The 60,948-nt window shown below is 44.9% G+C and overlaps 1 protein-coding gene across 1 annotated transcript; it reads right to left on the reverse strand.

Moving 5' to 3' along the window:
• Positions 1–48,387: 48,387 nt before the first annotated feature.
• Positions 48,388–51,379, reverse strand: pou4f4 (POU class 4 homeobox 4). The gene is made up of 2 exons (XM_066715263.1): positions 51,071–51,379; positions 48,388–50,344 (listed from the first exon to the last, which is right to left on the reverse strand). The coding sequence occupies exons 1-2, from the start codon at positions 51,188–51,190 to the stop codon at positions 49,445–49,447; spliced, it is 1,020 nt and encodes a 339-aa protein (XP_066571360.1). The 5' UTR covers positions 51,191–51,379; the 3' UTR covers positions 48,388–49,444.
• Positions 51,380–60,948: the final 9,569 nt, after the last annotated feature.

Here is a 60,948-nt window from a genome sequence, read left to right on the forward strand (position 1 = left end):
CACAGCCAAACTTAGACACTGCTGGCTGAATTTGCAAGGATCGGGCCACATTGAATCTGATATGCTGACATTCCCCCAGGATCTGGGCAGACACAGTGTTCTGTTAGCGTCGATTATGAGATCTAGGCTAAATCAGGTTTGGTGTCTGGACGGGTCTGCATGTCCCAGGCTTAACACTGTGCCTACCATCAGAGCTGCACTATCAGGTAGGACTCCAAAAAGCAGTAGTCCTGTCTGCCTGAACTCCCCACAACTCTGCTGTGAAGAATCCCTTTGTCCTGCCACCTTTGCCCTGTTGTGAGGTGTAGGTTGAGCTCTGCTGAGTGCTGGCTTGTTCGTAGTTTTGCCGTAGAGCTTGGCCCGCTGAAAGGTTATTGGCTTAAACTTAATCACTGATTGTACTTTGCTGTACCACAGATTCGCTGCACTGGACTATCCTTGACAGTGCCTTTGCCAGGGAGACAAGGAGGGGCATGGTGTGGGCGCCTTCTGCCAATGCCAGCTGTTCCTCAGAGGTGCAGGTACAATGCCTTGGCTATAGAGTTCCTGGCACAGCTCAGTAAAAATGCAGGCCTGGAAATGTCGATAGACAACGGTGAAGCACTTGAATTGACTCATTTCAAAGAAGGATGTCACATGTTACAAAACTCTCCATGTTTGCCATTCAATCTAACAGCTGGACCTACATTGTGAATATGAGTGTTTGGTTTAAGAGAAACAGCAACAATGGAAAAGCTGTGTAAGGCTCTCTGCATGACCAGGGAATGGCACTGGAGTCCGCTGAGAGTGAGCGTTGTCTGGCTGTCTTGGCAGTCCTGGCAGTCGGCCACGCATTGCCTGGTGCGGGGAGGCGTGTGAGGCCCCGGCGCCTCCGATTAATTAAATTACCGCCGTCATTTGCTTCTCTTTCATGTCCTTGACTCTCATCTGATTATCTCAATTAACAGCCTCCCCTCCAAACAGAATCTTTAATTAAAACAAACATTTTTTTTGTGTGGCCGTAAATTATAAAATTGATTTTTAAATTCTGTTAGGTTATTTCTTATATGTATTTATATATATTTTGATTTGTGTTATAGTCCTCATCATTGTTGTTTAGTTTCAGTGTGGGACGTTGAACCCATCTTTGTCTTGCTTGTTACCGGGATCCCTTTTATAATTGGGAGAGCCGGGTGCACAATGTATTCTCACTGCTGCCAGATGAATGCTAAAGTCTTGTAAGTAATTTGTCGAACATTGCTGATAATGGGATACATGGAGGAGCGGCGACACAAATGGGGGGTTTGCTCTTTGTTGTTCTTTTTTCTTTTTTATAAAAAAAGGCAGACGCTCAGAGGAGAAGAAGAAGAAGAAGAAAAAAAAACAACAAGAAAAAAAAAAAAAAATGCCATGAATGATTCATAAGGTCCACACGGAAAGAGTGGAGAGGAGAGAGAGAGGGAGAGAGGGAGAGAGAGGGAGAGGCAGAGGGAGGCAGCTTCAAAGGAGAAGGCTGTTGATTTTCTGGCCCATCCGGTGAGCTGGGAGGTCGGGAGTGGGGCCCAGGGGAGAGGCTGCACAGCGGTGAGAGTAGGTCCTCCCCCCTCCTTCCCCACCCCCAGCAGCCGGGGTCAGCTCCTGGCTCTCTCTAATGAAGCCCCCGGCCCCCTCATCAGTGCAGTGAGTGGCATCTGTTTGCGGCGGCCTCCCCTGTCCCCGCGCGCCTCGCCTCGGCCCAGCGTGAGAGCCTCTCGGGCCCCCCCGCTCGGCGGCCTTTGATTTTTCTCTGCATTCCATAGCAGTCGGCGTACTCCGAGGACCCCGCTCCAGACGCGCGGCCCTGCCTTCATCTGCAACAGCGTGCAAATCAATTACAACTTCATTACAGCGCTCAGCGCTCCTAATAGTCATCTGTACGTATTGTTTTTAATTTTAATGTATTGTTTTTCTCATGTGAGTTTTGGCATCTCGCACACGCCCGCTGGCAGGAGTTGTGCTGCAGGTGCAGGAGGTGCATGTGTCAGCACAAACATGGTGCCCGCAGGCCTTGCTGTGAATCTGTACCATCCTCTGTAGGGACTCGCTGTGTGGATGTCTAAACAAACCAATAATTTAAAACCTTGTTGCTTTGGAAAATACTTGTAACGCATTCATTTATGTTTGCTTATGTGCTCCATTTCTGATATTTATCATTAGTAAAGGCAAAATGAAAAATACAATCTCACTTAATCCCTGCCCCCAATTTCATTATTATTATTCTTTCCCGAAGAAAAGAGCTTCTGGGATCCTTTTTGGGCGGTACGGTGGTTAATTAAATTAGTTAAATTAAAACTTGATTATTCCCCGGCTGCCCGTGGCAATGTTTACACAGTGGCATTTATCCTTTAAAACAGGCTGCTTTCCTCACGCCTCTGCCCGCGCGCCTCCGTTCTCCTCCGCATGGTCTTGTGGGAATGTCTGGGTGGCTGTGCAGCCGCTCCACTAATTACAATAATTTAAACACTTTCAAAGTCCTTCTGATGAGGCTAATTGCGTCTCCTGCTCCTCTCATTTTCCTTTGCCTTTCCTCCCTTCTTTTCTCTCTTTTTTATTTTTTATAAGGGAGCTCTTCAGGTTGGCAACGTGACCTTTTGTGAAGACTGTGTGTCAGTCTCCACTTGGTATATCACGGCCTAGTCCACCTCTGCTCCTCTCCCACTCTCTTTCTGGCAGCTCTCTGCTTCATTGTTTGAATAAAGGCAGCCTGCTAGAGACTCTGAGGGGCTGCCTCCCCCCTGACACTGCAGTCCCCCCATTAAAAAAATGTCTTTATTTGTAATGGCATGTCTGTCATTGTTCACCTGGAGAGCACAGTACAGCAGAGCAGACAGTGCATTCTGGGAAGGATACTAGAGCACTGGCAATGTGCTGTTTAGGGTTTTTTTACTAGAGTAGAGGGTCTTGTAGATTCACTCTGCCTCTTTCTATCGCTTTCTTGCTCCTCCTCTCTGTCCCTTTTCCTTTCTCACTCTGTCTCCCTCTCCCTAACTCTCTATTTTTCTCTCTCTGTCTTTGAGTATCGCACAGGAGCACTAAGGCTGAGCCACCAGGTACAGCCATCAGTGCAGCAGCGTGTGGTTTTGTGCATCTGCCATGCTGGCTATCATAACATGCTGGGGGTGCTCTCTGTGTGTGTGTGTGTTGCATTAGTGTTGTGTGTGTGTGGTGGACATTTGTGTTGCATCGTGTGCGTGTGTGCATGCATGCATGCGTTTGTGTTTGTTTTTGGGAGCCGGGCGGCTGGGGATCCCTCTGAGTGATGTGATGTAGGTACCGAGTCAGTTGCGCCCCCCCCCCCCCCCCGTTTGTGAACAAAACGTCTCTTCTCCTGCAGGTCGCCAGGAGAAATGTGGCCCTGCTGAGTCTGCAAATGTTTATCCTCCATTCTTTTTTTCCGTGCCATTGGTCTCCCCATGTAAGGGCTTCTGTGGTAGCTGCTGCATCATTTAGCAGGTTCCCACTGAGAGGCTGCAGGTACAGTACTGGAGTGCCAAAGCCTGGAGTAAGAGCAAGTGGCGGATTTGATACAGTGGGGGTGGGTGGTGGGGGGTATGGGTACATCTTGGCCTACCTTTCCACCCCCGAGTGTCTGTCTGCCTGCCTGTCTGCCTGTTTGGGCAGCTAGTGTGAGACAGAGTTTTCACAGCCACAGAATCCTGCCCACCCCCCTTCTGTTTTTAATTCTTACCCCCTCCCAAATTCAAAACCATTAACATGCTGAGGGTTTATCACCAGATGCAGCTCACAATAAAATCAGGTGTAAACATTTTTCTTTTGAGTAATTTGAAGGCACGTGTGTTAATACGAAGTTGAAACATGACAGAGGTACAGTGAGCGGTTGTGGGTTGATTGCTCTTGGAATCTGGCAAGGTGTAAGTTTAATGAGGTTTGACCTCGCTGGCAAATAACGAGAATGCGGAATTAGCGAAGAAACAACTGGAAGGGTTAATTTATTCATAATTATGAGCTTGCATGGAAAATGTCGCTGGTTAAATTGAAATTGAGCAGCAGAGAGCAATTAATCTGTTTGAGCTGAATGGGCTGGTAAGTCAGAGCAGCACTTGTTTTTCTGTGCGTCATTTGATGGGTTTAAGGGCTCATTAAAATCAATCTCATTCCTAATTGATTTTTTTTTCCTTTTCCAAAGAGCCGGCACAAGAGAGGGCTTGAGCCCAGCAGAGCTGGCACAAAGCGGCGTCAGAGTGGCGCTGCACTCTTCCACTTCTTTGTGATTTATTATTCCTCATTTTTTCACCCTTTCTTTTTCTTCTTGTATCTTTCTTTACATCTTCTCTTCTTGGTTTCTTTTTCATTGTATTATTTATTATTATTATTATTGTTGTTGTTGTTGTTGTTGTTATTTATTTCTTAGGAGATACCCAACTTGTGGTTTTCAACATTTTCAAAGCATCACAGCTATAATTTTGAATAACTATCTTGTTTCTTGTTGCTGTTTTTCCTTCTCTTACTCTGAGACTTTTTTTTCTCCTGTCCCACTCTCTTTGTCCTCTTATGTGTGAAGCATGTATGTATCTCTGTCTTGCCCCCTTCGTTGTGTGTTTTGTGCACACAGCCTGTACAGTAAGTGACAGTGAGTGGGGCAGCAATAGCTCAGCAGGTATTTGGAGGGGGGGGGTTGGCCACTAAACAGCCCTCTCTGCTGGGCTGTTGTACATCCAAGGGAAACATATATATATTTTTTATTTTTTAAAGTGGTAGATGAAAGAGTGAGAGAGAGATTGAGTGAGTGGAGGTGGATTGTGGGAGTGAATGTGTGTGGAGTGGAAGCGGGTGGGGGGGGTGGTATATTTTCTGCTTTGCTTGTTTCCCTGGAACCATCTCCTTACAGCCTGTTTTAATCTGACTAAATAGGATAACCTGCTCTTCATAAAAAATGAATGTTGCCTCATTCAGCAGGAGCCCAGTCCCTCGGGGAGCCTGTGAGCGCAGGAGTTGAGGGTCTGGATAGTAGAACGCAGTGTCCGTAATTAATTCCCCGGTAAATGAAATTTGGTTAAAAAAGAGGGGGGAGAAAAAGAATAGAAAAGAGAGCCGAAGGAAGAGACTGGCCCACTCTTCAGGGAGAGCTGGTCAGGCAGGAGATTGTGGTGTAAAATATTAATAACCCTCACTGTACAACGAGCGTTCGCCGCAGCCAGCTCCCGAGATGGGGTGGGGGGGTCCTCAATATTTAATTGCTAGCTCTGGCCCAGACGCATTGTCCTGCACTGCCTTCCCCTTTAAAAATACAGCCGCTGTCCGTCCTAATGCTGTTGGGGCAGGAGATGGAGCAAGCTGTGAGGGTGGGTGTGTGTGTGGGGGGTGTATCTTGGTGGCTGATCCACCTTGAGTGACCTCAGTGCAAGTAGCCTGTACCACCCTCATTGGGCACATGCACTAGTGTGTGTGCATGTGTGTGTTTTTTTATTTCTAATCTGTTAAAACTAATCATAAAGTCAGAGAGGTGATGTCACCCCCCCACTCTTTCCTACTTATCATTTCTGTTATGCAAAAGGCTCGTCAATGATTTGCAATGGAAAATAATCCCAATAAACAAACAAGCAAAAGTGAATGAATAGAACACAGCTACAGACTGACCAGACCAGAACCCCTCCCTCCTTGGATGGGGCCAGACTCCTTGGGCATTGGAGGTTGTGATTCTGTGCAGTAACTCGCTGTTCTTGTGAAGAGTGCAGCCCAGGATGAAGAAGCTCATAACCAGGCCGGTCAGGCACTGTGGGGGCGCAGCAACGAGTCCCATCCCTCAGATTACCCTGCTTGCCTGGCTATCTCCCCTCTGCTACTCGGCACCTCTGCACGTACACAAGAGCTGCTCACATCATTAATCTGAAGAGAACAAGCCGGGGGGGTCTGCTGATGTGGAAACGCCATTGAACCAGGCAGCTTCTGCACAGTTTGAAAAGGGGGGTGTATATATACTGTACATATATATATATATATATAGCTCCGGGCATTGCAAGCTACTTTTTTTGGATCTGATAAAGACCTGGAATAATAATTAGTATATAAACAAATAAATACATAATTAAAGATGACTGCAAGATGTGTACGGCTCTCTCCCTCTCTCTGTCTTGTACGGTGACTCTCATTTTCCACTAGCACTTCATCAGTCCAAAAAGCAAACAAACAATCGGAGCAGCCTCTTTGTAGATACCGCAGCAGTCCTCCGAGGTGTGGCGTCATCTCCTGAGCCTTGCAGGCGAGAATTAGTCAAATAGGTCGTTTTTCGCTGCGGCCTCGGCTTCTCCGGCTCCTAACCCTATCCATGCCATTACCCCAGTGGTGGAGCAGTGTTGCAGCTTGGCCTCTGACCTCCGAGCGCGGGCTCAGTGTCGCGAGGCCCTCAATAATTGATGTGTGTTTGTCTCCTGCCTGGGGAGGCCGCCTCACCTGCAACAGGCCTGCTTCTGCACAGAGCCGCTTATTGATTTTGTTACTGATACCTGCTCTGACAGCCAATCAGCCGCGCGTCGGGAGCCAGCACCCTTGCTCTATTTTCTTACTTTCTCTCATTTGTGTATTTTTCCTGCAATCTCTTTATCCCCTCGCTTTTTCTCAGTGCCTTTTCCTTTTTCTCTCTTCCCTCTGATCTCTTTCTCTCACTCCCTCTCCTCTTATATGCCCTTTCCCTTTTCTTCTCTCTTCCTCTCTGTGACCTTCATATTTATCTTCTGTGCTGCTTTTCTCTCTCCTTCCTGCTTGCTCTCTCTCTCTCTCTCTCTCTCTCTCTCTCTCTCTCTCTCTCTGTCTGGAGAAGTCAGCCAGGTCAGTGTGCCTGTGTGTCACTCGTGCAGTGTGTGTGTGTGTGTGTGTGTGTGTGCGCGCACGGGTCTGGTTTGTTTATGATGCTGGCTGTTGCTTTTATTCTCCTCTTGATTTGGGATTCTATGTGGAGGCTGTCCTGTATACTGAAGCAGTTGTTTCACTGATTAGAGGTTTGGGTCAGTTTTCCCAGTGCATGCTGGGTTTGCACAATGTTACTGATAATTCTTTAAGGTTTTTTTCCTTCTATTTAAAAGTAAATATATTATTTGCTTCATGTATTAATGAATTAATTATATAATGAATTAACTACTTCATGTATTGCTCTGTGATTCAAATCCTTTTTTGTTAACCTTTTATATTGCGATCGTATCTTTTTTATTTGTTTAATTATATATTTTTTCTGGAGGGACGGTAATTAGGTCTGGAAAGGTACTTCTCATCTTTTGTTAGACCCATCGGGTTGTAATACAGAACCTCACCTGATTTAGCTGTGGAGACTACAGCTTTTGGGGTAGGTGGGGTGCGTGTGCTGTTTTGCATTTTTAAGCAAATCCTTTGGTTCTGTACTCATGACGTTCAGGTAAAGAGCGGGAATATATGGTCGTGGATGTAACGGTCTCAGGATGCCAATGTGTCCCCTGTCTGCCCTGGGAGCCTCTTACCAGTGCAAAGTTTGTTATCTAGCCGGTGCAGGATCATGTGTCTGTTACAGATCATGTGTGAGTTACAGATCATATGTGACTCACATGCACAGCAGTACTATGAGGTATGTAATAGTATAGCAGGTCTACACCAGCAATCCCAGGCCCTGCCTGCCCTCTTCCACTCCACGATCGCTTGTGTAGACCTGCACCAATACTATTACTACTTTGTGATATTCAGTGACTTACTGCGTTTTCCTTAAGTGGTTCTTACAACACAGAGAGCACTGGTGAGCTTACAGCTGATTGAGTCCAGTCCATTAGGTTATGCGCCAGAACTGTGGGCCCAGACTGGATGCTTCTAGGCCTAGAAGACTGAGCTAGTTCTTCTGATTTTGGATGTGTGAGTGGCTGCAGTGCTTGTAAAATGGGAAATAAATTGATTGGTCATCTTGATATAAGTCCAGTGTCCCTGTCCCAGTTTGATACAGTGTAGTCTTTATCAATGCAATTTTTCTTTTTTTAAAGAGGCCATCCTGCTGGATACCATTTTCGCTACCCCCATTCTCTCATGAAGTTAATTGGCAGATTGTATGTGTTTATGTATGTATTTCATTATTAAATCAATGAATAATTTAAACAAATCTAATGAAAAATCCCTGTTAACTCTTCCCTGTGTGCTGTTAATCCACACTTTCTTGTTAATGTAACTGGCTGTCTGACTCAGCACACTTGGCCTTCAGTGACGCACCTGCTCAAGCCAGCTTCCTCTCTTTATTGCCCAGCTCGTTTCATTGCTAAGTGCCCTGACTGTAGCGCTAGGCTGCTGGCCAGCAGGCCTGAGAGACCCTGAGCCTTCTCCTGTGCCTTAGGCTCTCCGTGCGTCCCGGCACACCGCACCGCACTCCTGGTACACCGGTTTTTAAATTTAGCCTTTGCTGACTCTAAAGGCTTTGCGTGCTCTGCTCAGGAAGTGCAGGCAGCTTTTGCGGTTGATGGAGTGTGAAATTTGAGAGGCTCTTCTGCCACTGCCTGACTGCCCTCCCTCCATCTCTCTCTCTTTTCTGCCCTCCCTTGCTCTCTGTCTCTCTCTGCCTCCCTCTCCCCCTCTGCCTCCGTTACTCCCTCTTTCTCTCTGCCTCCCTCACTTCTTCTCTCTCTCTCAGGCACCCTCACACTCTCTCTCTGTCTCTCTGCCTCCCACACTCTCCGTCTCTCTCTCTTTGCCTTGTTCCCTCTCTGCCTCACATTCCCAATTTTGTGCAAAGGCCAAAGCTGGAGGTGGCATCGTTCCACCGGCCTGTTTCATCCGTCTCTCCTGCCCTCTGTCCACCTGTTGGTGCTTCTCCTCTTCCCCCAATTAATCTCTTTGTGTTTCTTATCCCTTTCTGACTGTCTGCCTCTCCATCTTTGCCTCGCTCCACCTCCATTTCTATGTCTCTCTCATCAAGAGTTATGTATCTGTTTTGGTTTGCTTAGCTTTAGCTTGAAAAAGCTAAACTGTATACAGTGCATGTTATATTCATAAGAGAGAGTGTATCCTGCAGATTGTGAAATGTGCACGGGTTCTACAGGCCTGATTTTTTATTTTCCATCTTTCCTAAGTTTGCAGTGACTGTCTCACAAAACAAGACACCTCGCAAAACAAAGATGTAGTAACTGCAGCCCACCAACTGTGCTGCTTCTTTTTTATTTTTTTGCATTCCTATTTTAATTTTGCTGCGCTGTTTGCTGAGTGGTCCAGCCATGCTCGCGGTGACAGATAATGTAAATTATTGATCGCCAGCCTTCCTTTAATTGAGTGTGGCGGCCGCGTCCCTCTCTCAGGGTTAGCGGACCGTAGAGCACTCTGCTACTGTGCCAGGCAGGATTGTGTGGCTTGGCAGAGCCTGTGCCGAGAGAGGGGGAGAGAGAGAGAGAGAGAGAAAGAGAGAGAGCAGCTTTTAATGTGCCCCATTCTCACTACCCCATTCCAGCAACCACATTAGCAAACTCAGCTTCTGCTTTAGACACACACACACACACACACAGTTGTACAACTCATTTTAAAAAGCTTTTTACATCACGTCAGATTGTACAGCTGTTGTTTACAGTCCACGTCTCACGGATGAGAGTGGGGGGGTGGTGATGTGGTGGGAGGGGGGGAGCAATTAAAGGCCCCTTGTCTCTGGTGTTTTGTCTTCTATTGTTGTTTAATTTGACTTTTGCTATTGGAGGGGGGTGGGGGATACAATAATAAAATAACAGAAATGGAAAAGGCTGTGACGCTGGGGGCAGGATGGGCCCCTAACTCTGGCTTGGAAGAGATGGGAGTGTTGCACTGTTTGAGTAGGGGGAACCCAAGCCTATTCATGTTTTTTCCAGTGTCTGTACGTCGGAAGCTCTGCTGAGGCCTGCCGCTGCCTTTAAGTCATTGCATAAGAATTATGTAAAAATATTCTAGAACACACATAGCAGAGTCAGTTCCGAATGCTATGCTTAATGCATATGAAAAAGTAACCTACTTACAGACACACCTGCAGGTAAACAGATGCAGAGTGACGTCTCACTCACTGAGGTGTATGGGAGCGAATGCAATCCTACTGGGGCCTGGGGGGCACTACAGTCGGGGGCTGCAGAGGGGCCTGGGCCAGGGGTTGACTGGTGTTTTGGGGAAGTTGCACGAGCCGTTTCCAGTCAGCAGCTCTGACGGAGGGCTGGCGGCCGGTGAGTCAGTCAGGTGACGGCATCAATGAGGACATCGGGCAGACATGGGGAATTTAGGCTATTCGGAGCTAAAAAAAAAAAAAAAAGTTTAGTCTCTTAAATGTTTGATGAAAGTGTAGTTAGGGTCATTCTGGTTTTTATCAGTAAATGCTTTCTTTTCCCTCTCCCTCTCTCACTTTTGCCTTCTTCCTTATCTCCACAAAGAGAAAGTGGACTCTACAATGTAGTTGGTGGTGACTGTCCCCCCGTCCTCCTGTCTCGCCCCCTCCTCTGTGTCGCCCTCCACTCTGCCCCTCATGGTTCCTTCTGCTGCTCTGAGCACAGGAGAGCGCACTCCCATCGCCATTGGTGATTAGCTGTTTATTTTTTCATGAAGCCACTCAGCTGGGTGGCAGTCCCCCTTCTCTTCCAACCCTCCCCTTTCCTCTGGGCTCTGAGCTGCATTGATTTCTCCATTAGGCAGCACTCCAAACACCCCTCCCCCCCATCCTGCGTCTCCCCCTCGGTCAGCCAGTCCCCGGGGAGTGACCCTGGGCAGGACTGCTGTCAACGCACTTGCTAATCTGACACTTTGCCATGTCTCCCCTTCCCATGACAGCACAGCCGCAGACAGACCCCCTCCTCCACACATACCCCCCCCACACACACTCGTGCACCCCACACAGTGCCACCCCCCTCTGCTGGAGCAACTAGAAAGTGCACCATCCAGAAACAGTTTTAAGTTTTAAGTTTTTTTTAATTATATATAGAGAAAGAGAAAGAAAGTGATTTTTTTCTTGTACTGTAATTTATTTAACAAGTCTTGTTATTATTACAGCTCACCCACCCAACTTCTATACATTATTAAAGCATATCCAGCTATTATATGGGTTGAAGATTTTATAAAGGGATGAATCTTCATTAATTGGTTGATTGATTGATTGATTGATTTTCTCCGTATTCCCATTCCTTAGAGGACTGCTTGTGGGTCCCCAATCAGACATCCATTTGGGCAGGGCAGGGCAGGGCAGACGCAAGTGAAATCGCCCCTTGCTGTTTCTCCCCTTCTATGTTTCTTCAGCACAAGGGTTATCAGCTAAACACTATGATCACCTGAAGTAATCTTTTTGTTCAATTCTGAGTTTTTTTTGGTTTTGTATGTTTGTTTGTTTACTTACCTGAGCGTTGTGCATTAAACTGCAGCCTTTCAGGTCCTGACACTCCTGCTTTAGTAGTACCGAAAGTACCCGCTGGGTGGGCACAGGGTGTGTGTGGACTAGATGACTGAGGAGGGTGCAGGGGGCTCTGGAGCGTGTCCGTGCGGGTCAGGGCTTGTTCTGCCCGCCCAGGGTCCAACCTAATAGTGATAATGAGAATTCCAGTATGTAGTACAGCGCCTATGGAAAATCAATAGCCCACGTCAGCACACACATCTGGTCAAAGGTATGGCAGCTGTTTCCAAGTACTTTTTGAGTGATCATAAAATAAAAATGTCTGCCCCTCTTTGCAGAATTGATCAGTCAATAAAAGACTTCTAGCAGCAAATAGGAAGAGCATTATAGCGCTGTAAATGGCCTGTAATATAAATAAAATACATCATCGCTTTCTGTAATGTGTCATAATAAGTGTGGAGCTTATTGCAGCTGACCTCCCCTGGGCTGGGAAGCTGGTACAAAGGAGGAAATAAACGTTAGAATCTAATGTGTGTGTGTGTGTGTGTGTGTGTGTGTGTGTGTATGAATAAGTGCATGTGAATGGGTTAGTGCATGTGTGTATGTGTGTGCGTGTATGTGTGTGAGAGAGTGTGTTTCAGGTTTATGCACAGTCCACATTGTCTTTTTGTGATTTATAGGAGCTCCAACCACACACACACATGCACACACTCACAAAAAAATCTGAATCAATCAATCAGGTGAAATATGTTTAATTAATATCATTCACTGGAGAAGAGTCAGGCTGCTATTCATGAAGCAGAAACAGCAGTTAATTGATTAATCCACACTGTCCGCCTCAGTGTAAATATTAATATTAATGACAGCAAGCACTGTTTTTTTTTTTTTCCTGTTTCGTCTCCCCTCTCTGGGCACGAGGAGGGAAGCTGCTGTCATGGTTGGCTGTGTGTTGAGTGTTCAGAGATGGCGGTGCTTCTTGAAAGCTTCTTGCGAAAGGCAAATGCCTTATCCCGGGTTTGGTGCAAACAACATGATCTGGGCAATATTTTCACTTTCTTTCCCCTGTGTTTTTGCTTCACTGTGGGAGCTGTTTTTGGAGGCGGGGGGTTGATTTTTTTTTCCCACAATGGAAGAAGCTGTGAATACATGCCAGGCGAACCTCTCTCCCTCACCCCCATCTGCCCAGGAGTCTGTTGTTGTGTGCTTGTGTATGCATGAGTGTGTGTGTGAGTGAGTGTGTGTGTGCATGTGTGTGTTTCCAATGCAGTGCACATTGAAGAAGGAAGCAGACGTTGCTTAGATTGCAAAGCCTGCAGAGTCAGGCGGTGTGCCCTTGGGACTGGGTCCGGAGCTGGGTAGACCGAGGCTCTGGAGCCTGGAGTCGGGGGGTTCTCGGGGCCGTCACCTGCTCCAGGTACAGAGGCGGCTCCGCAAGCGGGGGGAATTGCTCCACTTTCCCTGAAAAGGGTTTATTTACATTGAAGCCCAAGTGCTGGAATCGCCTTCAAAGTGCCTGACAAGAGGGCCATGGTAATGAGAAAGGACAGATGATCAGGGAAGGAGGCAGAGTGTGAGAAACAGGGCGACAAGGGAGAGCACGCTGAATTATTGATGTGTTTCTGCACAAAAATGTGACGGTTAGCTCTAATTTCCTATTTAGCTGTAATCAGCTCAGACAGGGCAGTGCTGGCTAATCAATACAGCTCTGCCACAAAGGAGGGAGGGGGCTGGGGAATTCATAAAAAAATATAATTGAAAAAAAAAGTTTTTATTTAGTCTCAGGTAAGTGCAGGCATGTGGGCCTTTGTGTGTTCCATTGGTGACATTCAGACGAGCTTCCTGGGTCCTGTTGTTTACAGGCTGTCCTCTGCGGCTGCAGGTAGGGCTCTTGTGATGCAGGAGAGGAGAGAGATTGGCATCTGCCAGGCCACTGAGGGCTGCAGTTTCCTCTGAGGTTCTGGGGTACAACACTGTTCTTGCTGTTCCTGTCTAGAGCGCCGCATACCTGCAGTCACACAGCACAAATTGAATCACAGATAGCTGCTTCACCCTTCAGTTTATGTCAGATTGAAAAGAAAACATAGAAAAATAGAAAAATACACATAGGATTTTAAATATAGGCTATTAAAAAAAACACATCCCTGCTACTACCACTCCCTCTCTGGCATGTATGTAACATAGCCTTTCACAAGCTTATCTGTAAGCAGCAGACTGGAGTAATGTTTAGGGCTCTGAGTGGAGGGTCATGGGTTCAATCCCAGGTTGGGGACACTACACTTGAACAAGGTACTGTACCTAGATTGCTCCAGTAAGAATCTAACAGTTGCCCTGGATAAGGGTGTCTGCTAAGAAATAATATAATTATAATGCTATGCATTGTACAATAGAATGACTGACCGCTGTGAAGCAGGATTTTGGGTAGGTTTGTATTTGTGCATAATTTAGCAGGGTGTTCAGTGGCTCCGCGTCACGCGCAGTGCTGGGCCCCAGTGTGCTCAGAAGCATGCTGACTGCAGTGCTCGGCTGCGGTGTTCTGTGCGGCTCTGTGCTCTGAGGGAGCGAGTGTGAAGTCTGAATCGCACACGCTGCTGTATGAATGATGGAGAAATCTGTGGACCTCTTGACAGGGAAAATGTTTATTGATCAAATCATGCAAACCTTGTCTTTATTAAAGAAAACCAGAATAAAGATCCCCTTTAACTTAGCATACTCTCAACAAAGCGTTCAGTTCTCTCAGCTCCAAACTTCAGAAAGATACACAAATCATAAATTATGAATCAGCTGTCTTCCACCCTGGAGTTTGGCGAGTACATTAGGTAATGCTAGAGCTCAATTTAACTAGATGGGCTTGTTAATGTGTCCCTCTGGGAAGCGAGGGGCTCCTTTTAGCTTCCTCTAGAATGCAGAAAAATAAATAATGTTTGTAGATTAGAGATCACAGTACATCTGTAGCAGGCTGGAGGACTGGAGTCTCCGAGTGCAGTGCAGTAATGTTACAGACTCACAGACACACTCGCACGCACACACATACACATGTGCACGGCCTGCCTGTAGTAGAGCTGGGGTAGGACCTCTTGCAGCACCTCCGCAGTCTTCAGCTGTACTGTGGAGGGTCAGTTCAGTGTGCGGTGCACTGTCACACTGGCAAGGAGGCTGTACCCTGGCATCCTTACAATATAATTATTGATTCTCATGCTCATGCACATGTATTTACATTTATGTGTTCATCCCCCCCCACCTGCTTTGCAGCTCTGACGTCATGTGCAAAAGGAATTTGTTTGCTGCGTGTCAAAAGAATTTAACATTTAAGTTTTCTTTTTCCCTTTTGACTATCTATTTCTATTTCTATTTTTAGCTTGTGACTTGATTATACAACCCTTGCTGATGCAACCCCTATCTGTGCTTTAGACCAGCAGCGTGGCACTGCCTTTCTCTTTCATGTTGTTTGCTTTTAATGGCTTGTGGCGTCTGGATGAAGCTTGCTGGGAGGCTCCTTTCTGTGTGTCTTAACAGCTTTTCCGTGAGCTCAAGGTGAAGACGAGTGTAGCGCCGCTTCCGTCTGTCAGTTGGGTTTTGAAAGCAATGTGTCCATTTTTTGGTTTCCTGTGTGGAATTGTCCTGCTGGTTGGGAGGGAACTCTGTCTGGAAACAAGAATTTGAGGAAATGGGGCAGCGAATGGGGCACAAGAGCCTGTCAAAAGCTTTTTAATTCCTCGGCACATGAGCAGTGTGAGGGAGGCTGCTCCGGCACACAGTTGCAAAACCTGGCATGGCGACTCGAACCAATCAGCATCCCTGCTTTTTACTTGACAAGAAGCTGGGGGTATATTTCCTATCATTGCCGCAATGTTGCTCAGATTCGCCCAGAGCAATTAATTTTTAAATTGTATCTAATTCTTTTTTTTTTCTCAGATGAGATGTCTGCACTGGTACTCTGCCTTCTAGTTTAGGTGTATCCTTTCAGTGCCCATTATCTGAGTCGTATATACATACATATATAAAGAGAGAGAGAGAGAGCTCTTGGACAGACCGAGGCGAGCTGTGGCAGTGCAGTGCATTACTATTCCGCCCAGCTGTGCGCTTCGTGATTGGTCTTCTTAGGAATTTAAGAAGAGGCCTCAATTAGTGGTTCAAAGCGCCTGCTGAATAATAGCGTGGTGCTGCGGCCCACTCTGCATGCGACGCTAATGCAGGCCCTGTCGCGGGTCCTGCCCCTGCTCTAATGTCTTGGTGGAGCCCGCTGAGTGACACCGCATATGCAAAAGACCAGGCGGCCCCCGCTTTAATGTGGCCGCTCCCCGGGACCCGAGAGCTGCTATAATTGCTGATGGATCAGGACGGCAGGTGTGGCTGTCAGCTCTAATCAGCGTGCTCGACTCACAGCCCTGGCGTTGTAGGGCGACGGGCGTAGAGAGAGAGAGAGAGAGAGAGAGAGAGCGAAAGCGAGAGAACACTTTCTTTCTGTCTCCCCCCTCTCACTCTCTTGCTCCCTTTTCTCTCTCTCTCGCTTTCTCTCTTACGCACAGCCCCCTCCTTGCACTTCCCTCTGCTCCCCCCCCCTTCCCTTTCACCCTCTCCACACCTGTCGACTCGATTATGGCAATGAGTTTCCGCCCCAGCCTCTAAAAAGCAGATTAATGGCAAAAGCCTCTTTATTGTGACATGGTTATTCCACCGGGGGACGGGGAAAATTTGCACCTCATTTTGGAGTCTGTCCCTTCTGCTGTTCTGGCTGCTGCTGTTGCTGCCACTACAGTCTCCTCTGGCTTTCTCTGGGAGCGTCATGTCACAGGCTGCTCAAACCCGGCGCACATGGCACACTGTTGACGGGACGGCTGCCGTGCTACACTGGAGCTGCATTTTCACCAGCCAGAGTCATCAGTGCTCTGCATAGATGCAGTCATTGTGTCCTTAGCCGGGTAAAGCAGAGCCGGAGATGGGCCCGGGACATCAATGTGGACAAAGGCGTTATACACATAGTGATTTATCACCCAACAAATGGGTTCAATCAAGGGCTGTGTACTCGATGGTTTCCCTTTTCCCAATCACTTCTTAGGCGGCTACATGATTTATTTATTTATGTATTTGTTTGTGTGTTTATTTATTTTTCTGTTTCTTTCACTCCCTCCCGTTCCCCCGTTTCAGAAACAAGAGGGACGTCCCCTAAGACAGGAACCTGTTTCTCTACAGCATCCCACTATGTAACGTAAAGACAAAGAACCCATGTGTGATGATATGGCAATGGTTTTGCCACTTAGGAAACTTTTTATAATTATTATTCTTAAAAAAAAGATGTGTCGTCAATATCACTTTGTTAAATATTTTACACTGTTTTACAGTACTTAGTGTGCTCTCAATCTCGAGAACCCGCAGACTCACAGACCTCTACCTGTCTCTGTGTTCCTCCCCATCTCCCTCACCATCTGTCTGTTAGTTTATACAAAAAATAGATCGACAAATGTAGGGTTGGTGGTGGTGTACTTTGACTTCCCAAAGGCCCTTTTGTGTTCACCTGCCAGGTCTTTGCTTGGCGGAACCCTTGTCTGCGGCTCGGAGTGCCCTGTCCTTGCTGTCTCCTCTTGCAAGCCAGGTGGGGATGGGGGGGGGCTTGTCACAGAGCATTTCCTCGATTGAGGGAAGTGGAGGGAGAGGGAGGGGAGAGGGCAATGGGGGGGCAGTCATGGGGAGTAAAGGTGTCTCAATTATCCTGTTCAAGCCAGCCTGGGTTCACTGGGTGTACAGCTGCGGAGAGTGCCTACGCCATGTTAATTTGCCGAGCCCTTGCCCCTAGCCCTGCCCTCTCCCTCTCATTACCAGGAGGCTTGCGATTCACATCATGAGGAGCATGGGGAGGGCCTGACACACCGTGGCCAAATGCCTCCCGGAGGTTTCCCTAGGGTTAAGGGTGCGCCTCGAGGCAAGTCAGAGACCATTAGAGCGGAGGTTTCCAGTCTGAGGGAGTGGGAACTGGAGGTGTGACCTTTCATTTTCTTTTCTTTTCTTTTCATTTCCTTAAGATATGTAGCACTGGAGGGTTGTGAGGTCGTGGGCAGCCGGAGTACAGCTGCCTCTCACCTGTACTCTCCTGTGTCTGTCTGTGGCAAGTTGCTTGTTGTTTTCCTAGTTTCAGATCAGTCTGAGCATTCCTCATTTTGTTTTAACTTTGCCTTAATTGAAGTTAATCTTGTCTGTAGTTTGCCTTAATTGAAGTCAATTCAGTTCAGCTGATGAGTTGGTGAAAGTAAATAGGTTGTAGAAAGGTGATTTAGTCAAGGACTAGCAGGATTTCTGTTGCAGGTGGAGCCAGTTAGGTGTGAATTGGTGTCAGGTAGACAAAAGATACTTAAGGCAGCTGTTGAGAAAGAGCTGCGCTGTTTCTTGGTGACAAAAAGTTAAGCAGTTGACTAGGGAACAGGAACCAAGAGACTGAAAAAACTGTAACATTTAGAAGCATGAGGCCACTACAGTGTCATGTTTGCAGAATAATTGCCTTCCTGGATGAACTCATCCAAGAAGATTTCATTTGTGAACGTTTAATGCATGTTGAAGTCCTAGAGATCAAGGTCCGTGATCTTGAGGCTCAGCTTGTTGATCTGCACTGTATTAGTGATATAGAAGAATTTGTCAATCAGCCCATGAGAGAAATGGTGTGCACGCCAAAACCTAGGAGAGTTGAGACCTTAGAGCAGCACAGCGTAGAGAACTGCTGGGTTACAGTAGGTCGTAACCGCAGAAAAGGGCGCGCACAACCCTTAGAGACACCCCAAGAGCTAGAAATGTCCAACAGGTTCCAACTGCTGGACACCGAGTTGGACAGTGACAGCTCAGAGAGTGATGGGAGGGCAGTTGAGCACCAGAGCACCATGGTGCCCACTCCCCCCCAGAAAAAGTAGGTAGTTATAGTAGGAGACTCAATTCTTAGAGGTGTAGATCACACAGTGTGTTCTAGTGATAAGGAGACCCGCATGGTATCTTGCCTGCCTGGTGCTCAGGTTGCAGATCTCCCTAAACTAGTAGACGGGCTACAGGGCAAAGCTGGAGGGAATCCTCTGGTCATGGTCCACATTGGAACCAATGACATGGGAAAAGGTAGGGCAGATGTTCTGCAAGACAAATTTAAAGAGTTAGGAAAGAAACTAAAGAGCAGAACCTCCACGGTAGTTTTCTCTGAAATACTTCTGGTACCACGTGCATGGCCAGGGAGACAGGCAGAGATTAGAAAGTTTAACACGCGGTTGAAATATTGGTGTAGGTAAGAGGGTTTTAGATTTATGGAACATTGGTCTTTCTTCTGGGATAGATGGGACCTGTACAAACCAGATGGTCTACATCTAAACAGAAGGGGGGCTAATGCATCGGGAGAGCGTATGTGCAGAGTAATTGAGAATCTTTAAAACTAGGGACCAGGGAGGCAGGGAGCTCTGACAATGGAAGATGTTCCACTAAGGAAAGAAAACCAAGGGAAACTGCCAGTAGGAAAGTCCTGAAATGTTTGTACCTCAATGCCAAGATCATAGTCACACGCTTGGAGTATAAGGCACAAGATGTTAGACCTAGAAGCCACAGTGCTGACGTGTGACTATGATCTTGTAGGAGTGACAGAAACATGGCTTACAGAAAATGATGGGGATGAATACAAGTTGGAAGGATACACACAGTTTAGGAGAGACGGGCAAAAATCAAAGAGGGGGTGGGGTAGCATTATATGTGAAAAATGACATTGAGGCATAAGAACTTGTATTAGATCCCAGTAACGGAACAAAATCTTTGTGGGTGAAACTTTTGAACAAGAGATCTGGAGGATTAGTGGTAGGAGTGTGTTATAGACCACCAAACTCAGATATTCTGCAAGATGTTGCATTGTACAGTGTAATCAGGACTGCATGTAGCAAGGATGTGGCTGTTATAATGGGGGATTTCAATTTCCCAAACTTAGACTGGGAAAGCCCAGTGGGGACTACAGAAGCAGAAATAGAAATGGTTGAGATGGTAAATGACTGCTTTCTAACTCAATTTGTCAGGGAAACAACCAGAGAGGGAGTGCATGCATTGACTTGATCTTTTCAAATGACCAAGATAGAGTCAGAGGGACACTAGTTAGAGAACCAATGGCAAACTGTGTTCACAATATGGTTAGTTTTGAGGCATTCTTTCAAAACACAAGGACCAAGTCTCAACCAATGTTCTACAACTTTAGAAAGCAAGCCTTGAAGGCAGCACTTAGAAGAGTTGTACTATATACTATTTGAGGCTCAGGAGAAAATTGTACCAAATCTTTAAAATGGTTTAATAGAAGTATGCAAAAAAAATATCAAGCGAAAGAAAATGTTATATAGCGCATACAAAAGAGATAGAGATGAAACAAAATACAAAGAATATGTTGAACTGCAAAGAGATCTTAAGAAATGGATCAGGAAAGCAAAGAGGGAAATAGAAAGAAACATAGCTCTCAGAGCTAAAACTAATGCAAAGAGTTTATTTCAATACTACAACAGCAAGAGGTCAATAAAGGAGAAACAGATAAAGGGCAAAAATTGAAGTATCTTGGAAAACGAACAAGATGTGGCAAATGTTCTAAATGAGTATTTCACAGAGGTTTTTACAAAGAAAAAACAGATGACATGCCACAGGTTAACAACCAGTCCAGTCAAACCCTAAGAGAGATCAGGATAAATGAGGAGGAGGTACTAAAGGGACGAGCAGAATTAAAAACAAACAAATCACCTGGGCCAGATGGGATATTTCCAATGATAGGCTGCTAACTCAAATATTCCAAATGACACTTAGAACAGGGGATGTGCCAACTGACTGGAAGACAGCAAATGTCATACCAATCCACAAGAAAGGGGACAAAACTGAGCCAGGAAATTACAGACCAATCAGTCTCACCTGCATTACCTGTAAAATGTTGGAAAAAATGATTAGACAGAAAATAGAGGAGCATCTTAATGAAAACCATTTTCTTGGAGATAGTCAACATGGGTTTAGACGAGGCAGATCATGTCTTACTAATCTATTCGATATTTTGGACATGCAACTGCAGCTGTAGATCTGGTGAAAGCATATGATATGATATACTTAGATTTTCAAAAAGCTTTTGATAAGGTTCCACACCAAAGACTGATCCTCAAATTGGAAGCTGTAGGCATTCAGGGTAATGTAAGTAGATGGATTATGAACTGGTTGATGTATAGGAAACTGAGGGTGTCGATTAGAGGAGTCGCTTCTAACTGGAATGAGGTTGTTAGTGGAGTTCCACAGGGATCAGTACTAGGGCCTTTGCTTTTTCTAAGCTATATTAATGATCTGGACTCAGGGATAGTTAGCAAACTTGTCAGATTCGCAGATGATACTAAAATAGGTGGCTCAGCAGATACAATCTCAGCAGCACAGGTTATTCAAAGGGACTCAGATAATATTCAGTTGTGGGCCGACACCTGGCAGATGAAATTCAATGTTGACAAGTGCAAGGTAATACATGCAGGTAACAAACATGTCCACAATAATTACACTGTGGGAGGAATAGAACTAGATGAAGTATTGCATGAGAAAGACCTAGGAGTCTATGTGGACTCCTCACTTTCTCCATCCTAACATTGTGGGGAAGCAATAAAAAAGGCAAACACAATGTCAGGGTATATTGTCAAAAGAGTAGAATTGAGAACAAGGGCAGTGATGTTCAGACTGTACAATGCACTAGTTAGAGCTCATCTGGATACTGTGGACAGTTCTGGGCTCCACACTTCAAGAAAGATATCGCTGCTCTAGAGGCAGTTCAGAGGAGAGCAACCAGACTTATTCCAGGTCTGAAGGGAAAGTCCTACTGAGAGACTGAGGACCTGAACCTTTTCACCCTGGAACAGAGGAGACTACGTGGGGACTTGATCCAAGTCTTCAAAATCAGAGGAGCTTTTCCAGATCAGCAGGGACGCATGCACCTGGGGACACAAATGGAAATTGGGCTTCAAGGCATTCAAGACAGAAAACAGGAGACACTTCTTCACACAGAGAGTCGTCACAATCTGAACAAACTCCCCAGCGATGTGGTAGAAGCTGACAATTTGGGAACATTTAAAATTAGACTGGATAGGATCCTTGGATCACTTAGTTATTAATGGACACCAAATGAGCACGATGGGTCCAATGGCCTCCTCTCCTTTGTAAACTTTCTTATGTTCTTATGCGCTGCACCCCCTGCCACAGCTGCTTCAGTCCTGGGACGTGCTCACTGACTTCGTTGAGGGAGACTTGTGCTCTGCAGGTGCACACAGCGTTCTGCCAGTGCTAGAATCTGTGCAAGGCGTCACAGCCTGCCTGCTGCAGCTGTAAAGGGGTTCTAGTAGCAGTGGATGTCGGGGGGTCGACTTGCCATAATCTACAGTGCCGCCTCCAGGTCGGGGTATGGTACCCTTGGGCTGCTTAGCACCACAGGAACCCATTGCTTTGTGAGCCCCACAGTCTTTTGCCCAGGATTTAAGCGTCCATATCGAACTTGATGCGGTGAGGGTAATTAACAGTAATTATTCTGATTAGTGGGGAAAAGCAATTTACGAGCAAGGTCCTGGATCGGAACTGGAGATGAAACCTCTGGCTTTCGTAGCTTTCAGTGGGAGTGAGCACTGTGTGGATGCTGGGGCTCTTCAGGGAATCCTGCGCAGATGCAAGGAGTCTTATCATCCCCCTTTATGTGTAACCAGCTCCAGCTCAGTGCGGCCTCTTCATGGCAGTTTTCATTAATAAAATTATCTCAAAAACACAAGGAAAAGAAAGAGGAGACTTTCTGTGAGAGAGTGGTCTCGGCGGTTTATCTCCTTTTATTTCTTGAATTTATTTATTTTTCCTGTTATAACTCCTCTGTGGTCAAAATAATTAGTCGATGTTAATCATTTTAAGTTGAGCACTCCTGCTGCTTCCTCTTATAAAAAATTTACCACACCTCTATGGCTGTAGAATGCCAAGAACCAAACAAACAATTGCTCTGGCCAGTTTGTTCTTCAGTGTGACGGGGTGGTGGTGGTGGGCACAGGGAGCAGTGGCTGGGTGGCTACTGGAATCACAATTGTCAGTCCCAGTCCCAGTCCCGTAGCTCTGTAATTGTGCTTGCAGTTCTACACTAGAACTGAGGGGCTCGTGCTGCTGTCCTATGAGCGTCTCTGGGTCAGGGAGCCCTGCACATGACTGGGGGCTGCTCTGGGGTGGGGGGGTGCTGATCCTTCTGGAGCCCCTTGTTTGGTTCTCCCATCTCTCGCAGTACAGACAGAGTTTCAGTGGACACACAGTCCTCCCTGCCCTCACTAGTGCAAAGGTTTCTGTCTCTGGTGAAAGAGTTTCTCTACAGGTGTGTGTGTGTGTGTGTGAACGTATGTCTGCACGCTCATCATCACACCCTACCTCTACATTTTTTCAGCTCAGGTATGCACCGCTAATGTAATGCCCAGGCACATATAATATATGAAATAAAAACATCCACAAATAAATGTATAATTGTAATTCGTTTTTTCAGAATTCTTACCTTACAATTTTTTGTCACTTTTACATTATTCCCATAAACGCAGAGGTTTCTAACAGTGTTTTTTTTGTTCATTCTCTTTCTGTGTGTCTGATGGTTGGTTGAGGTACAGGATTGTAAACAGGTGAAATAAGCAGTGAAGTGTGTCAATTAGTTCTGCAGCAGGCTGGAGGTTGATCCAACTTTCTGAATAGGTCAATGACTGGGGGACCATAGGTAGTCTGTGTGTGTCAGGTGTTTGACTGTGAGAAGGAGGAGAGGAGAGGAGATGGGAGGGGAGGGGATGGGATGGGGTGGGTGTGGGAGATTTGATTGAGAGGGGGGTATAGTAAACTAGTAGCTCGACAACATACATCAGCCTGCCAGACAGGGTGAGGGGGAGGGTGTAGGAGGTGGTGGGTGGGGGTAGGGGTGGCGATGGGGGTGGGGGTGGGGGTGGAGGCGGTGGTTTCATGCTGACAGTGCTGCTAATTCACTGACATAGGGGCACCGAGAGGCTGGCCCCTGATAATGTTGTTTCTTCAGGAGCAGCAATAGCAATGAGGAGAACAAAAGTAACTTTGCCCCACAAATCCTGTAGCCAATTAGTCTGTATCAATAATTAATGGGCATTGTCTGTGCGGGCCGCCGCGCTGCTTTACGCGCAGATTGAGTTCCCCCTGCCTCGCTAGATTGTTATGACAGGGAGTGACTACATAATGATATTAGACATAAATAATTCAATGCAGGCAGCTTTTCAGCAGGTGACGGCGGGGGGGTGGGGGGGTGCTGGTGTATGAGGGGCTGCAGGCCACTCTCTCTCTCTCTCTCTCTCTCTCTCTCTCTCTCTCTCTCTCTCTTTCTCTCTTTTTAAATTTGTTTCTATTTGCCAGGGTAATAACACTGGAAGGAAAAAAAGTGGTGTGGAGGTGGGGAGGGTTTCCTGTTTGTCCATTCCGGGAGCAGGGAGTGTGTGACAAGAAACACGGCTGCAGCCTAGGGCTGCCCAGGCCAGTGCTGCGCTGTAGGGAAGGAAAGGAGGCTCCCATTGCCTAGGTGCCCGTTCCGTGTCGGATTTTGTCAGCTGCAGCCTCTGTCAGCATCTGAAGAGCAACAGCCGCGCACTGCTGAGACAGCACACTCGACCCTCTCCGGGCAGGGTAGGTGTGCTGCCAGGGAGGGGATGTGCAAATACTGTAGACACCCTTGATTTTTAATTTGCAGAGCATTCTGTCTGCTACTGATGTGCGTCTGAAGGCCTGCAGGTGCCCTCCTGGTCTCTCAGTGTGTGTGTGTGTGTGTGTGTGTGTGTGTGTGTGAGTATCTGTGTATTGAAATCTCCATTGTGCTGAGGGCATCGGTAAAAGTTTGCATTTCCTGCAACAGATACTTTTTTCCATTGTCCATTCTTCGCTGTTATCTTACGTATTTTCCACATGAACTCTAAGAAATTTCACAGCCTCAAAATGAGACGTTTTTTCTTTAGGCACAGGCATTTGTGTCTTCAGACTATTCACCCACACTGGCCTTCAGCTGCCCATCTCCCATCGAGGCAGGATCTGGATCTGGCGTGAAGAGATTCCTCCTGATCTTGAACTGTTGACGAGTGCTTGGTGGAGGAGCTTCTAATGAGTGACCCAAGCAATGGGAACCAAAACCCAGAATTCCATCAGTGCTGTCTCATTCTGAAAAAAAAGAAAAAAAAAAGAAATTGAGCTCAATTACTCAGACTGTTAACAAACCAAGCAGTCAGCCTCTGAAATCCAGGCTATACAACACCCCCTCTGTCTTTTTCTCTCCCTGTCCTATTACAAAAGAAGAACAATAGAATTTAAAGGAGAAAGCTTGAAGTTACATGATCTTATGTAAAAACGTCTGAGTAAATTTACCCCTCTATTCCGGGGATCGGTCTGTTTTGCCTACTGAGGCAGCGGTCTGAAAGAGTCAAACCCCACAGTGTCTATTATTCATGCCTGCTCAAGTACTGCTGGATGACATGAATCTCAAACTCCGACAGATCGATTCCTTTCACGGGGGGCAATTAATAATTTTCCCTGTGCAAACTCCCATAAATCACACGGAACAGCATTCACTTTGATTTTGCTACCTTTTAAGAAATAATGCACAAAATCGAAACAAACATTTTTGGTTTTGATTTTACATGGGAAAAACGTGAGACTTGAGGTGCCGGTTATGGGTTTTCAAAATGATTTTTTTATTGGCAATAAATAGTTTAAAGATGTAGGTTTTGCAGCAAAGGGGAACTCTTGACAATGGGTTTGTTTTATTATTCTTTTGAACGAGGCTGAATTTGCTGAGCCTGCCGAGTTGTATTTCTTTTTTTCTTTTTACATTTTTTATTCTTCTCTCCGTTGTTTGAAATGTTTAACTTCCTAGGGAAAGTGGTAGATGTCATCACCTGACACTGCCAATCAGCCAACTCGACTCCTTTTTCCTTGACTCCGGCAAAGAGAGGAAGATAACACAGAGAGTTCAATGGGCTTATTGATTTATATTTCAAAAGCAACCAATTTATTTTAGCTGTAAAGGTTCGCCCCCCAACGGGACGCGGTGTTTGTTTATGCTGCCTGGATCTCAGAAAACATTCCCTTTGAACAGTGTGCAGGGCTGTGTCCTGCGCTGAGCCGCTTGTAAGGCAGTGAGGCGGGCCTCAGGCGCTGGACTGTCATGGCCCCCGGGTGTGGGGAACCAGCGAAGAGGGAGCAGGACTCTCCTTGTTCTTTCTTCTATCATCACACACTGACAAGGAGGCTGTGTCATCCTGCAGCTCTGTCAGACAGGACCTCTCTCCATTGGATGAGACTGGCTGCTGGAAGTCCCTGGTCCACACCAACGAGGTGGGGGTGGGCTTGGCAGACCCCCTGTTGCAGTTGCTGCCACTGGTGTTTGCTGGTATCACCGCATGATTGAAGTGAAAGTTGACGATAAAGACGTATCTTTAAAAATAACATGCATTATAACTGGAATGTGCTTTAATGATTGAAGCTAAATAATATTAATAATACAAATTAAAAACATGCCAGTTGAAATGTGCACACTTCTTTGGACACGCTGCAAACAACTCTGACCAGCGAGTGACGTAAGCACTGCAAACTGGAGGATGAAAGGAGAACAGGGGCCTACTGCCCCCAACTCCCCTCCAGCAGCTCTCTTCCCTGAGTATATATCTCCAATATCAATCCACATCCTCAAAGACTGTGCTTCTCTTTGGTGGTCCAGGATAGAAGCTTCTCCCAACTCCCACAGGATTGGAGTGCTTTGCTCCGCGGAGCGTGCTGCTCACGGAGGCCCTGAACGCCACAGCCAGATCAGCAAGATCGACACTTGCAATGTTTACCTCGGCTCCGCAGCAGCGTCGGCCGCATCGTTAGGCATCTACAGGCCGCATGCTGTCGATGAAACAAGGAATAAACAGATACATCGAAAATGACAGGATGTTTTGCCCCAGGTTTGCGGGTGAGTTCGGGTTTGTGTCTTTTTCTTCCCCCCATCTTCTATCCCACGTGTAAACGCTGCTCTCATTCAGGTTTCCGTGTCTCAGGATTGATTTGTCCTTTCAGTTTAGTTTTGTATGTCTGCGTGTCTTTACGTGTGCATGTGTGTGTGAGACAATAACTGTTGCCTAGTGATTTTCCAGTTTTACCTCTTTAAGAAAAGTCATGTGGTGCACTTTGCATTTCACTCAGGCCATGTTAGGCTGATGTTCTTACCATGGACTGTGCTTGTAGAACTGCCAAGTAGGAGGCACTGTGGAGAAGCTGATACACAGGGATGCCATCTTAGAAAATGTACACCCTTCACTGTACCTGGAAGGAGTTACATTTTTAACCTTTTTTCCCCCAAACTGAGCTTCCTGGTTTTCACCCTGGTAGAATGTTTTATTAGGTTTATTCACACCCACACATTGCAAGACAATACCTTCTCCTCTGTACATGCATTGTAGAGAAGGATTTTTTAGTTTCACTCCCTTCCCCCCTTTCCCACATTACATCAAAATAAATAAAATAGTAATAACAGTAACAATTACAATGGTCTTACACTGGATTTAACAACATCAACAGCCTCCTTTTCAGTTCCTGACTTGTGATTTTGCTGTCTCAGTGTTTGCTCAAGCAGCTCACCTCAGGATCGTGTTCTGCAGCTGACTCTTAATTGTTCTGGACTCTCCTTCACTGAAGTTCTTCTGTTATAATAATAAAAAAATAATAAAAGTTTCTAGTTAGCTGTTCAGCTTTTATCTATATTTTAAGCCTCACACCAAGGTGTAAGAGTGATCTTCAGCTTGTTACAGGGTCCGCAGCTAAATAATACATAAGAAGGAGAAGCTTCTGAGCAGACTGTGAATAAAAGATCGCCCTGTCTGTGGCAGGACAGGGGCAGCTGGAAGACACTGCAGTGGAGATGCAGCTCCCATTGAAGGCGAAGATCAATACGGAGACAGATGTTTACATGTGTAACGTGAATTTCTTATTTGTGTCTCACTCCACTCTCAACTTGTTATCCCTTCCCCATGAATAACCTCCCTCACCTCTTTGCCTTTGGGTGGCTTGCTGGGAGTCAGCCGTCATAGGCTGGATAGCAGCTGATCAAGACCAGCAGGGATGAAGTTACTGACAATCATAGCAACAGCAATGAGAGCGGTGTGCATTTTGGACATGCATGTGGGACATTCCAGTAACCCAAACTTGGATTGGTGTCTGTTGGAGATACCAAAGACTGCAAGCATCATCTGCTTTGCCCCCACACACACCCCCCACCCCATCTTCAGGACGTAGCTGGAAAATAAAAGCAAAAAAACACACAAACATGCGCTCATGCATTCTTTAGGGCGTGTGTGGAATTACTGAATCCTGATGCGCTGTGTGTCAGGCATTGGTTGGAGCACCTCGACAAACTACTGGAGTACACTCGATCAGCAGGGACACACAAACTTGTGCACACAAATGGAAATTGGGCTTAAAGGCATTCAAGACAGAAAACAGAAGACACTTCATCACACAGAGAGTTGTCACTTAAGTTGGAACAAACTCCCCATCAATGTGATTGAAGCTAAAAATGTGTGAACATTCGAAAATAGACTGGATGTGATCTTTGGATCACATAGTTATTAATGGACACCAAACAAGCACGATGGGTCAAATGACTTCCTCTGATTTGTTATCTTTCTTATGTTCTCATGTACTCCACCAGAAAAAATAAAAAGTATTAAACGCGAACGTAGCTCCCTCTAGTCCTGTGCCACCGGCTCCCAGGCTTTTGAATTCACTGTGTGTGTTGCAACTGTTGCCTGGCTCTGCAATTTGAAACCTGGCAGCTTGGAAAGAGCACCAACACTGCAGTCTGAGGAACACCCCCACCCTACAAGAGGCATAAAGTCAGTGGAGTCAGGGGAGCCTTCCTCTCCATGGCCTGTCTGGTTTCCCATGAGCACACAGCCTCGGCCTGAGGCAGCACCTGCAGAAGAAAATTGTGCTCGATCGCCTATAGTTTTTTCCTGAGTGGACAGATCTGTTGGTACCTGAGGTGGGACTAAAAAAATGATTAATATTAATAATAATAATTCTGCAGGCCAGGAGGAGGGGAGGGGGTCCCTCCTTAGCATTATTATTATTATTATTATTGTTATTATTATTATTATTGTTTAATCAATGAAGAGTGATTAATGAGGGCTGTATCTGTACAGATCTGAGGTGAACACTCGGAGCCAGTGGAGTGGAGGGAGTGCGCTTGCACTGCCTCCTTGGGGTGGAGGAGGGTCGGGGGGTTGGGGGGTTGGGGGTGGCTTGGTACACCCTTTAAAAGCCTTGGTTCTCCACCAGCTAAATTATTATCAGTGTGTGAAAACAAGGCATGCTGGAGGCAAGCCACACAAGAGAGAGCTGAGCCTCAGGGCAATTTCAAAAGAAAGTAATGCAGAAGTACAAATATATATATATATATATATATATATATATATATATATATATTGGGGGGGGTGAAAGGGAATTTCTATTTTATTTAGTTTCTTTTTTTTTCCTCCTGCTGCCTTTTACTGCAACTTCTCTTTTCTGCTCCTTGTCCTCCTCCTCCTTCTCTTTTCTTCTGTCTGTTTCTTCTGAGATAGAGAAGGTCTAAGAAACAGCTTCTGATAATGTGCTCTTAGTGCTGTCAGATCTTATGCAGAAGACTGTAGTATTCCCTCTCCACTCTCACCCTCCTCTCTTCTCTCTCCCTCTCCCTTTCCCCCTCTCCCCCCTCCCTCTTGCTCTCCCTCTCCCTTTTTCTCTCTCTCACCATCCTCCCATGGCTGAAGGTGTCCTGTGATTCTGATCATATAACTTTTAGAAAGTCTCATTCTGCCTCTTCCTCCTTAACACCTCCGGCCTCCACCTCCGTGCCTCTCCCTCACTCTCACTGTACTCATCTCTTGTGGTGGTCCTATGCTTCAGCCCCAAGACCAGACTGTTCTCCTGTATGCCTTATAATATAGAGCAAGCCCCTCTGAGGGTGAGGAAGGTGCCGGGACGCTGTGTGCTGATGATGTTTGTGTTGAGGGCTGTGCCGACCAATCTCTGAACACTGCTGGCAGGCAGTGTGAGCGACAGTGGGTCTGGGAGGACTGTCTGTGTGTGTGTGAGTATGATCATGTATGTGAGTGTGTCTTTTCTGAATATGCATGTGTGTGTGTGTGCTGCCCACCACACACAGCAGGAGCAATGCTGACTTAATATGAATTATGACACACCGAACAGGAGGCAGAGCAGTAAACTGCACTACTGCACTATTGTACTCCTCCAGTGTTCATCTGCTGGGAGGTGGGCTGATTGTCCTCAGCGTCGCACGGATCAGGGACTCTGCAGCCGACTGTGTGATGTAGTCTTCCTCACACAACACTTCAAGACCAGATCTGTGTAGATCCCTGCAGGTGGGTGTGTGCGTATCCAAGGGACTCCTGAACAGCACCGCCACCGGAGGGGGGATGCTTAGCCTTGCCCTCTCCCCCTATGGCACCTGGTAGGCATGTGGCACTGTTCCTGCATTGTGACACACGTGTGTTTACATGTGTATATCTCTGTATGTGTGCTCTGTGTGTGTGTGTCTATCATATATAAACACAATCCCTCACTATTCAGTGCAAAGCAGTCCATAGTGTCACGTCCCACTTCTTGGATGCCATTAGATATTGGTCATGAATATGCTAGCACACAGCGATAAGAGCTATTAATATTCAATCCGCCATAATGTGCATCAGCCGCACACTTGATGGAAACCCGTGCTGCTCAGTATAATTTGAGGTGGCTGTGACCAGCTCTCTGGATTTTAATTTGGGTTATTTAATTCTAGCATCAAAATTCCACTAGTCTGATGTACACCTGCATTCGAATTACATACTTTTATAATTATATATACCTGTGTGTAATAAGTGTGTATATTATATGTGTGCATATATATATGTATAAATAAAACAAACTAACGTATTAGTTATATATTCTGTGATAAAAAAAATTGAACACAACTTTTAAATGCGAAGTGGCATTCCAATTAAACCCCTGGATATAATGAATTCAGTAAACCCACACGGTCATCTCAACCTTGCTCGGTTTCATCTTCTTTTTCCGTGCTAATTTAAGGTTGGTGGCGCCTAATGGACTGTTTCATATGCCTTTTCAGTTCAAAAGAGTCCCCTCACCAACCTATTAAAGATGAGCGTTGCGCTGGCCCGGCTTCCTGAGTGACAGGCGGGGTCGAGATCTCCTGACCTCATAAAAGTGTGTGAGCAAAGACTATTAGCGCTGTACAGCCAGGAGGAGACTGTACTCTCTGCCTGTAAGTGCGCCAGTCTGTCCAAGGGAACATGCCCTGTGTTCTGTGGCAAGTCCACACCTGTAACCCAGAAATAGATATACACTCACCTAAAGGATTATTAGGAACACCTGTTCAATTTCTCATTAATGCAATTATCTAACAAACCAATCACATGGCAGTTGCTTCAATGCATTTAGGGGTGTGGTCCTGGTCAAGACAATCTCCTGAACTCCAAACTGAATGTCTGAATGGGAAAGAAAGGTGATTTAAGCAATTTTGAGCGTGGCATGGTTGTTGGTGCCAGACGGGCCGGTCTGAGTATTTCACAATCTGCTCAGTTACTGGGATTTTCACGCACAACCATTTCTAGGGTTTACAAAGAATGGTGTGAAAAGGGAAAAACATCCAGTATGCGGCAGTCCTGTGGGCGAAAATGCCTTGTTGATGCTAGAGGTCAGAGGAGAATGGGCCGACTGATTCAAGCTGATAGAAGAGCAACTTTGACTGAAATAACCACTCGTTACAACCGAGGTATGCAGCAAAGCATTTGTGAAGCCACAACACGTACAACCTTGAGGCGGATGGGCTACAACAGCAGAAGACCCCACCGGGTACCACTCATCTCCACTACAAATAGGAAAAAGAGCTTACAATTTGCACAAGCTCACCAAAATTGGACAGTTGAAGACTGGAAAAATGTTGCCTGGTCTGATGAGTCTCGATTTCTGTTGAGACATTCAGATGGTAGAGTCAGAATTTGTCGTAAACAGAATGAGAACATGGATCCATCATGCCTTGTTACCACTGTGCAGGCTGGTGGTGGTGGTGTAATGGTGTGGGGGATGTTTTCTTGGCACACTTTAGGCCCCTTAGTGCCAATTGGGCATCGTTTAAATGCCACGGCCTACCTGAGCATTGTTTCTGACCATGTCCATCCCTTTATGACCACCATGTACCCATCCTCTGATGGCTACTTCCAGCAGGATAATGCACCATGTCACAAAGGTCGAATCATTTCAAATTGGTTTCTTGAACATGACAATGAGTTCACTGTACTAAACTGGCCCCCACAGTCACCAGATCTCAACCCAATAGAGCATCTTTGGGATGTGGTGGAACGGGAGCTTCGTGCCCTGGATGTGCATCCCACAAATCTCCATCAACTGCAAGATGCTATCCTATCAATATGGGCCAACATTTCTAAAGAATGCTTTCAGCACCTTGTTGAATCAATGCCACGTAGAATTAAGGCAGTTCTGAAGGCGAAAGGGGGTCAAACACAGTATTAGTATGGTGTTCCTAATAATCCTTCAGGTGAGTGTACATGTACAGTACTGTGCAAAAGTTTTAAGCAGGTGTGAAAAAATGCTGTAAAGTAAGAATACTTTCAAAAATAGACATGTGAATACATTATATTTATCAATTAACTAAATGCAAAGTGAATGAACAGAAGAAAAATCTACATCAAATCAATATTTGGTGTGACCTCCCTTTGCCTTCAAAACCGCATCAATTCTTCTAGGTACACTTGCACAGTTTTTGAAGGTAGGTCTGCCCAAATATCATGTAATCCCAGACAGACTCGATGTTGAGATCGGGGCTCTGTGGAGCCATACCATCACTTCCAGGACTCCTTGTTCTTCTTTACGCCGAAGATAGTTCTTAATGACTTTCACTGTATGTCTGGGGTCGTTGTCATGCTGCAGAATAAATGTGGGGCCAATCAGATGCCTCCCTGATGGGATTGCATGATGGATAAGTATCTGCCTGTACTTCTCAGCATTGAGGAGACCATTCATTCTGACCAAATCCCCAACTCCGTTTGCAGAAATGCAGCCCCAAACTTGCAAGGAACCTCCACCATGCTTCACTGTTGCCTGCAGACACTCATTCGTGTACCGCTCTCCAGCCCTTCGGCGAACAAACTGCCTTCTACTACAGCCAAATATTTCACAATTTGACTCATCAGTCCAGAGCACCTGCTGCCATTTTTCTGCACCCCAGTTCCTGTGTTTTCATGCCCAGTTGAGTTGCTTGGCCTTGTTGTCGGAGGTATGGCTTTTTGTCCACAAGTCTTCCATGAAGGCCACTTCTGACCAGACTTCTCCAGACAGTAGATGGGTGTACCAGGGTCCCACTGTTTTCTGCCAATTCTGAGCTGATGGCACTGCTGGACATCTTCTGATTGTGAAGGGAAGTAAGCATGATGTGTCTTTCATCTGCTGCAGTAAGTTTCCTTGGCCGACCACTGCATCTACAGTCCTCAACGATGCCCGTTTCTTTGTGCTTTTTCAAAAGAGCTTGGACAGCACATCTGGAAACCCCTGTCTGCCTTGAAATGTCTGCCTGAGAGAGACCTTGCTGCTGCAGTAGAACTACCTTGTGTCTTGTTGCTGTACTCAGTCTTGCCATGGTGTCTGACTTTTGACAGTAAACTGTCTTCAGCAGCCTCACCTTGTTAGCTGAGTTTGGCTGTTCCTCACCCAGTTTTATTCCTCCTACACAGCTGTGTCTGTTTCAGTTAATGATTGTGTTTCAACCTACAAATTGAATTGATGATCATTAGCACCTTTTGGTATAATTGTTTAATCATACACGTGACTATATGCCTACAAAATCCCTGACTTTGTGCAAGTGTGCCTAGAAGAATTGATGCTGTTTTGAAGACAAAGGGTGGTCACACCAAATATGGATTTGATTTAGACTTTTCTTCTGTTCACTCACTTTGCATTTACAGTAGTTAATTGATAAATATAATCTATTAACATGTTTATTTTTATTTTAAAGCATTCTTACTTTACAGCATTTTTTAACACCTGCCTAAAACTTTTGCACAGTACTGTATATATAAATATAGATATATATTTTAGAAAGTAGTACAGGGCCAGTCAGGCCATGCACGCTTGCCCATGGAGTACAGATTAAAATCGGCTGTAATCGGTGTACCAAATGGGGCACAGTAAAAGTCAGGGAGGTCCGTATTATAAGGCATTAAATACACAATAAGGGACACAGAGAGGGTGCCACACATTGCGCTCATGTTATTTAACCCTGATCAATAAGGGGAGAAAAAAGGAATGCAGCCTAAAACCTCAAAAATTAAGAAAACACATAGAATTAACTGTGAACTGCCTCTACCCTCCCAGCATTCCCTTCCTCTTTGGGAGGCCTAACTACAATCCTAACTAACTACATACATGAGTTAATAGAAAACGGCTTGATGTTAGAAGTTGATTGCATATGTATGATAACGCCAGCATGTGGGGCCTACAGGGGGACCCCAATACACAATTCACGTCTTGTTGATTAGGCCTTCCGGAGCCTAATCATAGTCACACTGGGTGCTGGGGAAGCGCCGATCTCAGCAGACTGTAAAAAGCAGCTGTAACTCTGGGACATGGTGGCTGTCTGCACAGGCACAAGTCCTCGAAGTTGAAAGACAAAGTGCCCTGAGAGAATACGAAGCCCACAGCTGCACAGACACAGCCGTTGGTTTTTCTGCCACATTTGAAGTCATGATGCTCAGCAGTTTCAGTGCATTCTCGCCAGTTCAAGCTCCATTAAAATGGAAAAGGAACAGGGAGTATGCTGATATATAGCATCCACACATACAGTTCCTCCTCATTTTCCACTTCAATCTGTTGCGTTCTCTACATGAAACCTTTCTACATGAAAAGTTTCCGGGGCCTTCACGTACCTTCCATGTTCGGGATGTTCTGAAACACCACAGAACGTCCTCCTCCCACTTACTCCCTATTGTGGGGCCTGGCGGTGGGAGTTGTGGGGCCCTTATCCACGTGGGTTGAAAGGGTGAATTTATTAGCGCCTGTGAGAACTGGAGAGGAGAAGAGAGGAGGGGAGTCAGGCAGGGGGGGAGAGTAGTGCGCCTGGGCTGATTAAACTTTTATGGTAAACCCACAGCCATTCGCACTCGCATTGGATTCAACAGGTCGTGAGCAATTCTCGTGTGGCTGTCCTAGCAAATACGATTATTGAAATGAGCAGCAGTCTATATAAGCATTATGGCAACCCCCCCTCCACGCCACACACACAGATACACAAACACACACGCACACTTTCCTGCTCCCTGTGTCAGGTGCCTGCAGCCCAGCGTTTTAAATTACACTCGATTCTCTGTTGACTTGGTTGTAGGAGTCACCTTAGCAAAACAGCAGCTTCAAAGCTAGTTCTTAATTAAACGGTAGGATTGACAGGACTCCCCTATCACTCTCTCTCCCTCCACCTCTCTCTTTATCACGTTGACGACAGTTTTTTTTTCTTGGTGGTGGGGGGTTGCCAGCGTGACAACTTGAGACGAGAATACCGGCTGCACTGAGCCCGCGAGGTAAATCCGAGATCATAACAGGAAATGTCAAAGACGAAATTTGCAAGTCGAGTTACAGGCGTTGGATTGTATTCATTAATAGTTATAATTCTCATTAATATATCTGACTGTTAATATACTTATTAAGTACCCCTTGGATTTATTATTAATGCATCACATGAAATGCAGCCTGCGTCTTCAGACTAAGTGCAAGAACGTTTTATGCTCTCTCTCTCTCTCTCTCTCTCTCTCTCTCCCTCCCTCCCTCCGTCATTCCCCGTCTCTTTGCACGGAGCCTGCCTCCTCCCCACCGGCTCCCTTCTGCACACCTGTCCTAGGGGTGCTGAAGCAGGAAGGCACAGCCGGGCCCTGAGTGTGTGCGGCACACATGTACAGTACTGCGGGTTCAATTTGAATTCATTGTGGGGCGCTTGTTGGTAATTCTGTTAACAAAAGGTATCCTTAGAACATATTAAATATTTATCTCTTCTATGAATAACAATTGGTAAGGGACGAGAGGCTGTGTTTACTTTCGTTCAGACTGTCTCCAGGCTGCATCTGATCCAAACTGCCTCTTAACGGCGTCGACAGTGGCCCTATCGTGGCAGCGCATAGGTTGGACGTTATGCCCTCCACCTCCAGAACAGTACCACCCTCCACCCCTCCACCCTTCCACCCTCACCCCGCGTTGCTCCCAGAATCCAAGGCTAATCAGCGTCTCTTATTGATATCTACCTATAGTACGATACAGGTAGGTAGACTGTACCGCAGTACTTGCACACTTGGTGCACACTTTGCCTGAGAGCTAAAAGCAAGTCAGAAGGAGCATTTTATGAGCAGCAAAGCGGGTCGGGTCCGTGTGCAGTAAAATGCCCCCCCAATCAAAATCACCTGAAACTGCGGGACGTAGACGCAAACATGTATCTGCTTGTCGCTACTTCTCGCTATAACACCCGATTCAAATTCAGTTTAATAACAATGAAAAAGCATTAAAACCAGCTTCATGAAAACTCAATAATAAAGTTTGTTTTCACTACTTCAGTCCCTATACAGTCAATTTGGAAGACAATTAGGACGCACAGTATCCGTGTCCTGTGGTGTGACGTCTTGCAGAACAAGATATCACAGCTTGCACAATTAAACATGTCTCTGTACTGGTTTGCTTTGCCACGTTTGTGCTTTTGAAGAAGTAGTAGCTTCCATTTTCAAGCGATCGGAATAAACACCCGAAAGTTCATCTGGCTGAGCGGTTCAATCAAGCGATTTCAGCCCAATTTCAAATCTCTCCACTGTTACTCCCGACCCGCTCCGCCCTCAAAACAGGTCCCCGAGATTGACAACACTGCTGCAGATTATAGTTTTATTAATTTTGGGGGGAAATTAGTCTGAGGCTCCTGCGGCGGTGCTCCAGTCCACGCCGCTGTAGGCAGTCAGCGCTGGAGCTGCCCGTCTATTCTGCGGCGCTGTGAATCCCCGGCGGACCACGGAGCCAGCCGCCGGCCCCCCTGAGTCCTAAGTGGCTCACTTCTTAAGTCCTCCATAAAAAATTTAAAATGAGATAAATTGGTATCAAGCTCACGCAATGAAAGGAGTCTTTTTAAAATGATTATTTAATACTCTTTTTTCATTTATAATGATACCCCAGACACCTCCAGCTGCAGGCACATTTCTTTAAAAACTTAAATTAAGGTTAATGCGGACGCCGGCGAAGGGACGGGGAGCCGGGCTGTAGAGTGGCAGTGCGCCGCTATGCAGTGAGCCGCCAGGCAGGCCTTTAGCCAAGGACTCTCCGGGACAGCCTGGCTAAGGAAGCTACTCCACGCCTGGTATTACTGAACCCAGTGACACTGCTTTCACGTACACACCATCCAAATCTGGTATACGGTTCATTAAAAACAGATCATACCTGAATTAATTAGATTACATTAGATGCTCCCTGCTTAGGTAAATACATCGACCAGCATAAAGGCGTCTGGTATTAAATATATAATACTAATATAGCCTAATTACAATGATAATAATGACGGTTATTGCACTTCTGTGGTTCCCGACAAAAACGCATTGTTGTGATAGAAATGTATCCAATACGGAACATTTATCGAACGCGCACCTTCGTCACCATCAACATTTAATAACAATAATAATAATTAGTATTATTATAGTGGTACGTGTTGTTGTGTGTTAGTATCGTTCCTCTCCAAGCTGAGAGTTGTTAAACCGTCATTTTGTCTGGAGTGCTTTGCTCCTGTTGTACACGGACTCCCCCTGACCTACTGAATATAACTCATATCTCTATTAATTATGTCTGGGTTTGCCTTTTTTAAGTCCCAGTATTGAGTGAAACTAGCGTAGACGGGGTATTCTGGGGAGGGTGGGGGGGTTGGGGCACTGGTTAAGCAAATTGCTGTTAAAGTGGATAGTCGGTAGGCTGTGAGCTTTACATTATTTATTAACAAGACAAGAAAAGTAGCGCTGCAGTCCATCGGCTTTTTGCCCAAAAAAGCGGGCAAGCTGCTCTGAGGGAATGTGACCCAGATATACGGGCCGACAGGCAGCGGGCAGTCTGCAGACCTGGAACAAGCCTGATTTCGGCGTACCTTCCGACATCGACCCGGTCATGGGTTGGCAAGGGAAGTCCAATAGAATATTAATATTAGTTTGTTTGTTTGTTTCCACACAGAACAGGTCGCCATTCATTCGCTGTAGCCTAAAACCGCATTCAATCGTTTAAAGTTCATAATTTCATAAACTTGTATTGATTGTTTTTCCTCCGACGATTTTAGCAGTGTATATGTATAAAAAAGGAAAGAATCTGACAAGAAAATGCACTCCCTGCCTGTAGTTTATGGTGCACATTTGCTATAGGACAGTGTTATTTTTATTGTAATCATTGTAACTAATTGTGTGTTAAACGTATTATCACTTCCCAATATATGTGTTTAATAATTCTTAATTTAAACCTAAAATAAAGTTATGTATATATAGTTGATTCAATGGATCCATCGAATTCACCCTATTTAATAGCAGCATATGTGTTACCACCACAATAACCCTGAAAACAAGTGTTAGGAAGTCTATTTCGATCTCTCTTTCTCTCTGTATATAAAATAGGCGCTCACACACGAACATTTAAAACGGGCCGTTAATTAATACAGTGGTTTTAAAACGCGTATAGCCTTCTCGTCATGTTGCATTAATAATGCATTTTAAACTGACAACATGCCCTACCACGGGCCGGTGCTGTGAACAGCCGCCCGTTTACTGCCGGGCATCAGCTAAACACTGCCGTTTAACTAAAGCACACTTTAATGGAAACAAAATGCGACCTGAAATTCCGCCTGCCAAAGCCGAGCAGAGCAGGGTTGGGTGATGCTCATAATAATAATAATAATAATAATAATAATAATAATAATAATAATAATAATAATAATAATGAAGATTGTTTACAACAACAATAATAATAATAGTAGGAGTAGCTGAATGTGTGAAAGTGCAGGGCAGAATGGGTGCCCTGCCCATGTAGCAGCGATTCTCGGATTCTCCGCCACCTGTGAAACTTCTTTAATTTTAATTTAATTTTTTGTTTTCTTTGGGAAGACGTGTAGGGTGAGACGCGTCCTCTATAGGGCGTATGGAATGCACTTCAAACGCTTTTATTAAAACGCACTAAGCCAAAAAAGCGAAGAGATTTAATACAATATACTACTTTCAGGAATAAAGAGAATGCAATTTAAATGGCAGGACGGCCCTAACAGCGCCTCTCCGTCGAGCCCGCTCCGCGACCGGCGGTCTGGCAGCTGTCCGTGGTGCTGAAGAAACGCTCTTTTAAAAGCGCTCTGTCCTGGAGACTGGCCTACGGGTTCTGTGCAGGAATGGGAAAACATAGGCGACATAAAATAGGTTAATTATTTTACAGGATTTTAATTATATTGTAGGGGATTGTTTGTAAATCATTGACAATTTTGTTTTTTCTTCTTCAACTTCTTCTTCTTCTAATTTTTACTATCATTACTATTATGAAATGGATGTGTTTGTTTGTTTTTATTTTCCTGAATCAAAAAACATTTGGAAATATTTGTCTGCTTTTAAGGATATAAACACGCTTCTTTGCCTGTGCAGTTAGTCGGTGTTAATCGATATAGCTGGACGTGTAACTTTTGGTGCTCGTTTGTTTGTGTAATAAACAATTACGTAGTTGTATTATTTGCAAACGTTTTATTAAGTAAGATTATTCTATAAACAACATTATCTTGTTAGCAGCATATTTTTTTGTTGGTAAGAATGTATTTGTTATGTGTGTGTGTGTTGGGGGGGTACATTTTGGTCTGTGTTGTTTGTGTTTCTCTTCACACTGTCTTAGGCATTACGTGGCTTTCTGTCCTGCCTTGTAGCTCGGACTGTGTCCTAGGAACATCCCGGACCTCTCCGTTGTAAAGACATCCCGCTGCAGAGAAGAGCCGAACCCGCCGTCATTAAAAAATCATGCTTCCCATGTCTTTAACTCTTGAGTACCTGTAGTTATCGCGGGCTGGTGAATTTTAAACTGAAAGTTTACATCGCAGGCCAGTGCACATGTACTTTAATACACCATCATTAAAAATGTATAGATGTGTGTTTGTGTGTGTCTGTAAACAGGCACATAATGTATTGCGACTGGAATAAACGCATAACAGAACGTTATTTCTGTGTATTATTATTATTATTATTATTATTATTATTATTATTATTTCATTTATTTATCTGTGTAACCCCGTTTACGTGCTGAATATATGTTAGTGAAAAGAAATATAAACAACATTATTGTACAAAATACCTATTAATTTATTCTGAAATGAGGATTGTTTCGGGTCGTGGGGGTGGGGGTGACGAACACTCTGAATGTTGTTAAAGTAGACAATCTTTCGCGGTCCCGAGACGCTGGGGGTGGAGGGGGGAGCGAAACCCAATCTGCTTCTATTTGCTCGACTGTCTTGCTTCTCCCCGCGAATTTATTAATATATTATAAAGTGATATTTCAAACGTCTGGCTTGTCTTTTTTTCCTCTCGCTTAGTATCGGTAATTGGTTGGAATTATTTATTTAAGGCATCGTGTCGTTACATAGACAACAATAAATAAATAAATAAATAAAATATTGGCCCCCCTCTATAAGGCTCTTATAACCCACCCACTATTCACAGAAGTTAAAGTCAAAAGGACCACGGTTAAGGCATTTATCTCCTCATTCTGCAGAAATAAGCGTGTATATAATGAGCGTTTCTTATTTGTTAGTTTGTTAATTAATTTATTTGTTTGTTTATTCTTTTCAGAGTGCATTAGTTAAGCAACTGATCAAAAACAGACCACTCTACACGCACGTCTCTTTTACACGGGGTTTATTAATAATATTATTGTCGTTTGTTGTTGTTGTTGTTGTCCTTGTCCCTGGTGATTTGTCATTTACAAAATATAAAGCTAAAAACAAATTCTGTCATAGTGTTTGTGGTATTGTACAAGCGGTGTGTGAGAATGAATAGCCGGTAGAGGAATTTGGGAATTGAAGGAGCAGGAGAACCGCACAGCTGGACACAGACCCCGGGCCTCTCCGCCTGTCAGCCCGGCCCAGAGCGCCAGCAGTGCCGCAGAGAGACACGAATGATACCCGGAGAGGCAGTCAAATCACTGCTTTAATTTTGTAATTGAAAACAATAATGCTCATGCTAATTCCTACACGTTCAAATATACAAATACATACATACAGTGCGGTCCCCAGGGGGGTTCCCAAAGTGTGGTTCTGGGTGCCGACGAAGTTCGGTTTGGGGGGGGGGTTGGGGTTGGCGATGTGCGGTGTCCGGGTGTTTACACTGGACCACCGGCACCCTTGGCTTATTTGGCAGAATTGCCCGATGGCCAGTACGCCTACATACATAAGTGAAAAAAAATATATATATTAAAAAAAAGAGTGGGTGGAAGGATTAATTAATTAATAAATAAACTCGGTGACACAAATGAAACGAAAAGAATCAACAGCAGAAGAAAAGGCTGGAAAAACACGAGCAGTCCTCTAATTATAATCATGATATCAAGTTGTCCCATTGTAGATAAACCCTTAAGCGAGACTTCTGATCACTCTGACCTCGCAGTGTTTCCTTAACAGTCGCACCGTTTCCCCGCCGTCTCTCCAGTGCGCCGGTGCCGTTTATTTCATTTGATTACACTCCTAATTATATCGTTATGTTTTAATTACTGTTGAATATGCATGTTTACCCGAGTCCTCTCTTGTGCTCACAGGAGATCAGATTATGCTGATTTGTATTCTTTATAGCTGCCGTTATTTATACAATAAGAAGCAAATGTTACAAAGCACGTTGTCTTGTACACCTTGTCAACATCAATTTGAACTCCCAGACAGCCTTACCTTGCGTTCTGCCTTGCCTTTTTAAAAGCCCTGATACTGCCGTCATCGCAGTGTGCGCTATTAGCAGTAATAGAAGCCGCCTATATTAGATTCTCGGCTCCAAGCTACAGCTCCCCTGCAGCGGCTTTACCCCCATTCCGCACATTTTGGTCTTAAGTGTTGTGAAACTGTGCCCTGCGATGCAGTGTATATGGTTTATATATTAACTCAGGTGATAAATATTGCATCGACCGCGTTTAAAACTTTCAATATGTGGGTGTGATCTGGCTGTGGGCTTCGTGACCTGCGGAAGCGTGTTGAGGTTTCGTGGGAGATGAGCTCGTTTGCTGGCACGGTGCTGTACCGGGAGCCCGGCTTTACAGAGGAGGTACCCAACAACAGAAACCGGGGAGCCCCTTCGCCATCGCTCCTCTGCTGAACCGAGCAGAGCCACCGAGAAGCCGAGCCGAGCTGCCCGTGTCTGTTTGCGAGAGGAGAGTCATGGTAATGTAACGGAGAAAGGATTCTCAGAGGCCCCAAGGCTGCACTCAAGACTCCGGGTTCATTAATTTTTTATACTCAGCACTTGGCCAAGGTCTATTTATGAAAATGCGCTTTCCGCTTCATGGAAAACAGAAGTCAGAAAAAAGGGAACCGTGGGGAGCAATGGAAATATAAGTGTGTGTAATTTTGAATTTTTTCCTTCACTTCTTAAAAAACATTGTTATAAAATAAATTCGCAGGTGCCTGCACAGCAAACGCTTCGTGTTTTAATTTATAAGACATCTCTATAGATTTTTCCCTCCTTCTAGAGCTGATGAATTATGTACACTCTGTAAAAAGAACTATGCAAATTGCTACAAATACACCACTTGATATATATATATATATATATATATATATATATATATATATATATATATATATATATAATCTCGGAAAATAATTGGTTACCCGACCACACTAGACCAGGCCCAACTTGGGTTCAGCGGAACCACTCTCTAAGAACAACCGTTTAAGACACAACTCATAATGTTTTTCCTTTTACACGGTACCGAGAGAACATTTTCTGTTAATTTTAAATGGGGGCAGGCAGGGATATTTAGGAGAGACCGTTTCCTACAAGAACCGTGACAACAACAACAAAAAATAAATAATAAAGTGTCTCAGTATTATTAAGTGTAAGGTGCTATGAGTAAAGCGCTCTAGTAAATGCTTATAAATAAACAAAGGAATGTATAAAGACAATAAATTGAGGAAATAATCATATTAGTATTTATTATTATTATTTATTTATTAGCAGACGCCCTTATTCAGGGAGACTTACAAATCATAAGAGCATTATAAAAGTGCAATACAATCTATAATAATAATAATAATAATAATAATAATAATAATAATAATAATAATAATAATAATACATTGTGTGTAGGATTTCAATACATCCATTTTAAGAAAGCAGTGGGTTGAGCTCAAATGCTGTGAAATACGTTATGAACACTCTTTAAACACGTGCTGTATTTTAACACATGGCCAAGTGATTTACAACGCATTGTATGCAGTTTTTACAGTCTGTGTTAGACCCAACATTTTTATCCTTATATTTCTGGACATTCCCTGTGTTAAAATTAACATAACGAATGCTTTGTTATTAATCAAACTCGTTAATGTGTTAAAACAACAGTTTTGTACTATGTGTGTCTATGCATATGCAAACGCGATTAATATAAAGTGTGTGATGATAACTAACTATCAAATGCTCTGCTCGGTTCTTCGAGCTTAGACCACGGAAAGCACCTTTACATCAAACACAAAAGTTGCAAGGGTTAGTATTATTTTTTAATTAACTCAAAATGTGAGAAAGAATTTCTACATCTGCAACACTTACGTGAATGTATAGCCTACTAAGCACAATTTGTGTTAACATGCAACAAAGGTCTCGACCACTTTACACCTTCACCTTCCCTCGAACAGCAAATGTGAAAGTGGTAGGCCTACGCAGTCGCGATTTTATGTATACCTTGAAGCAGGTGGCATCTGATCATACAATAATCAGCAATTTTGTACAATTTTGTCAATTGTAATTTTGTAAATGTCATGTACACACAAAAATACAATTTGTGTGGCCCTGCTTTTAAGACAAAATGTGTTGTTTTCAAAACAGTTCTGTGGTGTTAATCTGAGTGCGTGTTAGAGCCCCTGTTTCACAGCGCTACAGAAAACTTTTATTTTTCTTCTAGTAAAATTTTGAAATGATGCCCTGCTGTTCTTGTCGGAAACAATCTAATTTGCGTAACACGTCCCGACTTTGGATACGACAGGAAAACACACAAAAGATGACAGTGCTCTGTGCGTGTAAATTATTCAGATCAAACAATTAACAGAGCCTGCCGTGGGAGCAGGTCTTACTTCACGCTTCCACGAGTTCCCCTCCACCCGGAACCGCTGTTTCCAACCCATCCAGTGAACACGTCAGCGGGTCTCCCGGTGCACACCGGCTCCGTCGGGTTAGGAGCGGCGTTATGCATTTTTAATGGAGGAAAAATGGGAAGTTTAACAAATCCATGGCTGCGACATAATTGTCATTTGTAACTTTTTCTGCTTACCTCGGTAACAGAAATTACCCAGACCCCGCCCTGGAAAAAAAACCTAAATAGACCTTTCATAGGCGAATCTCACGTTGAATTTTAATAAGTGTAGTTTACAACATCAGTCGTGTGTTTTCTTCATATAGGAATACTTTAAACAATACAAATACATTCCATAAATTAACAATAATTTACAGTGGTTTACAATTCGTGCGTGTTCACTTTGGTCCTTTCAAAGCAGTGTAGAGCACATGTACAGCACAATGTAATAGAACAGATCGTGACGGGTTGTTCTTTTGCATGTTACTGACTGCGATTAAAGACATGGTGAGTTGTGTGCTCATTTTGACACAGACAGTGTGTTTGGACAATATAATAAACATGTCTCAATATTATTAACAAGTTGTCAGGACAGCGTGGAGGGAGATATTAACTTCAGTAGAAAAAAATTAGTCCTTTATATTATCTGTCACTACTGATTTAGAACACACGTTTAATTATTTCCCTTTTGGTGATAGTTCTTTGTTAGGACTGTGATTTTGTAATGCAAATATATATATATACAATTAGTTTTGGCTTGTATTAAAACCTTAGTGCACACTTTGTAATGGAAAAATATTTGCCCCTCTCCAGTGGCATATAGGCCCAATATTCCCATAGAGACGGTAGCTGCCTCCAATCTCAAAACCAAATCCGCCTTGATGTTAAAATCTGGCGTCTGCACCCGGAGGAATCTCACAGAGGGTCAGAGTTATTGGCCCTGAGCATCTCCCACCGTGGACGTACAGAGACGTCACACGTTTTCACTGACAGCATCATACCCGAGGACACTAGAAAGAAAATAAATAAATGTAATAAATCATATAAATAAATACATGCATAAACACATGCACACACACATAAAGACTAATATGACTAACAATCCTGCTACTAATAAAGATTACAAATATGAGACATTATATTAATTAAACTAAAGCTATGGATTTTAAACAGTAAACATATATTTAGTCAATGCAAAAAGCTGCACTTAAAACAATATGTCACATCGCTTATCGTTGACCTCCTCGTAATCACTTCTTTCCCTTTAGTTCCAGCCTTGATTCGCCTCTGAGGGGAAATCAATATCGCTGGGACCTGGCGCACCAGCGGCCTGTCTGTGTCAGAACCTATAAACATTTTAGTTTAGTTTTGCACAGTTACTAGAAGCTTCTCTGTTTTTAACAGACCAAAAACAGTTACATAGATAGATTGATAGAGCAATGAATTACTTATGATATTTAAAATTAATAGATCAAAAATGCATTTGTCAAATTACAATTATACCTTTCTTATGGGCGCATAGCCTGTGGAAACACGAACAGGCAATTGTACTGGCGAGGCGGGAATCTCTGCCGCTGTCCGACGCCCGGGCGGTTTGACAGTTTTGCTCAGTGAATGGCCAGGCTTTAAACCGCTGTGATTTTAATGGAGCGGATGCTGGGACTGCTCTCCCAGGGAAAGGGACCCGGCTTGTGTTATGTAACACGGACTGTCCGTTCTGCCAATGTGATCCGCTTTTTAACACACACGCACAAAATCAATAGTATCATAACAGCTCGTATTTATTATTCATTAATAATGGGTTTACAGGCTGAAACCACCCGCTGCAAGACAGGGAGAACCGATGAGACCTGCCTGCCTCTCTCCCAGTCCAGATCCACACTTCCCGCCTAGACCAGTCACCTCTATCCTTGCCCTCAACCGCACTGCCCCGGCCCGGCCCAGACCAGTCACCTCTCTCCTGCCCCGGACACACCCCCACACCCCCACACCCCCAGCGGATAAGGGACACAGTAATGGTAATGTCTCTCTCTCTCTCTCTCTCTCTCTCTCTCTCTCTCTCTCTCTCTCTCTCTCTCTCTCTCTCTCTCTCTCTCTCTCTCTCTCTCTCTCTCTCTCTCTCTCTCTCTCACACACACTCCTTTTCCTCCTCCTCGAGTGGCAGGCGCGCACCTGGACCAGCCTGTGGCGAGAGAGTGTCCTAGCTCAGCTGGTCCTCGAACTGAACCTTGTACATAAAGTCAGTCAGTGTCGTTTCCAGTCTATTTTACAATCATGCTTGGTTTTGCAAAAACATTCAATTAATTATGCATTATAAACTACTAGATGGTTGTACATATATTAGTTCGATGGAAGATACTAATAATAATAATAATAATAATAATAATAATAATAATAATAATAATAATAATAATAATGTTAAACGTATTGTAATCATTATTTCCAGAGATACACCGATAGCCCACAGATGGATTCCTCCACCTTGTACGTGTATAGCGCTGCGCCATTTAAATACATTCACATTTGAAGGTGAAATCAGGTGTGTTATTATTATTATTATTATTATTATTATTATTATTATTATTATTATTATTTGTTTGTTTATTTGCATGCTTGATTTGTTGACACACTTATCCAGGTTAGGGGAATACAGTACTGGTGTGTGTCCGCAGTAGGCTCCGGGCTGCTGGAGTTGTTGGTTTTTGCACCAGCAAGTTTAAACGGTGACAAGGCCTATCAGCTGACCACTGAAATGTTTATAGTAACTTAATATTTCCAGCAAAGTATTAATACAATTAGAAAATTCGTTTGTTGGTTTTTCTAAACACATATTTTGACTGTAAAATGGAACACCAACGTTTTCTAATCTTTCATGAAACTCTGGTGATTTTGTGTTGTATATTGAATTTAATATTTACATATGGATGTTATAAAACACCCGATCACCGTGTGAAATCCGGCAGCAATGTAACGACTGTCAAACTGATACGGAACTAGCTCTGTTCTAATTCCGTTGTCATATGTCTCCGCCGCTTATTTATCGCAGCTCCCAGTGTCCCTGTCCTGTCTGTCCTTCAACGAGTCCAACAGGCACGGGGGGTCTTCGTTTGAAACTTCATTTCATGAGCCTGCAACAACCATGGGACTACACTTTATTTTGAGCATTGTAGATAACAAGAACCACAATAGTAATACCAACGACAGCAATAATAGTAATTACTGGAACAATGCAAGAAATATGTGCACTGGTATAATACATTATTTATAAACCAGTTAAAAATAAATACAAGTAATCACATATAATCATGGTTGTTCTTTTGTTATATTAAATAGCCCTTATACCCCAGACCAGCTTGCTTTGTTGGGATAATGTAATACAGCGCATCTTCAACGCTCCCTCGGCTATAGGCGGGGGAGCCCTAATACAGTGCATTACCGAGGACTGTGGGGGATTGGTGCCAGGTAATATTCATCACACTGCGACTGGGAGCAATTTTAAAATTCATTGAAGCGACAGGATTGTCCATCGCCGTACACCTCGTCGAAATTAAATCCCCACCTCACAGCTAAACTGGCACGGAAATTAAACAGAAGATTGGCTTTAGGAATGGGGGAGCGAGAGAGAGAGGGGGGCGCAATAGCTGCTCCTGCCTGCCTTTTCATAAGCTTGAGCCAATAGAAGTGGACAGTTTTAAAATGTGGATTTCGCTTTTCATTTCAATTTTTCATATTAAGCAGCCTTTTAATGGTTTTGCCGCAGGTGCTCGCTGCTCTGGGTAAAGATATGAAAGTCTCGGTGGGAGAAGCGGAGAGGAGGCTGCGGGGAGATCCTTGCAGAGGGAGGCGGGGAGATGTGTCCAACCTGCTGCCATTCGTTTTCTTCACGTTAGCCTTATTTGGCAGATATAAAGCGCTTCTTTGAATTTGGGCTCAAATGCAAAAACAAAGAATGACAAAGAAGAAGACAGAATAAATGCAAAAACTTTATTAACTTAATAATTGCGTTCATGTGGTTGTATTATTATAATTATTATTATTAATCATCTACTATATACTAAACGGAATAGCTTCAGACCCCCTCGTTAGTTTATCTTCCTTTTTAACAGCTGGACACCCAACAACATCACACAGCAGTTACTAGGTCTAATGCGGCAAGCAATAATAATAATAATAATAATAATAATAATAATAATAATAATAATAATAATAATAATAATAATAGGATGGTAGAAATAATCATGAAAATTATTAAGAGCGAGTGAGGTATAACGTGCATGGTTTATTTGAGATTCTGTCGCTTACACAGACACAATTTAAGCACACCTTCAAAAAGTCACAAATGAAATCGACAAGCCGTCTGTAGAATAAATAAAGTTAAAATAAATAAATAGAAAAATAAATTCAAGATAAATAGCCAACAACCACCCCCATCCCCTCCCTTCCCCTCCCGTCCCCTCCTCCTCCCTCTCCCTCCCCTTCCATTTTTTAAAAAATATCTACAAAGTGCACGAAATGAATCTGGGACACAGATTAAAATACGCCAGTGGTGCTAAAATATTACTTTCCACAGACTAATGTTGTCTGTTTATTATTATTATTATTATTATTATTATTATTATTATTATTATTATGATCAACAACAACAACAGTAATAATAATAACAATAACAACAACAACAACAACAACATTAATCAAAATTAGCAAAGCTTTTTTTAACTGTGGACAAGTACAAGGGGATTCCATTTACAATGTTGTAATTAAAAATGATTTGATTGTCAAAGCATCGTTTACAGTGAAATTACTTTAGACATAGAACATGTTTACATAGTTGTGATGTGTCTAATTCACCTATGTTCGTGGGGGTAAAGAATAAAATCAAAAATCATAAAAACAAACAAACAAACAAACAAATCAAAACCAAATACATAAAAATATATTGATTCCCTAACTTCGAGCTAACCATGAATGTGCCTAGAGCAATGAGGTAGACACGGGAGAGTAAACGTTGTGTTTGTGTGTGTAAGTGTGTGTGTTTGTGTGAGTGTTTCGTTATTGCAATGAATTCAGGTTTTCCTTACAAACTAAAACGCACATGTACACCTTACTTCGTTAACCATGCATTGGGGAACACAGATCCTCTCGTGGCCGAGGAAGCATAAAGATCAATCGCTTTCTGTAGATCACATAAATTAACATTTAAAGGTAATAAGCATCAAATATTATTTTCTGCAAACAACAACATTTTTTAAACCAAAATATAAACGAATTAAACGGAAAAAAACGAAAACAACAAACAAAAAAACGATGCGCTCTTCACACAGAGGTGCAAGGTATTCACAAATATGTACATTAATAAATATAAAAACAGTTTTTTCGACTAAAGAGAATAATAATTATTATTATTCAAGTTTCTCTGAGTTTTGTACAATAATTGCCATGTAAGTCACTGATACAGTTCTCTCTTCTCCGCTCCTATTGGTGATTCTGGAGAATGTGTTGGAATCCTTTCCAAAAGTATTATTTGTATGGACTTTTGTTTATTCGGAACAAAAAGTGGGATGTTAGGTCCTGATCCCATGTCCTAATACGACAAAACGTGTGTCTTAGGTATTAAAGATCCTCTTCGTTAGGCTGTTCTCTTAATGCTTTTTCTTTTTCAGTGTTCATTTATTAGTATTGGTTTGTTTTTTAAAATGTCAGTAATTCAAAATAGGTATCTCTTGTCCCCTCGCCTCCAGTCTACTAATGCGCTGCGGAAAATTTCATCCTTTTCTGCTTCTGTCTCTGGTTGCAAAACCACACACGCACCACGTTCTTTTTCAGATCCAGTTTCTCGGCGATGGCCGCTATCTTCTCGGAGGAGGGTCGGGGCTGCACGGCGAAGTAGGCTTCCAGCGAGCGCTTCTCAGGGGCGGCTATGGACGTGCGTTTCCGCTTCTTGTCCCCGCCGTTGAATATCTCGGGTTTGGTCATCTTCTCCCGCTGTGCCCGCTCCGCCTCTTCCAGCCAGGCTTCCAGGATGGGTTTCAGGGCCACCATGTTATTGTGGGACAGGGTGAGCGACTCGAACCGGCAGATGGTGCTCTGGCTGAGGCACCCCACCCCGGGGATCTTCAGGTTGGCCAGAGCGGAGCCCACGTCGGCCTGGGTGACCCCGAGCTTGATCCGCCTCTGCTTGAATCGCTCGGCGAAGGATTCCAGCTCCCGGGGGTCGGGCTCCGAGTCCCCCCCGCCGCCCATCGAAGCATGCGAGCCCAGGTTGTGCGGGTGCATGTTCATGCTCTGTGCGTGGTGGTGACTCATGTGGTTGATGGACATGTGTGCATGCGGGTGGGAAGCGGTGGAGCCCACCTCGGGCCCCGCCATGCCACCCAGAGACAGGCCTGGGGTGAGGTGGTCCAGCAGGTCGCCCTCCAGGCCCTGGGACGGCTGGTGGTGGTGGTGGTGGTGCGAGGTGAGCACGGAGGGATGGTGCAGGTGCGCAGAGGACGAGGTGGGGGTGCAGGTCATGCTTGTCATGGTGTGGTAGGTGGCGTCCGGCTTAAAAGGGTGGCTTTTCTGGGACACAATATCCACCGCCGCCAGCGCCTCCGCTCTCTGCAGCAAAGTCTCATCGAAACCGGCGAAGATGTTGCCCTGTAGCTGGAGTCAGGAGGAGAGCCGGTCAGTCGGAAAGCTAAGCAGGCAGTATAATCTACAGACTGTGGTGTACAGGATTAGATATATTGATTTTTACATTTGTATTATTATTGGAAAGTATAGTGTTCCTTTACCGTTACAGATGTATCACTAATCCTGCAGGTATTATAACTGAAATGTGTTTGTTTTTCAAGTACGTGCAAGATCAGCAGTAAACTGAAAGTAAACGTTAGGTGAAATAATAATAATAATAATAATAATAATAATAATAATACAATATGTAAATTACTTGGAGGGAGAAACACAACACTCATATGATTTAATCTCGGTTTTATAGTCTAATTTACAAACGCCATGTAAAACCTGCACTTCTCTCCCGTGCAAGACTGTACCTAGGCTCTTCAACCATCATGACAAGTTCAACACAATTTATTTCAACACATATGTTATCCACCTTAATTATTATTTTTAGAGCAAGTGCACAAAGAAAGAACAAATAAATGATCCAACGAAAAAATAATAATGCCATGAAACACGGCAGTCGCGTTTTAAACAGACAGATCTGAGTACACAGTGGCACAGTATCATTTACAATCAATAACGATGTCCACTTGAAAGTCTCACTCTCTGCCCGCTGCACATGGTTCAATGTAGCTGCTACCACGCTGCGTTTCTACCCTCTGCATTACCATACGCACACATGTATGACTTGCAAATAAAACAACTTACCGACGGCGTTGGCAAGCATGCCCTCCTGATAGCTTCTGAGCTGGAGTGTAGAGGCGTGTATTTCGGTTCATGCAGAATAGGGTGCATACTGAACGCCTGCTTGCTGTTCATGGACATCATAATTGAGCCGGATTGAGAGACCTCTTGCAGTCCGAAATAGTGTCTTTGCCTTATTTTTAATTCCTATCACTATGTCTTCCTTCTTATTGTTTCATCAGCAGCCAGGACGAGTGAAAGATTAATGCAGCCCCCTACAGCTACTCTGCCTATTGTACAGTGACTAACGACAGCTGTCTTTTAACGGCGCAGTATATTATTGTCTGTGATACTGGGGGTAATCTGTGCACCTATAATATAACATACACCCCTAGGCTCCGCCCCGGTGATGACCAGCCACGCCCCTGTTTAAATCTAATTGGAGCATATCGTGCAACTGGTCCCGCCCCCTAGGTATTGAGAACCCGCCTCCCTTGCCTCTGCTGCTTGGAGCGAGTGGAGGCGACGCCCCGCCCCAGGAAGAATGTGTGGCTCGATGCCACGCCCACTGGCAATCCTCATTGGAGCGGCACATGACACACTTGGTGCGGGATTGGCTCAGCTGGGAAGCCGGGCGACGCCCACCTTCGAGCACGCTGCTGCAGGTAAATGCGTTTGTTGTGGGTTTCCCCCCGTTTTTGCGTGTTCGTGTGATTTCTTATTTATTTATTTTAAAGGCATTAGAAAAGAGAGAGGAGGGTAACATTTGCCAGGTGTCACTGGATTTCCCCCCTGTCCTCCCCTGCGTGTATGCGGGTGTGAGTAGTTTGCTGGAAATGTCTTGCCCTAATTGGTTGCCCGAGGTTTTCAAGACAAAAAAAGGCCACAACAGTTGGAAGACGAGCAAAGTCAGGTTTCTGTCTGTGAACCCTGAAATGCACGGTGTCCTGTTATCCGACCGTCATATAAGATTACTGTGGTACCTGTGGGCTCCGGGTGTCGGATTGTTGTTCAGCCCGACTCGTTTCCATTGTTAATTATGAGTGACTCTTGCGTTAAGTCATCTGCATATAAAAATAGACAGATTCCAGTGTTTTGTTTGGGGTTTTCATAAATGTCAACACTGTTCTATTAGTGTAACCGTGCATGACGGGAACCTGAAGAAATATATATTAAAAAACTTGCTGTGCGTTTATTTATTTGTCAAGCATTGTATATGTATATAATTCTAAACAATAACACACTCCAGTAACGTATATCTATTTATTAGTCGACATTAGTTTGCATTACCTACCAGATGTTTTAGTGCACTTTACTGTGTTGAACGCGGTTTAATAAGTTACACACAATTAACACACATCAGTCACGGTGTGCTACACACTTAATTCACTGACGTGCAGGCGCTGAATGGTGCTTTTTTAGAGTGACATTTCCCAGCCTTCTGCTGATGCAAACTGAATAGTGGCATGAAACCTCTACACGATAATGCAACTAATATTAACTAATATTAACCAGGTATTCTATTCAAAGATTTTCAGAAAAGATCTCTTCACTATAATACACAGGTTACAGAGGAGACAGAGGTTGGCCTAGCATCGCATCTGTCATTAAATCCTGGAGAGATGTTTATGGTCTGCTGATCTTACAGATTAATTAGTAAACAAATTATTAAAAAAACATCTTGTAGGCAGTATAGTGAGCCAGCAAGCAAGTATATAAACCAGTAGAGCTGTGCGCTTCCATCGATTTGCGGAAGGAGCGGGGTCTCAGATTTTCCACAGGGGTTAGGGCCCTCCTTTGAAGCTATTCAACAGGGGCTTCTCAGTTTAAAAAACAAGAGCAAACAGATCTGCTCTTATAAATGATGCTGTTGCACCATTAGTCTCAGGATGGAAAGGTATATGGGGTGTAGAAGTCATACGTTCACTCTTACTTTATGCTTGATCACTTGGTACATCCTCCTGTGGCAAAGAAAATAAAACTCCTATTGTGGGGTTTTCAGTAATCAGTCACACCTTGCAGGCCTCACAACTCGAAAAGCTCTAATACTTGACAGGTTGCTGGCTGCGCAGAAGCTGCCGTCTTGCAGTGCTGGTGGGGGGGGGGGAGCCCTGCTCTATTTCTAGCAGGCACATGGAGAGGGTGTGCCACTGCCCTGGCTGCAACCCAATCCCCAGCTCTTCATAATGGAGGCTCCCGATATCGGGGGAGTCTCCGTCACCCGCTCTGAAACCCGAGGAGCGGGCGAGCTGGGTGCGGGCATTGTCTCGCAAGCCTGGGCTGCTCTGACGCAGAACCCTCATGAATTATGAATCCCCCCCACCACCATCACCACCACAAAAAAGAAAAGTCCAGTCTTTGACCTCCTTGGCAACCACAGTCATGCCAAGAAACCTGTGTGGGTTATAGCGCAACCAGGCAGGCAGGCAGACACGTCACTGACAGACTGACTGCAGGACAGACTGTCAGAGCAGACTGTGCAGCCCCTCAGTGTGAGAGGAGCAGATCCTCACAGCAGGAGAGAGAGGGAGAGAGAGAGAGAGAGAGAGGGGGGGGTGATCAGTATGCAAAGAGAGAAGGCAGACAGCTTGAGAGACTGGTAAAGATAGAGGCAATAAAAATTAAAATCACCAGATCAGATTATGATGCAGAGGTTTTGCAGATGAATGAAACGTGGGGTCAAAAGGGAAGTGTGTTTTGTATCTCCTGGTGTCCAGCCCGCGCATGTTTAAGCATGGAGTGATTTGCACTCCCTCTATATTTATTGTTTTTCTTCACACACACCCCCCTCCCCCCATTACAGTATGCACTCCGCTTTGCACTTGTTCGTAATCGGAAGCTGCACCGATTCCTTGATGAGTTTTTTTTTTTTTTTTTTGCTTTTTTCCCCAAACACACCCGGGGAAGCACTCAATTAATGCTAATGAAACGCTCTTATTAATTGTAATTAATGCAGGATGGGGAATTCCTCTCCATTGATGCGTATCGGGTTCTGTTAAACGGTTTGGCGCGCCTGCAGGTTGTGTAATGAAGTTGTCGCAGGCGGTGAGTGACTGAGCAGGAGCTACACTCGCCTGGGAGGAAGAGTTTTGAGGTGAGGTTAGGGGGTATGGGTTGTGGAGGTTGTGGAAAGGCTGCCAAGTGGCTCAGATTATACTGAAGGACACTCACGGTAGGTTCTGTGGTCCAGAGGTTCCCCCTAGGGGAGAGAGGAGAGCTGTCCATAGTGGTCCGGGTCTGAGGGTGGACTCTCCCTGTTCGTGGCTGGTGTGCCTGGTGCTGTAGAAGTTCTGTAGCTGTATCTGTGCTCCGGGCTCTGCTGTGGCTGTACTGTGTGACACCCAGCCTCCTTTTCTGGCAGTTGAGGAGTTGAGATGCTCCTCCAGTGTTTACTAATTGTTGCCGGTCCTCTTTGCAACGGCCTACAGTCTGCCTGTCTGTGCACCGTCATCTTTATTACCCTTATGCTCCTCTTGTCAGACAGCCTGGGGGTAATTGACACACCTGCTTGCCCTCTCCCTGTGCACTGCCCCCCATCGTCCCAGAGAGGGAGAGGGAGAGGAATTCAGTTCCTGGTCCATTGAGCAAATGCATACTACACACACATACACACTTTATTTTATCCTTTCCTTATACCCCCCCTCCATATTCTATTATTTTTCTTCTGTCATTATTTTTATTTTTATATTTTTTATTGATAAATTATTGATGGGGTGTAAAATCTAACGTTGTACATTGTGAACATTCACTGAAAAACGCTTGATTCACACTGCAGGGGTGCTGAGGGGAAGGGGTGTCTTACTACACACTTTAATGTAATTGCCTTTAGGGTTCCTAGTAAATATTTTATCGTCTGCCAGTGCAAATTAACGAAACCGGGTTGGAAGGGGCTCTTCCTCGTCCCAGTTCTGAGGGATGTATCCAGTGTACTTAACCTGGTTGCTCAGGTATAAGGCTGCAGTAGACTCGGTGCCGAATGGTGTCTCTCAAGGGGAGCAGGGAGGGGGCTTCACAGGCCTTAGACAGCACTGTCCTGGAGTAGTTGTGCTGTGTGTATAAATGGGGGGGGGGCACTGCTCCAGTCCTGCTGAGAAATCAGGTAGTGTGGGGTCAGGGGGGGGAAGGACAGAACACAAAAACTTAATTATCTCACAGATCAGGGTAAGAGCGTTGAAATATGAATGAGCCTGGATTCCTAAACTGACTGGTCCCATGTGACAGGGGTGGAGGGAGGAGGTAATAATGAACTGCCATGGGGCGGGGGGGGTTATCTGTCAAAAAAATAAATAAATGGCTGTTTGTGTTGTTTTGTCTCCCCGATAGCAGCCGTGTTGTAGGTTTTTGTCTCTTTAAGTCACATGCTCACACAGCGTTCAGACTGTCAGTCGAGGACTCCCTCCTTATTGGTCAAAGGCAAAACTTTTTCCATTCGATATCTCTCAGAAGTGCTGCTGTGTCTCTCAGAAGTCTGCTGTGAGACGTGAGAGTTGTGCCCAATGCAGAAATGTTTGCCAGGAAGCAGCACAGAGCCCAGAGCCCAGAGCACAGTCGGGCACCAAACAATGACAAAGGGGAAGAAGCCTGGTGTGCGGTGAACACACTGTCAATAAGCCTGCAGGTCAAGATTAACTAAGTAAAAATAAAAAGCAGCTGTGGATGCATAGAAGATATGAAGGCCTGGAGGGCGATAGCAGCTCGTGGCAGAGTAAGCCCCCTAGCAGGGACCCGGGTTCGAGCATTTCCTCACCAGAAACTGTCACTCCTGTGGTGAGAAGTAATGTGTAACTTTTTGTCTCTCTTTTTAAATATATTTGAACTGTATAATAAACCCCAGCCACCCCCCCCCCCCCCACCCAATCTGGATGGGAGGGTTGAGTTGAGCACCCCCACCTGGAGTGGCCATTATACTTGTCCTGACAATTGCATTCATGTTATACATGTCATGTTAGTAGTAGCAGTGGTAGTAGTAGTGTTGGATCTGTGTTGTTTCCACTTCCTATTAACGCTCCTGCTCCAGTTTCTGGTTGCCGGGCCTCCCATCCTCTCACCTACTTCTGCCCGTGCCTGCTGGACCAGCCTTGCTAACTCCCAGAAAGGGCCAGATCAATAGATTAACTGAGTGTTCATTAATTATGCATTTCAACCCTACAGCAGTTGGACATAAAGAGAATGTGTTCTTAAACTGACGAGTAAAAGCTTTAAAGTATGGCCTGTTTACTTGTTTCAAAGCCTGTGGGGTCTGGAGCTGAATGCCAACCATCAACCCCCCTCCCCCCCCCGACACACACACACACACTCACTCTCTCCCCACTTAACCCCCCCATGCCCCCCACACACACACGCACAAAACCCCTGCAGTCACGAGCAAAAGTTTGGACCCCATCGGACAGGTCGCAGAGAGCAGGGTGGGCAGCCCGGGCACTTCACCTCATGCTGTTGCGGCAACGGGCAGGCTGACCAACGGGACAGCGACATTAGGTGCCCCTCTAAAAAAAAAATGTCACACAGATAAATACAAAATAAGGAAATTACTGTTATCTGTATAGAAGTGCACCCTTGAGTGGGGATGCATTCCTGAACTTGGCAGAGAGAATCCAGAAAATGTGTTTTATTCTGTAACATTTTATTATATACTATATGGGAGTACAGATCTTGTTTGCAGTTCTTTTACAGAAGCAGGGGATACATACTCCAATGTTTGAGAACACCTAAAATACGTTGTTTTGCTTGATTTTTGAGAGAGGTGCTGGAGATCTCAGCGGTGTGTTGAGACAATGTGTGCATTTTGTGTGTATATAGTGTGTGTGTGTTTGTTTGTTTTTTATCCCCTTCCATTCATTCTATAACCAGACAAAAGAACTAGCAAGGGGAGTCACAAAACTAACAAGGACAATGTTGCAGTTTGGGAGGGGGACCCTAAACTGGAATAAAGAGAATTCAGGCACGAGGGGGGTGTTGTGTGAGACGGGGGGCTAAATTTATATTTATTTCAACAACATCGACTTTTATTCTTTGTGAAACAAACAAACAAAATACTGTAAATATTCTACTGGAAAAAAAAGAAACTAATGACATGTAAATTTCGTTTAATCTTGTTTTTTTGTTTCTCGCACGATGGAATAAAAGAAAGAAAAGAAGCTGCCTTTATTATTATTATTATTATTATTATTATTATTGTCGTTGTTGTTATTTATTCTCTTCACAAAGCTACAGAGACTATCAGCGGGTTTGTTTTATGTGCAGAGTCCCAGCTGTTTTGAAGAAAACAAGGCAACTTTGTGAGGCAGATATTTGATGACTTCTGAATAATTAGCTGCAGCATAAGAAGGAAAAAAAATATGTACATTTGTCTTGAATCCTCTCTTTTTTTTCTTCTTCTTCTTTATTTATTGAAATATTAATGCATTTGCTACAGGCCATTTGTGTTTTTGCATCGGGCTCAAACCCATTCTCGAAATGTAGAGTGACGCTTGCCCATTGATTTCTCTCATTGTGGCACGATCACTCTAATTAGGAGCAGCCAGTCGCCAGCCTCGCTCAGAATCACAATTCAGGATTCAACGCTCGCGTCTAAACACCGCCGCCGCTCAGCCACTTTTGCTTTGCTTCAAAAAAAAAATGCCCTCTCTTTTACTCTTTATTATTTTGTACTTCTGAAAGTAGCGAACCACATCAAAAAGATTTGCTTTAATTATTTTTATTTTCTTTATTGCTGGTACTTGATTGAGGATGGGAGGAAGGGGAGGGGGTGGAAGGGGCTAGGGTGGGGGGGGAGGGGGGCTGTAGCTTTACTCTTTAATAGAGTATATTTCTAGCTACCAGGGAGGAATTTTTCTCTCTTGCCTGCTTCCTCTTTGGCCTAACAGTCCACCCCACACAAAATGTGTCCAACATCCTATGGCAGTGATGGTTCAGTGTGTCTGTGGGGGGCGTAAGCTAGGAATCACAGTACAGGGGAGATCCAATAGAAGCCAAAAGATAGTTGCCCAGAAGTGTCTGGCTCCCCCACTGCTGCTATGGAGTGGCTGCACTGCTCTGTGGTCTGGCCGACTGAACTGGGGATGCAGATGGACAGACGGGCACACAGACAGATAGACAGAGAGACACATAGACATGCAGATACAGTGGGGGAAGAAAGTATTTGATCCCCTGCTGATTTTGTACGTTTGCCCACTGACAAAGAAATGATCAGTCTATAATTTTAATGGTAGGTGTATTTTAACAGTGAGAGACAGAATAACAACAAAAAAATCCAGAAAAACGCATTTCAAAAAAGTTATAAATTGATTTGCATGTTAATGAGGGAAATAAGTATTTGATCCCCTATCAATCAGCAAGATTTCTGGCTCCCAGGTGTCTTTTATACAGGTAACGAGCTGAGATAAGGAACACTCTCTTAAAGGGAGTGCTCCTAATCTCAGCTCGTTACCTGTATAAACGACACCTGTCCACAGAAGCAATCAATCAATCAGATTCCAAACTCTCCAACATGGCCAAGACCAAAGAGCTGTCCAAGGTGGTCAGGGACAAGGTTGTAGACCTACACAAGGCTGGAATGGGCTACAAGACCATCGCCAAGCAGCTTGGTGAGAAGGTGATGCGATTATTCGCAAATGGAAGAAACTCAAAATAACTGTCAGTCTCCCTCGGTCTGGGGCTCCATGCAAGATCTCACCTCGTGGAGTTTCAATGATCATGAGAACGGTGAGGAATCAGCCCAGAACTACACGGGAGGATCTTGTTAATGATCTCAAGGCAGCTGGGACCATAGTCACCAAGAAAACAATTTGTAACACACTACGCCGTGAAGGACTGAAATCCTGCAGCGCCCGCAAGGTCCCCCTGCTCAAGAAAGCACATGTACAGGCCCGTCTGAAGTTTGCCAATGAACATCTGAATGATTCAGAGGAGAACTGGGTGAAAGTGTTGTGGTCAGATGAGACCAAAATCGAGCTCTTTGGCATCAACTCAACTCGCCGTGTTTGGAGGAGGAGGAATGACCCCAAGAACACCATCCCCACCGTCAAACATGGAGGTGGAAACATTATGCTTTGGGGGTGTTTTTCTGCTAAGGGGACAGGACAACTGCACAACTGCAGCCAGGGCATTGAAAATGGGTCGTGGATGGGGATTCCAGCATGACAATGACCCAAAACACACAGCCAAGGCAACAAAGGAGTGGCTCAAGAAGAAGCACATTAAGGTCCTGGAGTGGCCTAGCCAGTCTCCAGACCTTAATCCCATAGAAAATCTGTGGAGGGAGCTGAAGGTTCGAGTTGCCAAACGTCAGCCTCGAAACCTTAATGACTTGGAGAGGATCTGCAAAGAGGAGTGGGACAAAATCCCTCCTGAGACGTGTGCAAACCTGGTGGCCAACTACAAGAAACGTCTGACCTCTGTGATTGCCAACAAGGGTTTTGCCACCAAGTACTAAGTCGAAGGGGTCAAATACTTATTTCCCTCATTAACATGCAAATCAATGTATAACTTTTTTGAAATGTGTTTTTCTGGATGTTTTTGTTGTTATTATGTCTCTCACTGTTAAAATACACCTACCATTAAAATGATAGACTGATCATTTCTTTGTCAGTGGGCAAACATACAAAATCAGAAGGGGATCAAATACTTTTTCCCCCCACTGTAAATGGGCATACAGGCAGATAGACAGACAATGCAGACAGACAGACAGACCGACTGACACTCAGACGGGGGACCCCTTAGCCGGGGGTGGGGGGTGCACTCCTGAGGGCCCCGGTATTCATCGTTGGGGTTTGGAGGGGGGTTAGCTGCACATCCCCAGGGACGCAGGGCGGGAGTCCAGCTGTCGGAGGGGCAGGGTGCCTTTGTGATCTAACAGGATTAGCCCCGGCCTCCTCGTATGGCTGCAGCCTTGCTCACTCCGCCCCCTCTGGCCCCGGGGGCTGCTCCTTGTCACCGGCTAGTAAGCCATCTTGTTGTCCTTTTGATAGCCAACAGGCCCCCGCTGCGCTGCCCGTGGCCCTCAGAGATATGGGGGGAGTGAGAAACAGCCAGCACCCCTGAAATTCCCTCCCCCCAACATCCCCATTCTCATTCCCACCACTGAACCATAGGATGCCAGTGGCAACTGACCTGTAAGAGCCCGAGCAGAGCGCTTGTGGGGGACAGTCAGTGGCACAATGGTCTCGGAGCCACCGGCCTGATTCCCCGTTCACCATGCAGCTCGTTCACCATGCACCTGTAAAAGGGTGGGTGTCAGGGATGCTGTGCGGTGCTGTTGATGTGTTTCCGACTGCTGACGGAGGCTGGGCTGGACGGGTCACCTGTTCCGGCACAAGGAGGAGGACGCCTGATTATTATGTAGCCATCCCCCCCTCTGCCCTTTAATAATGCATCTGTCCATAGCAGCACTGTGGAGTGTGTCAGAGTGGCTGCGTGTTTGACACTCTGCCTCACCCGTCTCCTCAGCTGGGGACAACAACCACAGGGGCGGTGTAAGCAGGGAAGGGGGTGTGAACTGGCAATCCCACAGTGTTGGAATAAGGCTGTTCTGTGTTTATGTGCAGGGATGTAGTGAAGGGTACACCCATGAAACAGATCGATCAAAATCAGGGTCTGGTTCTGTATGTCTAAGCAGCAACTGGCCCAGAAAGAGCACTGGTGCTGTGTGCCAGGTGCCAGTTGGCCCAGGGGCACAGCAGAGCCTGTGAGTGGAGTGGTGAGCGGGGGGGGGGGGTTGGGTGGGCAGGGCTCTTGTTACAGCATCAATTAAATAATTATGAATGCCATGGTGAGACTTCATCAGAGGAATATATCTATTGTATTATTTATTCAGTCCCCTGGTTCAGGGCGAGCACATATAAGCCCTAGTCACTGTGCTCTCTCTCTCTAGCTCTCAGGCTGTGTTCAAAATACAGGTCCCT

The sequence above is a fragment of the Amia ocellicauda genome, chromosome 10 (genome assembly GCF_036373705.1).
Source record: "Amia ocellicauda isolate fAmiCal2 chromosome 10, fAmiCal2.hap1, whole genome shotgun sequence".
In the NCBI taxonomy this organism is placed as follows: domain Eukaryota; kingdom Metazoa; phylum Chordata; class Actinopteri; order Amiiformes; family Amiidae; genus Amia; species Amia ocellicauda.

Bases quoted from the DNA above. Each gene is read 5' to 3' on its own strand.
- pou4f4 (XM_066715263.1), bottom strand. From the start codon at position 51,190: ATGATGTCCATGAACAGCAAGCAGGCGTTCAGTATGCACCCTATTCTG. The intron at 50,345-51,070 runs GTAAGTTGTTTT...TCCTGACTCCAG, and splicing joins CATGCTTGCCAACGCCGTCG to CTACAGGGCAACATCTTCGC.